General features: G+C 38.3%; 1 protein-coding gene across 1 annotated transcript; it reads left to right on the top strand.

The window, feature by feature from the left end:
- The first annotated feature begins 44,093 nt into the window (after window positions 1-44,093).
- ERCC4 (ERCC excision repair 4, endonuclease catalytic subunit) lies at window positions 44,094-57,773 on the top strand. The gene is made up of 11 exons (XM_054391252.1): window positions 44,094-44,267; window positions 45,233-45,413; window positions 47,609-47,804; window positions 49,108-49,315; window positions 50,284-50,464; window positions 50,809-50,937; window positions 51,507-51,617; window positions 52,781-53,372; window positions 55,107-55,199; window positions 55,868-55,980; window positions 57,040-57,773. Exons 1-11 carry the CDS (start codon window positions 44,094-44,096, stop codon window positions 57,771-57,773), a joined length of 2,712 nt encoding a protein of 903 aa, XP_054247227.1.
- Window positions 57,774-72,089: the final 14,316 nt, after the last annotated feature.

Below are 72,089 nucleotides of genomic sequence, written 5' to 3'. Positions count from 1 at the left end.
TCCATTAAGTGTTCAAATAGAGTTGCTGTGCACCTAGAACAGAACTGCTGGCCTTGTTTCTCTTAAAAACAAGCCAGTGCAAGCACACCAGAACTGGTCTGCAGATGCAACCAGCATCTGCTAAAATTCCAGAGGTATTGAAGAAATTCCAGAAAAGGTGATTTCCGCTAGCAGAAGAAAATGTTACTAACTCATATATGGAATAGCTTTTACTAAAAACTAATTAAAAAAAGAGAACAAAGACTCATTCAGGTAATAAAACTGGATGTGCCATCTAGAAACAGACAGGAAATGTTGTTATCTATGTGTACATAAAATGGTAGACTTGCCCTCAGAGGATGCACTACAACCAGCCTGTTCCCCACACTCATGACATAGCTAATGGCTGTAGATTCTCATCTATATTCACTTACTACCAAAATGGGAAATTCTGTACAGGTATAGAATTTGGAACATTATATTGCCACCCTACGTAACACAGGACTTGAAGCTTTAGGATTTGGTGCATGTAACAGATGAATGTCTGTTCAAGTGCCTGATTTATTTTACTGGACACTTCCATCAGTGTCATGTATCCTAGATGACATTAGAAGGAAAACCACAAAAGGCTGACCAAGCTCCCTATGGAAGGGCAACTTACTACAAGAGATTTTTTTTCCTCTGCTTCAGTGGTTATTCCTCTGGCCATTTTTTTGTATGTGCTCATCCATTCTATCGTACATTTCTTAGTATTTTCTCAGATTCTTTCAGAACTTGCATGAAGCCAGTGTGGCTGTTTTGGTGTTTCTTATAGACGTATACAGGCCTATGAGATTTTGTTAGTGATTCCTTCCTAGCATTTACTAGTCACTGATGAATGCTATTGTCTGTCTTTAACTTAAAAAATAACTTAAAAATAATGGAGTTACAGGCTTTCTGTAGTATTCCAGACAAGCAGTTCTGAGAAATAACAACAGTTCTAGATTTGAAGAGCTTTTAAATGTCTGCTTTTGGTATGAGTCTCTTTTTATAAAGATTGTAGGGAAGTACCAAAATTCTTAAGCCCCAGTATGGAATTTAGCCATTTAACTACTACAGAGGCTAAAGATAATTGCCTGATCTTAATCTTTTTCCCTCTAAACTATCATCCCTAAATCTTGACCTGAATCCTGTTGCTTTACTCAGCAAAACAGAATAATGGATTTCAAACAACACACATTCAAAACCCTCAACAACCATTCACACTCAGCTATATAATAAAGTTCATTTCTCTGTTGCAGAAGAGCTACCTGCAGGTATAGCAAGTCTGGCTTAGTTTCTAGGCTTTCAGAGTCAAGTGTACTCAGCCTGCTTATAAACAACTTACTTACAGTATGAATAAGGGATGGTGGACAAGCCAAGCCTGGGAGAAGATACTGGAAAAGGACTATGAATCATATCCTCCAGATAAAGAAAGGCAACCAATGCAAATAAATGATGCTTTTGAACAATTCATGTACTACTTGCTTTGAGGCTATTGATTAGCTCAAGAGAAACTGCCCTATAGCAGATCTGGTAGGGGTGATGTAGAGCAAAAAGTGATTATTACACTGGCACAGGAGTAAAAATAATGAACTATAGACAGTACAGTTCACAAAGCTAGAATGTGTAAAGCAATATAAATAGAGTAAGGTAATTTTAGCTACTAGCTCCTCTGCAGTTACTAGTGCCCCTACACTGGCTGCTGAAATGTCCTGTAATCTGCAATATGTACCAGTACTGACCCCTATTATTTTGCACTGGATAAGCCACTGCTTCATTTCCAGCTGTAAACTAAAACCTCTTTAGTTGCAACAGACTAAAAAGATGCTCTTTGTTTTCAACAAGTGCTACTGCTAGATTTACCACCTTCAACTGCCTCTCAGTATCACTGAAGAAACTCTTGGGAACAGTTGCTAATACATCTTCCTGAGGAAGATCATAGATAACACAAGTGAAGGAACCTCACAAGAGGAAAGAAAAGTCATTATTTGAGCTCAGCTTCTCTCCTCTGTATAAACATTGATCATTCTCAACAAGCACATGTTTGGTTGTGGAAACTGCTCTTCTGATTCTGCCAAATTCTCAAATAAAGGCTCACTGGAGGAAGTTTTAACTAATGCTCTCCACACATGCACATTCTGCAAAGTATCCATCCCCATTTGTTGAACAGAGAAAATGCTTTTTGCACAACAGCTGTAAGTACTGCAGTCTCATCTGGCATTGCTGTAACTATTTATCTCTTCTCTCACAGGAAGGAGGCAGAGTTCAGTCTCAGAACATTAAGGCTATAAGCATGCAATAAAGGAACCAATGGGACCTTCAGTTCCTTTATGATAATAGGCTTGTTTGATTCCTACATCTTTACTGAGTTATTTTCCAACTGAAATTGAAAATGAGACGGAGCAAGAATGAAACATTAGCATGAAAAAATGGGAACATCCCATGCAGAACTGGATGCTGTGTATCATTAGAAGCTACATCCAGGTAACAGCAATCTATCCTACATGCCAAGGACAGAGAGGGAACAAACTCCGAAAGCACAGCACTTGAATCTATAAAAGACATGAGAAGAGAAACCTAGCACTATGTATTCTGTCTAAAGAGACACTTGTATGTAAGTGTGAGAAACGTGATCACCCTTTGGGCTGAACCAAGTTACATCCTATTCCCTTCTCAGGGGTATTAGCAACTGCCAATGAACTACCTGCTTCTAGATTGTGCCCACTGTTCTGTCTTCTTAGGAATCACCGAGAAGAGTGACTTCATCCTCTCAACACTCACCCTTTACATATTTATAAACACTAATGAGGCCACCCTCTGGTTACATAAAAGACAAAACTAGTCTACAAATTACCTGACAAGTATTTATTTACAAGAAAACCCTCTTGTGGTATGTATTTGTGTCATGGAACAAAGCCCTAGAGGGAAGAGGGGCCCAGGACAGCTGGTCAGTATTCAAGGACCACCTCCTCTGTCTCCAGGAGCAATGTATACCAACAAAGAGAAAAGCTGGGAAGAATGCTAGGAAGCCTGCCTGGATGAGCAAGGAGCTGATGGACACACTATCACTTAAAAGGAAGCTCTACAAGGAGTGGAGGAAAGGACAGCTGGAATGGGGGTATACAAGGAAGCTGCCCGAGCAGCAAGAGACCTGCTTAGGAAAGCCAAAGCACAGCTTGAATTGAATCTAGCCAGGGAGCTCAAAGGGAACACTAAGAATTTCTACAGGTATATTAATGGTAAAAAGAAGCCTAGGGAAGGTGTGGGCCCTCTCAGAAAGGAAACAGTGAAATGGTCACAAGTGACCTGGAAAAGGCTGAGGTTCTCAATGACTTCTTTACCTCAGTCTTCACTGCAAGGGCCTCCAGCCACACTCCTGGAATAGTCATGGAAGCTAATGGCAAGAACCAGAAGGAAGAACTGCCCATCATAAGTGAAGATCAGGTTTGTGATCACCTGAAGAACCTGAAAGTGTTCAAGTCCATGGGACCCGACAGGATATACCCACGGGTACTGAGAGAACTAGCAGAGGAGGTTGCTAAACCCCTCTCTATTATATTCCAAAAGTCCTGGCAGTCTGGGGAAGTCCCCACTGACTGGAAAAGGGGAAACATTACTCCCATTTTCAAAAAGGGGAAGAAGGAAGAACCAGGGAACTACAGGCCAGGCAGTCTCACCTCTGTGCCTGGCAAGATCATGGAGCAGATCCTCCTGGAGGCACTACTGAGACAGAAGAATAGTGAAGAGGTGATTGGGTACAGTCAGCATGGGTTTACCAAGGGCAAATCCTGCCTGACAAACCTGGTGGCCTTCTATGAACAGGTGACAACATTAATAGATGAGGGGAGAGCAACTGATGTCATTGACCTGGACCTGAGCAAAGCCTTCCACACTGTCCCACACCACATCCTGGTCTCCAAACTGGTGACACAGGGGTTTGATGGGTGGACCACAAGATGGATAAAGAACTGGCTTGACGGCTGCACCCAAAGAGTGGCTGTCAATGGCTCCATGGCCCAGTGGAGGCCAGGGACAAGCAGAGTCCCTCAGGGCTCAGTCCTGAGACCAGTCTTGTTCAATATCTTTGTGAGTGACACGGACAGTGGCATTGAGTGCACCCTCAGCAAGTTTGCTGATGACACCAAGCTGTGTGGTGCAGCAGACACGCTGGAGGGAAGGGATCCATCCAGAGGGACCTGGACAGGCTGGAGAGGTGGGCACAAGCCAACCTCATGAGGTTCAACAAGACCAAGTGCAGGGTCCTGCATCTGGGTCGAGGCAATCCCAAGCACAAATACAGGCTGGGCAGTGACTGGCTGGAAAGCAGCCCTGAGGAGAGGGACTTGGGGGTGCTGGTGGACGAGAAGCTCAACATGAGCTGTCCATGTGCACTTGCAGCCCAGAAAGCCAACCAGATCCTGGGATGCATCATGAGAAGTGTGGCCAGCAGGTCAAGGGAGGTGATTCTCCCCCTCTACTCAGCTCTGGTGAGACCCCACCTCGAGTACTGCATCCAGTTCTGGAGCCCCTATTACAAGAGGGATCTGAACATGCTGGAACGTGTCCAGAGAAGGGCCACCAGGATGATCAGAGGGCTGGAGCACCTCTCCTGTGAGGACAGACTGAAAGAGTTGGGGCTGTTCAGTCTGGAGAAGAGAAGGCTCTGAGGTGACCTTCTTGTGGCCTTTCAATATCTGAAGGGGGCCTACAAGAAAGCTGGGGAGGGACTTTATAGGATATCAGGTAGTGATAGGACTAGGGGGAATGGAATAAAGCTGGAAGTGGGGAGATTCAGGCTGGACATGAGGAAAAAGTTCTTCACCAATGAGAGTGGTGAGAGCCTGGAATGGGTTGTCCAGGGAGGTGGTTGGGGCCCCATCCCTGGAGATGTTTAAGGCCAGGCTGGATGAGGCTCTAGCAAGCCTGATTGAGTGTGAGGTGTCCCTGCCCATGGCAGGGGGGTTGGAACTGGATGATCCTTGAGGTCCCTTCCAACCCTGACTGACTCTATGATTCTATGATTTATTTTTTAATTGTACTAATTGTGGTTAGAAAGAGTACCACACTAACTAGAAGCTTTTAAAAAACTGCTATAAAGGAACAGTCAAAGAGTATGAAGTCAAGAAAAAGCAGACAAAGTAGACTGGGAAGTATGGTGAGGCATTAGCACTAACTATAGCATCCCAGGGAATCTGGGATGGTCTAAAGCAGTGACCTAACTCCTTGTACTAAGCTCCCAACTGCAATCACCTTAGCAAAGCTCAGTACACAATTAAGAGGCTGGAAACCGAGAATTCCAAGTATAGAACAAGCACTATAACATGTATTCTGAGATAAACCTGCTACCTCATCACATAACCTCTTCTTCCAATAGATAAAACAAACTGAATTTAATACAAGGGTGAAGAACTCTAATATTAAAGGACAGTGCACTGTACCTTAAGGTACTGATTTATCTCAAGCTTGTATTCTTTGTATTTCAAAGATTTTACTGCACAATGGACTTGAAGAGGTAGTAGGAGAGCAAATTGTCTTTTAAATAATTTGGCGAGTCCAGATATTTGACAGTAATACTGAATCAGATCCCATACACATCAATATTTTTTCTGAAATTAGAGTCTAAATATCTTACATTCAAACTCTTTCTACGTTGGTGATTGCAGATTTGGCTGTATTTTGTTTTTTCTTTACTACTGCCAGCCCTGCCAACTCATACTGGATTAAACAGCCAAGCTTCACTCTCATACCCCCTACTACCACCAGCAGAGGTCTGAATCTCAGCAAGGTATTTCTGCAAAATCTCTTTAAGAAACACATACAAAATGTTAGTTTTCTCAATATTGGACATCTGTACAGGTCTAGTACTTTCCACACAGTTCAGAGGTACAATAGAAAGCTAGTACACTGTCGTGCATTGAATCTCATGAGGAAAAGTTCTGTCACAAGTAGTTAAAAACCTCTAGTTAGCTCCTCTGCATAATTTTTGTGCCAAGGGGTATAAAACTTTGAAAAACAAATTAAAAAAAAAAAAGAAAACAACACCAAAGAAACAAAATATGTGAAATGTAGGAGTGCAAGTTTATGAAAGACACTCCTTTTAAAGGACAATTTAGTGTCTGGATTACCGTTTTCAGCCTTGTGACCCCTAGCAGAACAGAGGCAGAAGGTTACAGCCCTGAAAGCTGTTTGAGCAAAGGCTTTACACAGCCCTTTCTCCTTCAGTGAAATTCCCTCCTAAAAGTTTTTTTCTTGTACAACTAGATAAAGCTTTTGCCCTTTTCTAACTTTTTTCCCCTCTCCCTATTTCCTTGCTGTAAACACATTTCAGACAAAAGAAGAAATATTAGAGAGGCACAACTGAAAAGCAATCAGTATCTGAGTACTGCTTCATGTGAAAATGATTTTACAGTGTCAGACAGTGCATGCACTATGTATGTAAATAACTAGAGCCATGCCTCACTGCATAGCGGATTAATGTTCCTTATGAAGTGGAAAAAGACTCAGATGAGGCAGACAGTGCTAACAAAAGAGACATGCATTAATTTTGCTTCAGGATAGCATGTCAGAATCTGTAAACCCCTTCCACCTCAAAAAGGTATTCAACCTTCACAGTTAGGATATGTGTGCTCAAGACTTCGTTCAAACTAAAACTCTCACACTGCTTCCTGGTGAGGTTCCTTCTTGATCCACGTCTTACAGCACCTGTTCCCTATGTTGAAGAAAGTTTTAAGCAGTGAGTCTGCTCAGGGAAGCTGGGCCCAGCTCCTCAGAAGCAGCTCCTTGTACTGTAGTCTTGTGCATTTCTAAAAAGCGTGTATTCACACACACTCGACAGAGCTTAATATTTCAAAAAAATTCTCCTATTCATGTCAAGCATTGGCACACAACACAAAATTCTCACTTTGCTGTCAGAATTTTTTCTTCATTTAACTGACACACTACCAAATTAAGTGTGCATGGGAAAAATAAACACACTTTGTATTGGAGAGAATGAAATGACAAATTATTCTAACTTGAGATTTTATTTTAATCTTTTGTAACTGTAGTGATTCAATCCCATATTAAGCCAGTGCTGCCTCTGCAGCAAATTCCCTTGCAACAAAGAATACTATAATCAGAAGAATGTTGTTCTGAATATAGATGAATTTTCAAGTTGTCACAGCACTGAGCTGTCAACACCCAGAGACTTCTGGTAGATGATGGAATCTGAGTTTTTTGTCATTTACCTACAGAAACACTATTCAGAGCCACCAACACTAGGAATTCACTGTACTACTTAGTAGGTACTTACTTACAATAAGAATTTATATGCCCCATGCGCTTCTGTTGAAACAGAAGGAAAAAAAGCTGATTGCCATCCAAGTCCATATCGATACAGCACGTCTGCATTCAGCCACAAGGTCAAGATCAGGGTCAGCAGGGTAAAGAGCCCAGCATGGGCAACAACACTCAGGCAAGCAACTCCCAAGCAAAAGCAGGAAGAACTCCAACATGGCTTCCCAGTGCTCTTCTCACAGCTGTCTGATCTAAGGTCACACAGCTGCAGCATATCAAAGCCAATTTCGAGTACAGGCAACCAAAACCTTAAGACAGACAACGGAGTTGCATTTAAGGCCTAGCACCTACCAATTGAAAGCAGATGTATTATAGAATCCACCTTAAATTGGCAGCACCGAGTCATACCTATCAAAGTGTTGACTATTACAGCATCTACTTAGCTAATTCTTACTTAGCTTGAGCTTCTGGATGACGACAAATTTTTAAATGGTTTTACAACACTAAGAACATCAGAGTGACTAATAAGATGCAGAAAGCCATGGAGCCATGTGCATCAAGGCTCTGAGGATCATGAGAAACTGATTTGAGATGCATAATTTAAGATGCTATCGGAATTTCTGATCTGACATGGTGCATCTAGGACGCATATTCATAATGGAGAAAGTATATGCATTAAATATGCACACACAGAGACCCCCTTACATATATAGGCTGTATAGCGCCCATTTTTCTCTTGCTGCTATAGTTTTAAATGTATAACATCAAAATATTTTTTTGTCTTTAGTTTGTATTAGATAGCTAAGGGTTTAGCAAATTTTTTTTCTGACACATTAAATCATCTTGGTATCCTGAAACATAAGTCTGTGAGGAATACAGATGGCACTGGCAAGTATGTTTGTTCTGCCACCAGTGCTTTAGTATGAAATCAAAACACCATTCTTGAACTATAGTAGACACATATCACTGAGTTACAAACTTAGTATCCAATGTGCAAGGTTATTACTACTAAAGAGTACGAAGTCTGTTGTAGCTTAGTGAAGACCTAAAATTACAGTTACAGTTGCTCCTTTCCTCTGTGCTTACACTGCAAACCAGATCATTCATCCAGATAGTTTAAGAATGAGCAAAAGGATGTTCAGAGGCTATTTCACACATGTTCGAGAAGTGAGATACAGATGTTTTCACCTTGCATCTGAATTTGTCAGGAGTAAGGATAGAGAAGGAATACTATGCTGTACTCTGCCTTTGGGTTTCTGCTCTGAAGAAAATGCATCTTTAATTTTTCACATGCCATGGTCTTACACGTTACTTCACACTGTAAGTATTAGTGCTTTGACAACTACATGAAAAAGTCACTAACTTAGTGTTATTAAGTGTTCATTTAAAGCAACACCTGTGATCTGCCAAACTACTTAACAGTTTGCAGCAAGAAGTTTTAAGCTATTAACAAGCTCACAGTTATATATAATAGGGAGGATGGGTTTAAATAAAAAACACTTTCAAGTAGGGGAATGATTAATCATTGCTGTTTTCCTCATCATTCGTATTCTTAGCAAGAGTTGTCAACCTTTGTCCCAGCATTAATGGTGAATTTCATGTGACTGTACCTGGCATTCTTAAAATTGATTAATTAGCAAGGCCACATTTTATTTGAAAGTGCACACTGGAGTCACATTTTCATTCATTTCCCTTGGGAACTAATTATAAGGTCTGTTCAACATACATCACAACAGTATCTCCTATACGCCACAAGTAATCATTTAGATACTGTAAATATCCTTCCAAATACTTAGAACTGCTTCAGCTATTTTAAAGTTTCATTAGAAACTGATGCTAGCCTCTGCTGGTAACTTCTAAATATTCCCTGCTCATGAAAAACAGCAGGAACTCAGCATCACAAAAATGTAATCCCTGTAACGGGAATTTATGACATTCACCTCTGAACCAGCACAAAGGAAAAAATGGAGAGAAAGAGAATACAGCAGTAAAGATTACATAACCCTTAAAAAAACCCAAACACAAATGTTTGACAATCCAATAATCATGTTTATTCTCCCTTATCTCCAGTACAGTACAGTGGAACCTGGCAGTTTTACTGCATAAAAAATAAGAGTAAATATGCAAAAGAACTTATTTTAGAAATGGAAAAATTCCTTCTTTCCCATCTCTCAATAGCCTTGGGGTGACAGAGAGGAGGCTAAGAAGGGGCTCTGACTCAGCCATTGCTGTTCATATTCCAGTAGCTTCAAGAATGGAATACCATCATACTAGACATACAAAGACATTAAAAGAAGCTTTGCACAGCAGCACTTAGCCTCAAAAGATTAGATAGTGTGTGGGAGAAAGAAATCATTTGTACCTGGGAAACTGACACACAGAAGCTACTCTCAATAGTACAAGAATGATCCTTAAATTTGTACCAGATCTAGAAACTTGGCTGCCTCAGAACTGCAATTTACCCTCAGAATATAAACACACAACAAACACTAACAGCCTTAGAAAGTTGCAGTGTGCCTGCAAAGTAGCTAAGTAGATACACCAAAGATCAGACTACTTCCTTTTCAGCTCCTGGAGTTCCCAACTTGCTTAGGCTGTGCTCTGATTCATAAGATTTGGCCCCAAAGGCACATTTCTGGGGGGATGGGAGGAGGGAAAAAAAAAAAAAAAGAAAGAAAAAGAGCTATTTGATTGGCTCCAAAGCTCTTCTAAATTGGATGATACAGTGTGCATCAAGCAGTAGAATAGCTTCCATAGCAACACACACTTTCTGCTTAGTTATTTCTAGGGCATTTGTCACCGACTCGGTTCGCTGAAAACAGTTGCAGGGAGTGAAGGTTGCTTGCAGACTTGTAAACAGCCACCTACGTTATTTTAGAAGTGCATCTGTATTATTGTCAGAGTGTACCTTGTGAGAGCAGGCACCTAAAAACTGCTGTTCCAAATTCATTATAATACAAATTTTCATTTTCCAGCATCTCCCAAAGAGTTCAGTGTAGCCTACAGACAGACTACAAAACACCCTGTGAGAGCCCAGTACTACAGATTAAACTTTCTGAAGCCAGAAGGATTAATTATGCAAGACCATGCTAGCTAGAATTGCATACCAGGTATTTTCATGTCTAATCAGAAGAGCAATATTTTTAAAACAGTCTTAATTTTTTTCTGACATCTTCCCCCAATTTACTTTTTCTGAAGGCATAACAAATACTGTTAAGTATTAATTTAACTCACCTTCACAATATAACAAAACAAACTAACAGCATAACTTGAAGTTCAACATGCATACAAAATCACAAAACCCTGTGCCTCTGTATTGCTTTAGTTAAAACAAATGTAGTCTTTAAAGATTTTCTTGTGTTAGTCTACAACTTATACAGTATCAGCAGCTATCTTGATTTTCATCACCTTGGAAACACCACTACAAGCAACAAATCCCAGGAAAGTATGGATTTATTATTTGTAACACAATGAATTTTTAATTCTAAATCTTCTATTTGATGTTCTTAAGGAATTCTGCAATAGCTGAGAAAAAAATATTCACTTTGTATGAGGATAAATCTCTTCTGTATCTGAGTAATAGCAATCGTGGCCATGGTTTTGAAGATTATGAGCACAGAAAAACAAATAAGGCCTGATGAGCACTTATCATTTCCCTCCACAACAAAAACACAGGACTTATGAAAAAAGATGGATCACATTTATGTAAAATGTTAAATAGTTACTTTTTTAAATGTCTGAGATCACAGAATCACAGAATCAAACAGGTTGGAAAAGACCTCAGAGATCATCAAGTCCAACCTATCACCTAACACCACTTGACAACTAAACCATGGCTCCAAGTGCCACATCAAATCTGGTTTTGAACACCTTCAGGGATGGTGACTCCACCACCTCCCTGGGCAGCACATTCCAATGGCCAATTACTCTTTCTGTGAAGAACTTTCTCCTCACCTCAAGCCTAAACCTCCCCTGGCACAGCTTGAGATCATGTCCTCTTATTATGCCACTGGTTGCCTGGGAGAAGAGACCAACCTCCTCCTGTCTACAACCTCCTTTCAGGTAGTTGTAGAGAGCAGTAAGGTTTCCCCTGATCCTCCTCTTCTCCAGGCAAAACAACGCCCGCTCCCTCAACCTCTCCTCATAGAGCTTGTGCTCTCGACTTCTCACCAGCCTTGTTGCCCTTCTCTGGACACAATCAAGTATCTCAATGTCCTCCTTATGCACATACAGAAGAAATCACCAGTGACTGGTGTTCTAAGTAAGAGCTCTAGGATATCTCAGCAGCTACTGAAATCAGTAACAATTAACACTATTTCTTTCACAGAAAAAAAATGCTAAAAACTGCTGTTCTCTTGCCATTTAATATTTGGTAACATAGACAGACTGAGAAGCTATACCGTTAAGATATTTGGTCTGGTTTTTAGTAAACACTGAAGAGTCACTAAGTATACACATCAAGCACACAGTTAGTAGTTTAAATGTTTTTGTCTTTTGGGTATTTTGTAGTCTGCTGCCATATTCACTGAACAGTGAGTCACTGGAGAAGAAACAAAATGGTTTGCATCTGAGATAACAAATATATTAACAAAGATTGGGGAAAAAAGGAAGGAAAAAATACTTAACCTGAAATAGAAGAAAACCTACTCTTTGCCTAAAACAATTGCTGTGTGTTGACCTTAAGGGCATGCAGCAAACTCCCTTTTGTTGTAATGGCATTTAGAAAGAGCCAGAATTTGATGAGACATGGAGAGAGCAAAACTTTGTAGGACTCCACCAATATTTACTATCCCAACAAGTTCAGTTGCTTTGCTCTTGCTTATATCAGAGTTACTTAGTCTTGAATATAGCTTTCAGGCTTCAGCAGAAGGGAGAACACCTACAGAGTTAAGAAAGTACAGGAGACCAGGTATGAGGACCAAAGGGAAGTGTCAGAGAAAAAGATACTTTTAAAACAGGTCGGAAAAGCCTCACCGTGGGTATGTGCTAGAGTTCTTTACTAGAGTGCAGAGTCTCTGAGTTAACACTCTTTTGCTGTCAATGGTAACTACTGAAACCAGCCAACAAAATCTAAGTCTCATCTCACTCTGAATGCTGGCCAGAAAAAGGAAATCATTGCTTACTGCTGCTTCATTATTTCCAGAAGCACAGACTTTCTGCAATGGTTCTGTCCTCATGAATGGGTGAAATATCTGTTTAAACGAATGTGAGTGGCTGGGTAATTCCTTTTTAAATATTGGAAAGTATAAGCAAAAATAACTTAGGGGGAAAAAAGGTTATGAATGCCATGCATCTATATAACTGTATGTCAGATTTATTAGTCTTTTGCATCATATGAGAGTCCAAGGCATATGCTCCAAAATGTTTTTCACAAGACCCAGTCTCTGAATGGCATGCAAGGCAGAACAATGAATGATAACAACAAAGCCAGACATTGGACAGCTGCTCACAATGTAAGCATCACTCAACCTAAGCACTGATGAAACAGAGGTAGGAACTGCCCATGATGAGGTCATTTGAGTGTTTTATGATGTATATTAGCAGTGCTGCACAAACCCAGACTAGGTTGCTGCTTGCATCTATACAAGGCAGCCCTTCATTTACTTTGCACCATGCAAAGCCATGAAAGCAGCTACAAGTAGAGGAAAGCTATACCTGGCAAGGCCAGCACAGAAACTGCAATCTGAGCATACCTGTAGCATTGTGTTCTGAGAGCCCCATAGAACTTGCACCTTCTGGCTTATTCTGAACCTTTAATGGGAATCACAAAGAATTGCTGCTATTGCCTACTCTGTTTTCTAAGTACAGTCAAGCAATATTACACATCCATCTATAATCTCATGGCAATAATCCATCGTAAATTAGAAAAGGTACCACAAAGCTGTAACAAGTGCAAAAAAATTGTGACTGTCTATCTTTCTACAACAATTTACATTCAGCTTGTTTTCTAAGTTTAAAAGCAAGTCGAATTAGATAGTAAAGAAAAAGGGCCAGCAGCCCATAGCAGATATGAAAGGCTAAATCAGTACAGATTAGCTATTCTAACTCACTAATACCTATCAGGAAGAAAGGCTTTACTTATTTCTCCTTCACCAGAAATAAATTTTGTTGTTCTCCATGAACAAATTGTGCCATTCCTGTGACCCAGCAGCAAGCCAGTTCAGAAAACTAAATCAGCAGAATACCAGGCAATGGGGAGGTAGGTTTCTGTCAGTGTGCTCTGCCTTCTGCCCAGGCACACTGCAAGGTCAGAGGAGTGTCAGATCCAGTCCAAGGAAAAGAACAGGAGCCCATAGCAGGGCAGCACGCATTACATCAGTTAGCTCTAACATCACACGGATCCACTGCAGGAGTTGACAGGAACTGCCTTATATCAAGCAGTAGTGAGATAGCACCTGATATCAGATCAGAAACGCTCTACCTCTTTGGGAGAAAAACATGCAGCTCGTCCAAATGCTTACGAGTGGCTTTAGTATTGAAATGTTTGGTTTCTTTTAAAATACAGTATATAATTGTTGAGATTATGCTAGAGATAGCAACAATAACAAATGCACACCAATATTTACTGGGAACGCTTAATGAAAGTACTATGTTCATTAACTGAAAGTCAGTCTGTATGTTTTTTTAGCTTGGCTATGACTGATATGTGTCTCTAAAATTAGATACATTGTAAATTCAGTCATAATTCAATGTAAAGCTTCCAGACCAGGAAATTCTCCAAAGAGTCTCTATGTGACTTTTCATTAACGTTCAAACTCCAACCCAAAACCTTTATTGTGCATGAGCTCATTTGCTCTCAGAACAAGACTGGGCTCAACTCCTAGCTAAACAGCTTCATTGCTATCATGAAAGGCAGAAGAGTCTCATCCTTTGATGCTTCCATTTCTTGGCAAAACTAACAGGAAAAAAACCATGGGAAAGCATTATACGATAAAGGTATCCCTAGTGGAAAACAAGCTGCCATAAAGCACTGTTACGATATGAAAGCTAATTTACATTTGGCCATATTTCTGGCAGACTAATGTTTGTTATTTTTTAGCAAATATATGTTCTGCTAAATACTTTAGCAAGATGGATAAACCCTTATGGATGATGAAGTAAGGTGATGAATATATTCTCTAGCGAATTGCTATACAGCAATTAAGATTGCTCACATATAAGCATTTATTGGAGGCTCACAAATATATTGGACATTGTTCTCATGGGAGCACATCATTTCAGTAATCAAAAGATGATGCTTTCATATAAAGAAAAGTATTTTTAATAAAGCCATCCACGGCAACCTTATGCAGTCAGTTACCAGTTCAAAGCCAAGATAAAGTATAAGTACTACGAACATATTTTTTAATGTAGTATTAAATGAATGAATGTTGTTTAAATAATATTGGCAGCCATTTATTTCTGTAAAAGTCAGAAACAGGAAAACACACCTATAAAAATGTAGACTTAAGTCCTGGCACAAGTTCAGACTTACAGGTTCAAATATGAAGCATTTTTAACTGTTAATTACAGGGACAATGACCTTTTGGTAGCATTCTTCATAATCAACAACAAAGTGGTTAAAACCATCAAGGAACAAAACCAGCAAAGGAGAAACATTGTCTCAAATGATAAAACACTTTTTATATTACAGCAGCATCTAAGACATTACCATGTCACTTCTCAACTGATGCTGGATACCATCAGCATTGCCACAGAAGAGAAGCCATGTTGTCTGTTTTAGGTGCCTATGACAGTTGCATTTCCCATACTGTTTCAGCTGCAGTTCATGCAATAGAATATTTCTACAAGTCATGAGAACAATCAGAACATTTGAGCAAATTAACGAGAAATTCCTATGACACTGTAAAATCTTCAGATCATCAGTATGTCTAAAACTTATTTTACAAAGAAAATATTTAGAGAGTAAGGAAGAAAGAAACCTAAAAAAGTAATCTCACATTGTGATCTCACATTTGCAGGGCATGGGATGTGAATTCCTTTCATATTTGAACATCCATAGAAAAAGAACTCTCTGAGATCAAATTGCAGATGATTAAAAAGTCATCCTGAAAGAAGACCTCAAAATAAAGAAAAGATGGTCGTTTCTTAACATGCTTTCTGATTTAGTATTTCACTTCTGCAACATTCTGCTTCACTGCTACTGAATGATGGTAAAGGAAATAACAAAAAGACTCTTTGGCATCCATGTCCTGTGGGTTTTTTTACTGTGTATTGTAAGAATGACAGAGCTGATCATCAAAAATGTTATAATTAAGTCCTGCAGTCACCAGATGTGCAGCTGAAAAGAGAAGTGGGAGCAATTCTGAAAATTACATCATGGGTAAAGAGAAACTGGTGAATAAACAGAGGAAACTATTAGAGAAAAATGTAGCCTCTTCTGCTAGACTTAGAGGGTGAAAGAAGGGAGGAAAAGAGGCAATATTCTGCTGTTTGAATAATCTAATTTCCTGCTATGTCCTTTTCTGTGAACATGTAACTGCAGGTTACTCGTTGCAAAGAATGAAATTTCTGTCTCCCCCTTTCCTGATTAAAAACACAATAGCTGGAAATGTGTAGAGTCAAAATAACCAACTGAAAGGACAGGAAAAAAATTAGAGTAAGAGTAGTTTCAGAATAGGTCATAAAGAAAAAGAACCACATTTACAATGTGTACTCTCCACAGTCAGAAAGAAAAACACATGAAAGACAAGTAGAAAGACTAGCCTATTTCTCTTTCCTCCTAACAGCATCATTTCAAATGCACATAAAGCCATTAATAACTTGAAGAACTTGTTCAAATATAATTAGAGAAAAGGACTTCAGCATGAGGCCAAGAGACATAAAAATGCAATTCAAATTTGGTCATGAAAATCCCTCAGACTCAAGGAACTGACTGGAGGAGGGCTGCTCTAACAAGCACATGAAATTCTACCACAGATGCTCAGCCCTGGCCTGTATGCCCACTCACAACACTCAGCTAGCAGTTGTAAAGCACTATTGCATCAAGTCCCTCCAGTTATGCTCTCATCTACCTGTCATTATATCTCCTTACCTCTTCTCCCTTACCCTTAATAGCACTGACTACTGTATGCAGACCATTCTGTCTGCTTCTCACAGTTGCTTACCAACTTAAATGGATTTTCTGCAAACTCCAGGAGACAACTAGCTCCATAAATTAAGACAAATAATTCTCCTCCGCTATCATGTCGTAGTTCTTGTCATTTCTATAATGGTAAAACTTCAATAGCCACAGGTTTGAGAGAAGTTCTTCTTTTTGGGAAATTAGGGCTTTTAAGAAAAAAAAAATTAGAAACTAAAAGCGTGTTAAGGATACAGACTAAAATCCAAATCTTCAGTGACGCATTTCTGTAAATGCTTGGAATTTTGAATTAATTTTAAGTAAAAACATGCAAGTGTTTGAAACACTAAAAATAATCTACATGATCTAATTGTCGTTATTTTACTCTCACATTATGCAAATACTAATTCCCTTAGCAATAAATATCTGGAGACACAATATAAAAAAAGTGAGTCATCAAAAGACATATCACAGATCAGAAGCAAGGTTACTCGTACTAAGACACTGAACTGCCTACAGCAGAAGAGGAAGTGCCCTCAGAGAGCTCCAAAGCATTCACCAGGTGACACCACTACCTCCTACAAGTCTTTCACTTAATCATACTTACCACTGAAAACCAGGTTAGAGTTCCAAAGAGTAGGAACACTCACTGCATACCTGAAAGGCCATGAAAGCATTCCACATTGACTAGAGTAGGACAAAAGGTAGGTCAGAGCAGGCGTAACTGATACATGCTGTATTCTGGAACCTTTCTTTAAGTAACATCTAGGGAAATACAACACAGAACTTTGAGGATGAAGAACTAAGCAGTGTCCATTTTTCTAGCAATCAAGCACCATCAGGAAGATGCTATTTTGACTAAATGTAGATCTTTCAAACTTAGTATGAGAAATTACAATCAAAAGAGGATGTTTTGGGTTTTTTAGAAAGATTTATGAAATATTTCATTTGGCATATCTCTTCTTCTGAACTCACTGAAGAAGTGTAGAGTCTGCTGTGAACTACAGCCAACCAGATCAGAGTCAGAAAAGAGCAAAGGAAAAACTGTTAGCTGGCTAACAGATGGAGTGATTAACTACTCTAGAGGAATCAGTAAAAGAAAGTGAGAACAACTAGCAGGGAGCATGGCTTTCAAGGGCATTTAACAGGAAACCTGGCTTTTTTGGCCATTTCTGTACTTCTAAATCAGTATTATATTGTAGTTCCTTTCTCTTGCCTGTTAACTCTTCTGATTCAAATCCTTGCCTTACTGTTGCAAACCTTGAAAAAGTGCTTATTTCTGAGCTACAAGAAAATGGAAAATTCCCTGCATTTCTGGGAAAGGGTTCAAAATGCTAGTAAATATTTTAGTAATAAGCACTAAAATTTGAACTGGGTCCCATGCTGCTGTCAGTCAAGACCTTGATTTGTCCGACCATCTGTTTATTTTCCTGGTCTTACTGTCATACAGCTAGCAAACAAAAAATTATAATCCTTTGAAGCACTGTCTATCTGCAGCTCCTGCTATTTTCAGCCTAGATTTATGGCCATTTATTTGGACTTTAGTCCAATTTTAAAACCACTACAACTCACAGAGCTTTTCATAAACTTAGGGTGCTTGCCATCAGCTTTTCTGAGCCTTTCCCCAAAAGTACTTGTTTTCCAGACAGCATATGCTTAAATGGCCCCGCTGTGGCATACTCTGGAGTGTGTTTATGAGTGGCTATAGATTTACACAACAAATTTGCACATACTGTGTATCACATGAGAGAAAGCAAACACATAGGTTCTGTGAGATAAGCACATCAGCCTGCATGGTAATGGGGAACAGACTAATCAGCCATAAACTGTCCAAGGTGAGAGCTGTATACCACTGGTATATCCACAGTACAGTAGTAGAAAGGTAAAAATACCTGGAATCTTAGATCACACCTAAGAATAGAATATATTTTTCTTTGAAATTATATTCATGAAAGGGGTCTACAATAAAAGACAAAAAAAGCTAAAGCTATCTGTAGAGAGCAGGATCTAGCCCCAGCCTGCCTTGTTGTGTATGCATCCCTTTTACAACAAGCTGACAAGCAAACTTTTCTCCCAGTATGGTGTACCACATGCATGCTTTTCACTGCTGTAGTTTCCTAGAATAGCTAAATATACAATAATGTATGGAGCATTGGCAAAGGAAGAGAGGAAAGAGGTCACATTCACAGGAATTCCAAAGTATCTTAAATTCTCTTTTAAAATGCTGTCAGTCCTGGAACTGGTTCTCCTAAAGAGAGAATAAAAAGGTAGCATTTTTTTTTAAATAACCCTTCTTTACCATGGCACAAGGTATGTCCCTTTACCATAGCATATAGTACAAAATTAACGTCACCTGAGAATTTTAGATATAAATATATGATACCTGATAAACAGCATTATGGCTATCTACAAATCAACTCTAAGTTTTGTTTTTCAGATGATCATCCTTTCTGCAAAGGAAATTGCAGAGAGAGAAAGTGGGTCCCTGGAGGATTTCCTTGTTTTTGCAAAAGTTGGTATCTTCCTTTGAGGAGAACATGAGCAACACAAAAAAGTTTGTCCAAAAGAAATTTTGAAATAAAGTCGACACAAGTGTCTGGGAAATTTATGCCTTAACCACTGCGCAAAACATATCAAGGAAGTTCAGTTAGTATCAAATGCCAGTCAAACTCTTCTCAAGACTACTTTCTACTTCAAGCCTATATTCCTATTACATATGTTTTATAGCTTCTGGTTAACATTATGAAGGTGCTGAGGCATCCCAGTATATAGTAATTGTGTTGCAACCAATAAAATTAACAATGGATGCCTAAGCAGCTAAGTTAGGACTAATAGGTTATATAGATAATTGTACCTTTAACAAGCTTCTATGAGGAGACAGAACTTGACAGTAAATGAAGCAGGTGCTCTCATCATCCAGCTCAGATTGGTTTAATCAGGAACATTTTGGGACAGTTCATTGGCTCAAACCAGAAGAATTTCAGAAAAATTTCAAGTTCCTCCACTTTCCCTGCAGAGGGAGAAGCAGCGAATAGACACTAGACAGGAAAAAAGAATAACACTGACAAAGAGGCTTAAGAGAACATCATAGGAGAAAAAGACCTGGTGCTTTGAGGGAACAGTTAGGAAGGAAAATGCAGGAACATCAGAGAAGTGCAGACCAGACATACTGACAAGAAGATCATCTGGAGCAGTCTTATCAGTGTCCACCAGAGAACTGTATTTCCAACAACTGCATTATTTGAAGTCTTCTTTTCCGTTGCGTACTATTAATGTCTCCCAATTCCAACATTCAAAATACACTGAAAGCATTGTTTAAAAAGTCAGTTAATAGGCAGGTTACGAAACAAAATGTAAGTTTGTCCTGAAATAAATTGCCAAGGACAAATACAGAATCTAGAAGATGATATAAACCATTGAATTAGTTTGCAACAAGTAATATTTCTGAGGTGAATGGCACAAAAAGTGAAATAACTGATACACAAGTGTGGTGAAGGCACCATATGCCCAGAATTATGCCCCAAACACTGTAAAACTTGTCCCAACATGTTTGGTCATATTTCCCCTTCCTCCCTCCTTTACAGAGTCAGATTCAGCCCAGAGCTGAGGGGAACAAAAGGCCAGGGCACCAGCCAGACAAGTAAACAATGCAATCTGCGTTCTAAGGGGTAAACAAAAACAACATGCACCTACCAGATGCAAAACGCATGCTAGGCCCATGCTGCTGCCAAGTAAGGGCATAATTCTAGCCTCACGCTTTCTATAGGCTAAAGCTGTGTGTTGACAAGATTGCCCATTGGCCAAATCCAGTCTCGAGAAACTTATAAGTATTACCCCAAGTTGTAAACAAGTCACTCTCTTTGCTCTTTTTGCCTCTTTGCCTGCTATTGTCTTTGCTACCAAGCTCCAGGCCTAAGCTCCATAGCTATTGCTAGTAAGCCTTCTCATTCCACACGCAAGCAAACTGCCAGCCTCTGCAGTCCAAAGAGAAGCTAGCAACCCCAAAAGCCCACAAAGGAGAGTCAGTTGCTGAAGCTCCTAATGGCCAGTGTGGTATCCAGTCCCATCAGTAGGAACAGGAACCAACCCCCGAGGGGTAAGCCTTGACCCAGACGGGGAGGACTAGCCAGAATCTCAGCAGTCCAAACGTCTGCCACAGCCATAAAGCAGCAAACAGCGAGCCACAGAGCTTGTGTGCCAGCTTGTAAAAGCAGGAACAGTGCCCAGATGCATCCTGCATGACCCTGCTCCAAGGGAGTCCTGCCAGCTCACTTCAAGCCAAGGGGAAGCCAACCCCAGAAGGGCCCACCACTGTGAGGGCTGACTCCCAAGGGCCTGGCCCCTCCTGCCACCGCACAGAATTGGAGACGCCCAAGCCCATCCAGGGGAACAGTCACCCCATCCTGCAGGGCTGCTCCCCTGGGAGCCACACTGGCCTTGCAAGCTCTGAGCCTCCGCCATGGGACTGTCCAGGGAACCACTCTGAGGGAACTGCCCGAGCCCTGCCTAGGGAACCTTGCCAACCGGCAGAAGTCTACGTTTCACGCCCCGCCCCCGGCCTCCACCAACAAATCAAGCAGAAGACATTGATGAGGCTGCCTACAGTCAACTGGAGGTAGCCTCTAGTACACGCTCCTTGGTACTCATGGGTGACTTCAATCACCCTGATATTTGCTGGAAAGCCCACACAGTTAGGCACATCCAGTCAAAAAGGCTCTTGCAGTGTGTCAACGATAACTTCTTGATGCAGGTAGTTGAGGAGCCAACAAGGAAAGGCACACTGCTGGTCCTTGTATTAACTAATAGAGAAGGACAGGTTGGGGACATTAAGGTCAGGAACAGCCTTGGCAACAGTGATCATGACATGGTGGAGTTTAGTATTACACAGGGTAGAATCAGGGCTGTAAGTAGGATTACAACCCTGGACTTCCACAGGGCTAACTTTGTACTTCTCAGAGATACACTTGCAGGAATTCCATGGGCTAAGACTCTAGAGGGTAAAGGAGCCCAAGAAAGTTAGACAATTTTTAAATGCCACTTCCTCCGAGCCCAAGAGAGGTATGTTCCCTTGACTAAAACATATGGTAGACATGCCAGGAGACCTACATGGATGAGCAAGGAAATCTCATGGAAGAAAAATACTTACAGTTCATGGAAGAAGGGACTTGTCACTGGGAGAACTATAGAGTAGTTGCCACGGCATGTAGGAAGGCAACAAGGAAAGCTAAAGCCCTCTTGGAACTAAAACTGGTGAAAGAAGTTAAAGAGAACAACAACTTCTTCAAATATATCAGTAGGAAAAGGAAGAATAGGGAGTGGGCCCACTGCTGAACGAGGGGGCGGCCCTGATAACTGAGGATGCAGAGAAGTCAGAGTTGCCTTCTTTGCTCCTAATACTGAACTTCCCTGTGAATTCCAGACCTCGGAATGAAGGAGAAGAAGCCTGGAGGAGGGAAGACTCTCCACTAGTCAATGAAGACTGGGTTAGGGATCACTTACACAAGTTGAAAATTTATAAGTCCATGGGCCCTGATGAGATGCACCCAAGAGTGTTGAGAGTGCTGGCTGACATCGCTCTACCCCTCTCCATTTTTGTAAAATCCTGGCAGACAGGTGAGGTGCCTGAGGACTGGAGGAAAGCCAATGTCACTCCAGTCTTCAAAAAGGGCAAGAAAGAGGTTCCAGGAAACTACAGACCAGTGAGCCTCACCTCCATCCCTGGAAAAATGATGGAGCAGTTCATCCTGGAAGCCATCTCTAGGCACTTGGAAGAGAAGATGATCAGGAGTAGTCAGCATAGATTTACCAAGGGAAAAACATGCTCAACTAATCCGATAGCATTCTACAACGTCGTAACTGAATGGGTAGATGCAGGGAGACCAGTGGATGTAGTCTACCTTGACCTTAGCAAGGCTTTTGACACTGTCTCCCATAATATCCTTGTGAGAAAGCTCAAGAAGTACAGGATAGAAGAACAGACAGTGAGATGGATTAGGAACTGGTTACAAAATAAAGTCCCCAAAGAGTGGTGGTCAATGGTGACAAGTCCAGCTGGAGAGCTGTAACTAGTGGAGTCCCCCAGGGATCAGTGCTGGGTCCGATCCTGTTCAACATCTTCATCAATGACACTGATGAGGGGACAGAGTGTCTGCTCAGCAAGTTTGCTGACAATACCAAACTGGGAGGCTTGGCTGATACACCTGAAGGCTGTGCAGCCATTCAGCAAGTCTTGGACAGACTGGAGAGCTGGGCAAAGAGGAACCTAATGGGGTTCAACAAGGATAAGTGCAGAGTCCTGCATCTGGGAAGGAAAGATAAAATTCACCAGTACAGGTTAGGAGGTGATCTGCTGGAGAGCAGCCTCATGGAGAAGGACCTGGGAGTCCTGGTGGATAACAAGTTATCCATGGGACAGCAATGTGCCCTTGTGGCCAGGAGGGCCAATGGGATCCTGGGGTGCATTAAGAGGAGTATGTCCAGTAGACTGAGGGAGGTTCTCCACCCCCTCTACTCTGCCCTGGTGAGACTTCACCTGGAATATTGTGCCCAGTTTTGGGCTCCCCAGCTCAAGAGAGTCCAACAGAGGGCTACAAGGATGATTAAGGAATTGAAGTGCATGCCCTATGAGGAGAAGGTGAGAGACCTGGGGCTTTTCAAAGTCTGGAGAAGAGAAGACTAAGAGGGGATTTAATAAATGTTTATAAATATCTGAGGGATGGGTGTCAAGAGGGAGTGGACAGGCTCTTCTCACTTGCTCCCTGTGATAAGACAAGGGGCAATGGATATAAACTACAACATAGAAGGTTCCACCTCAATATGAGGAGGAACTTCTCCACTGTGGGTCGCAGAGCACTGGAACATGCTCCCCAGAGAGGTTGTGGAGTCTCCATCTCTGGAGACTTACAAGACCCATCTGGATGCATTCCTTTGCGACCTGTGATAGATTCTATAGTCCTGCTCTGGCAGGGGGATTGGACTCAATCTCCGAAAGTCCCTTCCAACTCATAACATCCTGTGATCCTGCGGTCAATAATTAAACCACACAAATAACAAAAAAAATCTTATTGTTGTTCTTAGCTGCTACCTACATATTTAGAATCTATTGCTATATACCAAGCACACACTGCTACTGCAGAAGCCAGTTTTACAGAACTCAAGTCAAATTGTTCACTTGCAGCAGTACTGTAACACTGTAATAGGAAGGTATAAAGATACAGCCATTAGATGACACAAAAGAGTTTTAGCTTTAGTATTCACAAGTGCCTCTGATTTTCTCCTTTGCCACTCTCTAATTTCTTCCATGTAAAAACATTCATAGTGACCATCATTGCAGTTTCTCTTTACATATCAAGAAAAGGCTCTTTTTAGCACAAATATAATGTATTTTTACCATATAAAACCTGGAACTCAAAAATCTCCTTTATGAAGTTTTATCATATATAAAGAACTGATTATAGTTACAGCAAAATGTATGCAATGGAATCAGAAGAAAATAGAATATTATTTGTAATATGATGCGATAAGGCACATTCCCCATGCTTAAGTGTAGCTGCAAAAATCTTTAGTAACAGTATTTTTTAAGCAGACATAAACAGCACTCCCCGGCTTCAGAAATGAAGAAACAATTAATTATTCCATTTTCTGAAATACTGAAAATATCAACCCAGTCTAATAGCTGACGGTTTTAATTCTTCATGTCAGAATTTAGAACCACTTGGAAAAACATTTGCTGTTTGTTGACTTAGAATAATTGAAATTTCTTTCCTCTGGAATCTGAGAAACAGACTCTATTCATGTGCTTTGTTCCTGATCCTCATTTTTTGCTGGCACAATTTAAATAGCACATCTCTCACTGACAAGTTCCTTCATACTGACAAGGAAGAAAGTTGCAGTTTTTCAGGTCTCCTTATGCTTATTTAATGAAGCATAAATATGGATGGCACCTTCCTCCTTACATCAGTTGGAAACATTCAAAAATACATTCAGCTGCAAAGCACCTTTTTTCCAACCAGTCTCCAGATAATTCCCTTGGTTTTCATTATTGTTATGGATACTTACGCTTCCTTCACACGTGAAGCATTCAATCTGTGAAACAATCTGTCCACAGAAACTCACCACAGTGATTTCAGAAAAAGTGTAAGAAACAAAATACAGCATGCAGAATAAGAAAATTCTTATCCTTTTATGTAGTTTCCACTTATTATTGTATGAGTACTAATTTTTATATGTTGCTCTTTCCTCTTTAACTATAATTAACTCTACAAAAGTCTGTCAGCTAGTCCTGCATGGGATCAGCCATACCTACAGATAAATCTACCTAAACCCTTCCCAACATATTTCTAGTCCTAGTGCCAACAGACATGGAAAGAGTTCATTTTCATCTTCGAATAAATATTACGCAGTCTTTTATCAAAGGACATTCCTGATCATCCATCTATCACTAGATGCTGCAAACTGTCTTGTAACATTTCCCTGCTGCTGTTCCATCTCCTACTTGGTATGTCATCCTCCTCCTTCCAGCTCACTCTTAACTTTTGTCTTTTCTACTGCTTTCTTAGTCTTTTTGTCCTTTTACCCATGCATTCTGGAGGTGGAAAGATAGGGCTATACAGCTGGAGTAACTAAGAAAAGATGTCTGCCAGCAACAAGCAAACACTGACATGTAGGTCCACACACAATACCTGACTATAGAAATTACTCAGGTCAGTTTGGATAACATGACAAATTTCACTAGTATTGACCAGGCAATATGATGATGTCTAGAACAACTTTCTTATTTTGTAAAGCCTTAACTGTTTGTGATCTCTAAAAGCATTTCTTATCAGCTACTTACTAGCCTTAACTGTTTGTGATCTCTAAAAGCATTTCTTATCAGCTACTTACTATCTACTCTTTTTGCAGAATCCACCATAAAAGTACTAAATACTCTCTAATCTTTGTAAACGTTCAGATCCAGGAAAAAAAAAATTGTTTTTCAAATTTTTTTCCAGGTGACTGTGTTTTGAAGTTCTAGCTTCAAAAGGTTCTCAAAGTCTCAGACCTGATGGGTGAGAGGTTCATGTCAAGTGTCTCAGACACTTGGTTCAGATAAGCATTTGCATATCAGGCATTTTTGTAAACTGTTTAAAAAAAAAAAAAGCAAAATCATGCAGTATTAAGCACATGCTTAGTACTGGACCGAGCCTTAAGCAGTACCTCAGACTGGGTCACTTAGCACTTTGGAAAAGCAGATCACCTACCAATTCTATTCAATATAAGTAATTTCTAAGTATTTATTATTTAAAATATTGATCTCCATGTAAGTTCTTACCAAAATACACCTAGAAGAACCAGGACTTCATGCATGTCCTATTTTCTGTCTCTGGGTTGAAATACTATTTCTTTCAGAAACATCTTGTCAGGTGTTTCCCATGTCATTGCCATGGTTGAAAAAAAAATGAGAGCACCCCTATAAAGTCAGAAAAGAGTATATGAAAAGATACAGCTCGATTGTCTGCAGGAGACAGCTGGTACATGCATTGTTTTGTTTTGTTCTCTACTTTTCTAAACCTGTATCTCTCATTTGGTAGAAATGTATCTGAATAAAGGACTTAGCATCATCCATTTTCCTCAGAATCACCCTCCTTTTCTACATCACATGGTTATAATTTTTCAATATGCAGGGAGATTTTCAGCTGGATCTCTGATGCTGAGCTTTTGCCTTTTTACAAAGGAGAAGAGAAAATACAGAAAGGAAGAAGATAAGATAAAGATCCAATTAATTCACGTTGAGTGAGCAGGCAGACAGGTACTGCTGAGCAGGAATCGCCCCTCAAAAATGTCGTATATTCTCTTGATAACAATTATACTTTTCAAAATATCTAAGTTCTGGTACTCTAAACAACAGGTATTTCATTTCAAAAATGGAGAACATCGCCACATCCACTGTATATGAGAATAATATAACTGAGAAAGCACATCTATGAATCATCGCAGAAAGCTAACTAACCCTGACGCAGATTCTTCCAGCCAAGCATATATATAAAAAGTTTGCAGGATTTTTGCATTTACTCAAGCTAAAACATTCATGAGCCTGCAATACTAACACACCACCACACTGATTCCCAGAGACAGAGCCCCAGTGCTCAGCCAGGACGTTCCATTCCACACTGACACATTACATTATGGATTCACTGTATTTATAGATCATTTGGGGGCACATCAGGATCAAATACCTGCTCATTTTACATCTGTACTTTGTAGAATAAGACGGATTTTGTAAAATACCTGGCTTCTAAAGTGTGAAAGAAGAGTAAATTCTAGAAAATGGAGGAAAGTGTTGTAGGACAGAGATATCTTCTCAGCCTCAGCCAGCAGAAAAGGGACTTTGAGAGCACAGTGGTAAACATACAAGAAAAAATAGAAAGGAGAAATTCTAATAAGTCTCTTCATCTATTGGCCTGCAAATTTCACCATTCCTGTTGGGTCAATATAAGTGAAAAATTAGTCCTCAGACAGAATTCCTCACGCTGAAGGACAACAGAAAAATTAGGACCACTAGCATACTTGAAAACAAAAATTGTTGCATTTTATTCTTTCTCTATTCTTCCTTCTCCCTCCAGTATTAACCCAATTTCATTACCACTAGTGTTGAGAACAGTTATCCAACCTCAGTGTCCACTGGGCAGGATGTTGTAAAGTAAGTATATTGCTTTTCCAAATTAAAAAAAAAAAATGTATTGAATAAAGTAACAACTGCATACCTTGGGCAAAAGCTACCTAGAGGTTCTGAAGAAAGTGACTTACAAAATCACTGACTCCATTTGTGTCACAGCATTTACTCTAAAGTAACGCTAGTCTTCGACTAAGACTTAGAGACACTTCTGTCTTCATACAAAGGGTGTGTTGCACGATGTTCACAGACATCCCTGGGGAGCCCAAAAAGAGCACAATTTTATTACTCAATTATATTTTTATTGCAGATAGAGCCTGGTTTCACATAAAAGTTGTTCCACAATGTATCAGGCTTGTCTTAAATTGATTAGGAGTACGTTCATCTTGGCTTGGATATGGAGTTATGATGGATTATCTACATTCATAATAAGAATTCTTTGCCTCTTAGTTTCTATAGTATTTTAGGAATAGTCAATGTGTGAACAAGTTGAAATAGGCCAGGGAGAGTGCGATAAGCATATACATATGCACATACGCATATACAGTCAGACTCCAAAAAGTATGAGATTTCTACATCTGAGTCCCAAAATGAAATTATTTCATTTACAAGAAAATAAGCAAGCTACTTAATTCCAGTGAAATAAACTGTTATGTTCTAATACACCATCTTCAAGCACTTCATTGTCTTTTAACTACGGGCCTGATCATGCCAATATACCTGCAAAACACCTACCTGTGTATTTTTCTTAGCCATATATCATATTGACATTTCCTACACATAAACTTTGAGTTCACTATATCAAAAATGAAAATTAAGTTTCAGCTGAGCCCATGGATACTATGACGTTTAGGTGCCTTAGTTCAAGGCAACATAGTGTATCTATTTTGGCGTCTGTGTACTGGATAAATAATTACAGGCAATAAGAACATGCATATTTCCATCCATCTCAGAAAACCACCTTCCACACTTTATTATCACTACTGTTGACTTGACTGAAGTGTGTAGGTTGTACAATACTTAGCTATAAATAAAGCACATTCATTTGTTTCTGAAGTTACTTCAGAAGCCTCTCCCTGTTATTATATGCCTTCTTTTCATATTATGAATTTCACATGCTTTACAGCTTTTGTGTTTTACTTAAAATGTTGTATACAAAAGTAGAGCTTGACTAGTAATGCCTGATTGTTTCTTTTCGTGCTTCCCCTCATGGGATGCAATTCAACTCCAGGTACTGATGTGAATTATTCATTTCTGAAAATCTTTCAACTATGTCTGAGCCAAGCAGGTTCCTACTTTTCCTACTCTTGAGAAGAAGAATCATATTAGTTTCCATCCATTTATATATATGATTTAATGACAGAATATGCACACTCATATCTTTCTCAACAGACACTATACAAGTTAAAACCTGTTTCTAGATGGACTACTGTGTCTAGACAAAATCCACTTGCTACCACAAGATCATATGATCATGTCTTCAAATGTAAGGGTTTTACAAATTAAAGATAGTTACACCTCAACAATACAAACATACACGCATTTGGGACACATGTTTTATTATTACTTACATTGTGCCTTCTTTCAAAAAATAAGTCAATCACTTTACTGCTTTCATAAAGTATAATTAAAGAAGATACAACCCTAACACCTAACTCTGTAACAGAGGTTTTATTCACAGACTGCAAAGTCAGTAACTATATGATCTCCCTTGTCCATGTAATCTTCCTAAAAGCAGTGTTTTTCTTCAGTCCCATTTTAAAAATGAGACAGATCACTATAATAAAAAATATTAGAACTTAAGATTGTGTGAAAATACAGTTGCCAACTGCTAACAGCTATTTCCTGCAGCTCTCCTCTTTTGGTAAAATGCTTGTCACAGGAAAAAAAAGAGGTGGACAATCAACACTGTTGGAATTAGGAGTGGGGTTTTCCAAAACAAACTGAAAGCTTTCTAGGTGATCTAGTTTTTATCCTCAAGTTCTCCAGTGGTGAATGTGGTTTATATATAAGCTTTATATATATATACCCATGCACACAAACCCAAAACGATTACAATTCTCAACACTGTGACTTGCAACACTGAACTGTGCACATCAGTTTAGTCATGTGAATTTCTCTAAATTTTAGTTAAATGCAGGTTACCGCATTCTGATTGCCTAATTTGAAGATTAGAAAACTTTGCTTTGCATGCTAATTTCACAAGGAGATAAATTTCACAGATGCACTGCCAGCCTGTCAGTTCTCATTGCCTCCCTCAACTTTTGAATGAATTGGCTAATTTTTTGACAAAAGGACATGGTCTCAAAGATAGGAAGTTCCGACAAGTTTCCATGAGAACTGACAGTTGAGTAGGAGATAAAGACTGACATGAGTATTTCCTGTGAAGAAAATATTGCTATGTAAGCTCAGTAATTATCTATTATGCTTGACATACCCACAAGACAATCGTCATGTATATAGCAGCCACACTATTCACTTGTGTGTAATTTGGAAGCAATCACAGGTCTTCTGTTTCTCATCCAGCCACGGAGTGGTTGGCAGTGTATTTTGGAATCAGTGGAGATTCCAAAATACACTGGAGAAGTTAAGTCTTAGCAATGAAAAGCAAATGAAGAAAGGAGTGGTAGTTTGTACATGACCTCATTTGAAATCAACCTTCAGCATATACACTGTATTAAGATTAATTTCTTTAAATTTGCAAAGTGTTTGTAATCATTAACCCACTATAATCCAAAACAATAAAATCCAGAAAAAGATCAGAGAAGTCAGGCTTATTGTGCTTTCAAAATGTTGCTGTTTACATTCTCCAGCCTTAACAAAACAGGCCAGTATCCCATGGTGCTTGTGAACCTCTTCTCACAATCACCACTCATCTAGGAGGCTATGTGTAATCACACCCTTTGTAGCTGGGTCTGCACTAACTCTATTGGTAATTACCCAGCTGGCACCTAGGTGGTTAGGGACACAGCTCAGCTTATTCATGCATCGGGAACTTTAATCCTTTCAGATTCACTGTTCCAGGTCTTTGGATGATCCTTTCCCTACAACTGAGAGAATCCTAATGTTGCCTGTTCTTTGCTTCTGTTAAGTTCTGCTGATGCTCAGAAAGTATTCAGTGTGTTGGGTTTCCTTCCAGTCTCCTCAGCCACATAAGGAGGAAAAACAAGTGTCCCCCGCTTACCCCTATTTCATTTGTCTTCCTATTCAGGAAAATGATTATATTACCTTTTTATGCAAAGGCATCACACCAGGACCTCACATTCTTACTTTATGAATCCTTGATCTTTTCCAGTCATTGCTTTCAAAGACAACATTCTGTTCCATTGATGAAGTACTTTACTTACATCTGCTCAGACCTAATAAACACTCCAGAACTGGAGGTTCATCAATGTTATTGAAAATACTTGTTTGAACTATCATTTAAGCAACTGTGCCCCTCCCTTGTCCAGATGTTACATAGCATAAATGATAAGAAATCATTCCAAAGAAATCTGTATTGCAGTCATCATCAAAGTGAGTAAATAAAGAAAAGCTGATAGGACAGCTCACACTAGGCAAATCACTCAGGTCTTCTTAGAGAAAGGTAATAGATTATTTTTTTCTTTTTTTAAACAGAGATTTTCTTCTAGATTCAGAGACCTTCGCGTTTAATTCAAAATTTTTAGCACCCACAGGACCATCTAGAATTAAATTGCAGCAGTTCCTTTGCATTTGAGTAAGAAAGCAATGATAGATCACTGTGATTTTCTTGCCCTTGTACAGTAATCAAAGAATCATTGACTAATAGACTGAATTGCTTCTAGAATAAGAAATCACACAGCTCCACCTTGTGGAAGACAGAATTCCTTCTGTAATGTCAGAGCTCAGTTCAAATCCTACAGCTTTCTACCTTTGTTAACGATCTAGCTGTAGAAATTTATATGTATAAGGTTTTACCTACTGCAGACATCTTCTTTAATGTGTAATTCAAATAGCTTCACCAAGAGTGGGAACAACCTGGCTAGAGTTTTTATTTATATTCTTCTATTGCATTTTAATTTCCCATAACATTTTCACAAATGGGTCCGTACTTCAACAATTTATGTTTGTACCAAATGGTGTAGAAACAGCTATTTCATTTTCCTTCCATCCTTTTTATTTGTCCCATAAAAGGGTGAACACCATATAGAAGTTTCCTCATTAGATTAGTACTAAAAATATTTGATTTTCAGCCTGGTGGTACTTCTTAGCATGAAGCTTTTGCAGTCCAGTTTAGGTGACACAAAAGTGCAGGGCAGCAACAACATAGAACTCTAATCTGTAATGTTTCCATAATCTAATGCCATTGAAGTAAACCAAGCTATAATGACTTTTACCTCAGATGAACAAGGCAACTTTCCTCAACATCACATAAAATGTCTTCCTGGATTTTAGAGACAACTGTGGGATTGATTCTTACTCCTTTGATGCAGTCTCATTCCACTGATAGCTTCAGAAGGAGCTGTACATCACAAATAAATAGGTCACCATATGCACTCCCCAGATGCTGATTCTACTACTGTAGTGTTGTGAAGCATAGTCTGTATCTTCCTATTTCCTCCACCTTTCTGTGGTAAGATTTGTGTTGCAGACAGAGAGAGCTTTGAAGTCCTCAGCAAACACAACTTCATAATTATTCTTTGTGCTTCTCTCCATCAACTTTTTACCATAAAAGGTAAAAAAAAAATTAAGAGTATGTCAGAAATGCAAACTAAGACTTTGAGAGTGACAAAAAATACAAATAATTTGAAAATTTCTGAACAATAAGGGCCTCTTTTTACAATGGCAATTATTCATTCTCTTGTTATAACATTTATCCATTTACTGTTTGGTCATTAAGCAATATTTTTATGGGAACCTAGTGAAAACAAACATTAAAAATAACCTGCTATGCTTGAACAAATACTGAGTCTGTCAATACATACTCATTATTTCCTTCATCAACCACTTCAGTGACAACTGTTCACCAGGTTTTGCACTTTCTTTGCATTCACTGTTTAATAGAAACAGCGACCAAGCCACCACCATCATGTTCTAAATGAACAACAGAAAGGAAATTTTCAAGAAAAATTTAAATGTTTTGAAACTCTGTATTTAATATGAATAAGTTTCAAAGAGCAAACCCAAAGACTAACTAAAAAATTAATACTAATAAAAATTACAAAATAGGGGTTCATGAAATTGGAAATGAAAACCATAAATCATTAAATACACAGTATTTTTCACATAAAAGTCTACATCATGCTATTAAGAAAACTTTCAGTTTTATATTTTTGGCTATGCATTTTACTTAGGAAAAGTGTATTCAACATGTCTCTCAAACTGAAATCCACCAAGAAAAACATTCCTTGGTCTTTAGCACGAAACTCATTGCAAAGACCTCACAACATGTTTTTATGTTTGGAGCAATACTTTTTGTTTGGAGAAGAATGACTTTTTCTTAAGCTGCAATCTAATATAACACTTCTCTATCAGATTATTCCAGCCTGCATTCACTGACGTCTTCTGAAAAAGCAACGAGTAACATGACTCATGGGACTATCTGCAGATGACTGTGGGAGCATATTTCCCACTAACTTAAAATTGAAAGGCATCAGTGGTTGCAAATGACCACAGACATTCCCTCAAGTCTTCTAATGTAATTAAAAGATAAATTATTTTTAAGCATTTTCATCTTTTTTAATTAGTTTTAAATTAATCTGCAGTGTGAGAACCAGAAGTCCTAAGCAAGTAAGTAAGGAATCGTGCACACAAGCTTCTGCTGATCTTCACATGTACCAGATCTGTATGATGAATGTCAACACAATAACCAAAATCAGCTTCTTATTAAAATACCATTTTGGACTATGCCAGTCAGAGGTTGTCTGAATTAACAAAAGCAGGCAAAAGGACACAGTAGAGAAAAATCTCGCAAAAATCATCTAAACTCTGTATTTTTAGCTAATATGCCAAGACTGAAGGAGCACAATAGTATCTTGGTTACTTCCCTACAAAACATATTCCATGTCCCTGCTGCGACAATTCATCACCCATTCAACCCCGTGAATTCACCTTCCATATTGAAAAACATTATGGCATTCCTCTCCTCCGGTAAAAGTCAAAATAGTAACTCTCCAGATATGACTGACAGGAGAAATACCTCATCTCTTCTGCTATCATTTTTATTGTATGAAATTTCAGGACCAATATCAACTTGATTTCTTTTTACTAAGTTTTGAAGTAATTTTTGCTTCTCTGAGAAGTATTAGTATTACTCTGAAATGCCAAAAAACAAAATCTACAGAAAGGATGAAGAAAAAGAACTAAATGAAAAGGCTTTCCACTCCACCAATAGCTGTCAATCCTGACAAGAAACAGCTACCTCTGAACGTAGGTGGATGCAACAGTTCATCCTCTTTATCCAAACAGTCTGTGGATCGTATTCCCAAATCTGCCAACAAGGTTGCCAATTAGTGCCAGTCACAGCGGGTTTTTCTGTGATATGGACAGCTATTCAAGAGAAACTGGGCTGATACTACCAATCTACTTTTCATCTTTATCTAAGGAACCTTTGTATGACTTAGCAACCTTCAGTTACTACCAAGATTAGCCACACTGAAATATTACTCTTATAGATATGAAACATGTTTTCCTCCAACAGAAAACAAACTACACTTTGTAGTTTATAGCTGGAAGTACTCAGGCTTCTCAAGAAAGTGCCAAGAAACTACTGCTGGAAAGATAATTTGTTCAACAGAGCTACAATCACTTCATTCCCCCATAGGAGGGGATTAAAAATTATGTTAATTAGGATAAATACTAATAAAGTATTAAACCACTGTTACGAGACAAATAAAAAAAAGAGTTGCTGAATACTACAACTGCTACAAATAATACTTTACAGTGATACTCGGAGTTGTGTACGGTGCTTAGAAGACATATAATTATACATGGGCTGCCAGCAGTAGCCTGCCACATTTAATCATCCTTAACCTGATGTCTTCTCACTACTTTGTTGTGTACCATTAAAACTCCCATGTTAACAAAAGACACCATTAGGAATAATTTAGTATTTCCTATTTTAGACTGAAAAACATGACTGTTAACTCTGAGGCAGGTCATTCTAGTTAAAAACAGGACAAAGTTCAGTTCGAACACAGATGAATTTCTTGTGTTTCCCAGTCCCCCATTTAACTATTCCTTCTCCAGTACATATGTATCTTGAATAAGGCACTGAAAATGTAATCCTGAATTCTCTGGTAATCTAAATGGGAGATCTGGTTGCAAGAAGAATCAAACATCAGACTTAGGGCAGAAAGAATTAAGAATTAAAATGCCTAGAAGACTTTACAGGTAGACAGGTAAACTTTTGATCTACTATACATGAATATGAGTATGATTCTTTGGATTCCAAAGTACTTCAATCAATATTCAAGGGTTTTTAAGAATGTCATTATATATCTCTTTTATAGGATTATGCACATTTGCAAATGGGGTCACGTAGTAATGTTTCAAAGGCAAAAAGTTAGATCAAGACATATTTTCCAAAATTTTAAAATATTACAAAATCAGAAGCCCTGCCCCAATCCATTTCCACATTAAAAGTGCTAGCAATCCAACAGTGATGTCTATATCTGCACAACTTTATCCAAAAGTAAGTAGAAAGAATTTATTTTAAATAAAATTAAACCAAAGCTATAGCAATTAAAGCTACATATACTAAGGAGTTTAATTTCACTTACTAAGCAAAGGGATGCAAGGATCAAAACAAACGTGCATGTTTTAAACTGAAAGCTTGCCATTGAGACAAAAATAGTTATTCAGCCTATTAAATACTGGTAAAATGCAAGAATACTTTTTTAAAAACAGCATTATCAACTGGACTGTCATTTTCGTGTTCTAGAACTCATTATCTGTGTGAGAGACTGAAAGAAGTTGGGTACTCTTAAAAAAAATCTTCAAAATAATTATATTTCACCTTTTTTTGCTCGGGAATATTATAAATGACTAAAGATATAAAAGGTTAACAAATTGTAAAAACTTTAAAGAATGTCCACGAGTAGCTGGCAACACAAAACTGCAGGCATGACCTACATGTATTTCTCTGAATATTGATTAAAGTGTTCTATTAAGAGCCACATCTAAAGAAAGTAAGCTTCCAACTTTTTCAGTCACTTAACTGCACACAATGCAACAGAAAAAATCCCTCTCAGTAATGTTCATCCTTTACTAATAAGAAAATACACATATTTAGGAAAAACTGAGGAGTTTAATCTTCATTTTTTAAGCTTTGTGACTGCAGTGCTATAAAGGAAAAACTACTCACTGATGATGAGAAAAAAACAGTGGTACAGAATGGCCTGATGGATAATAATCCCAGATTTTTTTTTCTCCTCAGAATCCAATAAAAGGCAAGAGAAAATAACCAAATTAAGTCATTTTCTTTTCAGTTCCTAAACAGCTAGGACAAATTGGTAGAATACAGTTATACTTAGAATTTGGGAGGCTAATAAAGTATTCCCATCATTGTCAAATAACACAAGAAAAAGAAAAGAATTGCCTCAAATGTCTGTGAGGTGATAGAGTGCAATAAACAGAACTGACTCTACAAGGCAGTATGACTGAATTTTGGGCAAGCTAAAGGGAAAAAATAGGAATGTTTTAAATTATCTGCTTTGGGGGATACAGTTCTTTAGGATTCGTTAGCCTGTGTACTGACAGAGCAGAAAATCATCTGTAAGGTCATAGATCACCTGTAAGGTGTGGTTCAAAGATAACTTCTAGTTTTGTGGTATTTTTTATAGACAGTCATCAGGTTTGTACACAGACACGGTGTGTAAAAAGCTTTCCAGTCAGTATAAATCTGTCCATGGAGTTCTGTAAACACTGGCAGTGAGGAATGTATGAGCAGTCAACCCAGATGAAAGCAAAGGTCTGTATCAAACAGTAACCTTTTGTGGATGACTAGAGAAGAGTGAAAGCATGGGTAGCATATAGTAAGATCTCCTGAACAGAAGGTCCTCATTCCAGAGCTTAGATCTTGGTATTTCGTAGCTTTGGGTGGTTTATAACACCACTACTTTTTTAAAACCTGTGTAAACATCCTGCATCCACTGTCTTCACGATAAAATGGAGACCAGGAAGTTGAAGGAAGCAAGACAAGAGGTCTGGAGCAGCAAAAGAAGAGAATAAATGGGACGTGACTGCAAAGAAAGAATTGGATTTGAGAGGCAACACTGCTTGAAGAAGAGGATGTAAAGAGATTCAGGATAGAATTTTTTCCATCTGCAGCTCTCCATCCCTAAGCGGTAGTACTGGGGGCTCTCTAGAAAGGTAAGAACCAGCATTACACACACATGCTGGCAGAACAGAAGGGGCACACTGTAACCTATTGCGATCTTAAAAAGAAAGCATTACAGTGAAATCCAGGAAGAAAATTAGTTCAAACATCACTGGAGATATTTCCAGTTCATCTGGGATGTCAGACAATCTACCAATAAATGTGTAACTTCCTACTTTCCTAGCCATGCCACCCCAGATAAGTACTGTCCTTCCTCTCTCACCCCACATGTATCATATTTTGAGAGAAGCCCGTTCCAGTAGTTGTTCTCAAAAGTACATTTTTTAACAGAGTTGAGGGGCTTGAGAAGTTCTGTGAAAAAACTTTGGAAAATAGACAGTGGTTGATTAGAACACAAAGACGTGAAGGCAATTTGGTACATTAAGAATGTGTCAAAGAAGGCAGAGCAGAAGAAATAATACTTACCCATAATGAGCTATTAATGGTACTGAAATTGTACCATTCATTTGCTAAAATGAATATGCTTGACTGTAGATTTTCTTGTCAGTCTATATATTTTGATTATATGCACCACACAGCTCAGCAGTAAATTACTGCAATTAACTTTGATTCTTTAAGATCCACGGGAGTTGCACATGCACATCTCATGGCAGAACCCAGAATTCAACTTCAAATTCTTGTCTAAAATGTTTGTGCAAAGCAAGTAGTTACATTCAGAAGTGCTGACAAACTTCAGCAGGAATTCTACGGAGATATAAGGTTACTAAATACTGGTTACTAAATTTCCCATAAGAAAGAAACTTTTCAAAATTCAAAGAAAATTTAGTTAATCTGTCACAGTACAGTTTGAAAAAGTAGTACAGCTTGAGTTCATTTCTTAAACACCTTAAGTATTCAGTCGTCTTTTTTTATACCAAATACAGGCATTTCAATGAGAATCTTAGTGTACAGATAAAATGTTTTTCATGCTGCTCCCTTTTAATTTTAGTAGCACATTGACTATGAAACTAGCACCATTCCATCTGTGAAACTACATAAAGTCAGACATCTTACCTCATAACAAATATGCCTAGCTCTCTGTTTTTTGGCTGTATGAATACAAAAGGACTTGACACAAAACAAACTGCAAATAGTCAAGTCCTCTAGAAGAAAGGTGTACCTCTCCTTTTGTGAGGAGAAATCTTTTTTCAAGTCTCATGCTTTCAAGCATCTAAGAAAAAGTTTGTCAGATGAGATTTTTGAGTGTTATATTTACAAAACACTTAATCTGACTACCCTACAAAGTGATTCAAAGAACTCCTAGAGCTTAGTAAAGACAATTTACTATTCAGATCTAAAATAAGAAGCAAGCTTTGGTCTTAACTATTTCAAATTATTATTGCTACTTTATAATTAGAGGTTTCCTACAGGCTCTGAAGTACACAAGACAATGGTTTACTCTCTTCTTCAAATTGAGTTTAAAATGCCATTAAAAATAGAACAGATCTAGAACAGATTCATAATGCTATTTTATTAAGACAGAAATATCAGAGGTGTGATAATTTGGTTCATATCTAATTTTTCAGACACAGATACTGGAAGTAAAGAGTAGAAAAGATGTATGGATTTCAATTCTGGGTTTCGTATTGCATGGTAAATCCCAGGAAATCCACTCAAGCTTCTAAGTGCTCCAAAGATATTCCAGATAATTTTTACTAAAGAGAAAGTTGGGGTTTTTTATATGTTTCCAGGAAATATGATATAGTCAAACTACAATGTAAAAGCCAGAAATTAATGAAATAAAGAGGAGAAAAAGTATCACAAACCTTGAACTATTTCCTTTGGAGTAATGCAACACTGATAGGTGGCAGCATTATTTCTCACTTCAAACTGCTAAAAACAAAAACATTCTAAGAAAATAGTAACATTGTACTGTAGAGCCTCTGTACATCATATTTTCAGGCAGACACTTAGTTTTCCCTTCTCACAAGCAGTTAACCAGCATCTTTACCTCACTGGAATGTCAACTAGGCAGCCAGCCATTTTATTTACTTACAATGCTGTTTTACAGAAGCAGGGACAAGTCCTTTCCTTTGTTCAGAAACATCCGGAAACTTTCTAGCAAATAGTTATCTAAAGTAAGATGTCAATTTCCTCACTTCCTTGAATAGTCACATTTACACATCATTGGGCAAGGCATGAATTTATGGTGCAAATTTCAGAAGCTTGAGTCTGAAATTTGAGTCCTGATTTCCTCTGCTCAGTTGCTGTCCGTGTCTGGAAAGCCCAAAGTTCTAACTGTTTTTACCCCTCAGATTCTCTGGAATCTATCTACTGATTCAGAAAGTACACTACAGAATATTATAAAATGGTGTCAAAATGCTGCAACTGCTGTCTTTGCTGCATATACTCTACAAACAAACACAGAGGAATGGAAAACTCCATATATGAGGAGAGCTTGCTTCATTCTCTTTAAAAGGCAAGAAGTTACAGTGGTATGAATCTGACCCAAGGAGAAAATCAGAATATTCCTTCAGTGAAGAAACTGCAGGGGCCTTCAGTTATTGAAGTATTAAGTAAATTAATACAAAGTGTGATCCTACATTGGCAGCAATCTCCTGTTTCAGTAATAGGCTACAAGCATTCTACTTATAAATGTCTATCTTGTAAAACAATATTAATACCACTTCTACCATTTTCAAATTAATATGAAAAGGTTTTTAATTGTCATGTTATTATTTTTCCATGTTAGTACATTTCCATGCTAAACCACACCTGTATTGGAGAAAAAAGTGTGTATAAAAACTGATACTTCATATTCACTTATATAGTTACAAGATATTATGAGTGAAATTTAGGAACAGTCACAGTTTTTTGTGTTATTTGTTTCACCCACAGGATACTGCTACAGCAATGCTATTGGTCTGTATACAAAGTTATGCTCTTCACTTACACAGCAAACACTGGGTTTGGAATGCAGCCATAAAAACAATGACTCAGTTTGGTTTACCCACAAAAGTAAACATGCGTTGGAGAGAAAAGCACATCACAAATGTGGACTGATGAGAGTAACAGGCTGAGGTGCAAATTAGCTCCTACCTGTGGTCCTGGTGCCTAAAATTCATGTTCTTCAGAATGCTGCCTCAATCTTACTCATTTTTCCTGATGAGATCTTGTGCAAGCTTTTTGAAAGTAACAACTTGATAGAATATTTGGTTTGTGAATGAGAGAAATCTGTATTTTTGTACAGCTCCAGTTCTAATCCCTAAATTTTATACCTGTTCTTTTTGGAATCAGAAGGATAATTGAATTACACATTCAAACAACTTATGTTACCTATCTGCAGTTCAGATGAACAAGTAAGACATAGTAACATTGCAAGATCACCTCTTTTCATGAAACCAACACTTCTAGTAACACTTGGAACAAGTTTTCCATCATTTTTTCCATCTTTTTTTTTTCACTTAGGAAACACAAAATCTTCAACTAAAATTGCAAAACCAGATTTACATTGCCACTACTGTGCAAGAAATCTACACTGATCACAATGGTGCAAATATTCACATGTATGTAATATTATCTTATACATATCCACATTGAAATATTCCCTTTTGCATCACCAACTGCTGCTTCTTCTGTTAATAACAAAGCAGATAATTTGTAAAATTACTTTTTTTAAATGAACAGCTGAACATCTCAGTGTGAATAAGACTATGTTCCTTAGAAACATATCATAAGACTTGAATATAGGCAACATATTAAAGCACTTTATCTATCTGTGATTTTTATACATCACTACAATAAAGAAATCTCATTGCATTTCATGATTCTTACATTTAGCAACTGTTAAGAGGGATAGTTTACACAGTTATATTATTTATATAGGATGTACAAGTAGAGAAAAAAATAAATCAAAACTAAGGTTATTCAGGGTACTTAAGTATGAACTGTGCATATCTTTGTAGTTTTTAAACTAGCTTTGTAATCAGGGAGAAAAAATACTGTGGACAAAATGCTGTTACTTGTATGGCAATTATACCTAAGGGGAAAACGAAGGTGAAGGAGGTAGTAATTCCAGAGCCTCATGGTCTGTGCAGAGCTAAAGTAGGATGAGAACTTACCTTTCCCAAACTAATGCTCCCTATCCATCAAGCCACAGCCCATACCAGTCCTTCTACTGGAGTTCATTTTTAACCCAGCAAAAGCATGTCATGTTTAATTTTTACAAGAACTTCCCTGAAAAAGAATAATTAGGTTTTCTTTTATAGGAGAAGTATTTTTTAACCTATAAAGAATGTTCCACATGTAGACTGCTGGAGAAAAATATGTTTCAGCCAATTACAAATTATAGAAAGTGCCTTTCTCAGAAGTAAATATTCTAAGAATATTAATAGGTGTGGTTAAAAATGGCTTCGAATAAATTTCCAAATTTCTATTTTTGCTCTTTTTCTTAGAAGGGATGCTTGCTCCAATTTAAAAAAATATTAAAAATACATTTCCTTGGGAACCTGGATAACAAAACCAGGCAGTAATTCAGACTGCTTCTGTCTTACCTTTCAACTATAAGGATGGCTTAGAAAGACCATAAAAGTACGCTTTATGTAAGTTATCTAAATATTTATTCTCTTCTTACATGGAGTCCTTCTCAGCTCTTTACATTAACAGTAACAAAAGTTTGTTAATATCACACCCAAGAACTATTACTAGTTTTCAGACAAGACTGTTGCCATTACACAAACAGGTTGTTTAATGACTCAGTCACAGTTTCCTGCATTTTCCTCTTCCCTAGTAATGACTAATAACTTGTCAACATTAAAATTAAAAAAACAATAGCTGTCAAAAGTATATCTTAAAGAGAAGATTAATATTGGTGATCCAAATAATAATTCCACCTCCAGTGGTTTGTTCTATTGCACTATCATGCAATTAATCTGCCTTTCATGTAGTGTTAATATGATGAATTAAATAGGTCTATTAATGCCCTTTTAAAACATGCAAGTAAATGTCTTTCTGGGGAGGTTCTACTGACCATCTCATACCAGTTTAAAAGCAGACCATAATTTGTGTTTGTTTCTGATTTTACATGGAATTAAACTCCTGAAGTTACTCAAAATGCTTATTACTTACATATGTGTATCTGACATTTTATATATTACTCTACTGTTTTGTAAAGAAAAAAATACAGAAAAATTAATTGCAAGGTTTAGGCCCTAATTCTGCTCTTTTAAGGTAACAGCTGACAGCCCTCTACTGGTAATGAATATAAAAGCACAAGAAGCACACTTCGCATTTTATAATACTATAAATTAATTAGCCAAATTTGAAAAATATAAAAATATAGATAGTACAAAATAAAATCAGACTAGAGAGAGACCTGAAATATTTTATTTGGACCATTAGAAAATGTGTTATTCCTAATTCATGTGGGAAACAATAGGCCAAGGCTGGTTTGACCTAAGCGTCCATAGAATTTAGGCTGGCCATTTCTATAGAGTAATTCTTCATAGAAGTAGCCTTATTGGACTACAGCTTTTCATAATGTATTCAAACCAAAAATAAATGTTGTCATGTTATTCATAGATTCACAGAATTCACAGAATTCCCTCCTTAGTTTGGAGGGGACCTTAAAGATCATCTAGTTCCAACGCCCCTACCATGGGCAGGGGTACCTTCCACTAGACCACATTGCTCAAGGCCTCATCCAGCCTGGCCCTGAAGACCTCCAGGGAGGGAGCATCCACAACCTTCCTGAGTAATCTGTTCCACTGTCTTGCCACCCTCACTGGAAAGAATTTCTTCCTAATATCCAGTCTAAATCTACCCTTCTCAGGCTTAAAGCTCTCATCCTATCACTACAAGCCCTTGTAAAAAGTCCCTTTATGGCGTTCTTGCAGGCCTCCTTCAGATACTGGAAGGCCTCCCTAAAGATTTGTTTTCTCCAGGATGAACAGCCCCAACTCTTTCAGCCTGTCCCCATAAGGGACATGCTCCAGCCCCCGATCATCTTTGTGGCCTCCTCTAGACCCACTCCAGTAGCTGCACATCCCTCTTATGCTGGAGGCACCAGAACCAGACACAGAAACCCAGGTGGGAGCTCACAAGAGCAGAGTAGAGGGGGAGAATCACCTCCATTGTTCTGCTGGTCACACTTCTTTTGATACAGCCCAGCACACAGTTGCCTTCTGGCCTTCAAGTGCACATTGCTGGCTCACATTGACTTTTTCAACTGACACCCCCAAGTCCTTCTCCTTGAGACTGCTCTTGAGCCACTCCTCACCACACTTGTGCTTGGGATTTCCCTGACACAGGTGTAGGACGTTGCACTTGGCCTTGTTGAACTTCATGAGACTGGCTTAGGCTCATCTCTCAAGCCTGTCCAAGTCCCTCTGAATGGCATCCCTTCCCTCCAGTGTGTCAGCCAGATCACACAGCTTGGTATCATCCATAACCTTGCTGAGGGTGCCTCAATCCCACCGTCCATTACACTGACGAGGGTGTAAATAGCACAGGTCCCGGTACTGACCCCTAAGGGACACCACTTGTCACTGTTCTCCATTTGGACATTGAGCCACTGATAGCAACTGAGTGCTGCCATCCAGCGAGTGGTCCACCCCTCAAGTCCATACTTTTCCAATTTGGTGACCAGGATGTCATGTAGGACAGTATCAAACACTTATTACATTAAGTCCAGGAAGATGATATCAGTTGCCCTTCCTTTGCTCTTCCCCCCTCCCACTGATGCTGTAACTCCATCATAGAAAGCCACCAAGTTCATGGGGCATAATTTGCCCTTGGTGAAGCTATGATGATTAACACCAATCACCTCTTCTTCATTTTCTGCATGCCTTAGCAAAGCCTTCAGGAGAATCTGCTCCATGACCTTGCCAGGCATGGAGGCAAGACTGACTGGCCTATAGTTTCCAGGGTCTTCCCCTTTTCCCTTTTTGAAGACAGGGGTTATGTTTCCCTTTTTCCAGTCAGCAGGGACTTCATCAGATTGCCAAGCCTTTTCAAATATGATGGACAGTGGTTTGGTGACTTCATCTGCCAGTTCCCTCAGGACCTGTGGGAGGATCTAATTGGGCCCCATGCACTTGTGCATCCTCAGGTTCACTAGATAGTCTGGAACCTGATCTGTGCTTACTGTGGGCAGACCTTCCTTTTGCCACTGCCCACCTGTGTTTTCTGGAACTTGGGCAGAACAGCTAGAGCCCTTGCCAGTGAAAAGGCTGCTCAGGGGGGTTGTTGAGTCTCCCTCTCTAGAAATACTCAAAACCCATCTGGATGCATTCTTAGAAGGGATGCATCTGGAGTGCTCTGGCAGGGGCATTGGACTAGATCATCTTTCAAGGTCCCTTCCAGCCCCTAACATTCTGGGATTCTGTGAACACTTAGGCAAAGTCGTTGATGAGCACCTCAGCCTTCTCGGTATTGTGTAAGTTTTTGCTTTAGTCAGTAAATTGACCTGCAGGCCCCCCAAACGAAATGCTGTCCAAGTAAAAATGATGATTTTCCGGCACTTTTATGGTGTAAAATAAGTTTTAATGCAAATGTCAAATTTAGTAGCAATAGCTCACCTCAGTACGAGCACCTGTGGGATTCTTGCAGCGCAGATAAGTCTCTTCGCCATCTCCATCTTCAGGCCAGCGGTTCTGCGATCTTGCCCGGCCGCCACCGCCCGCCGGAGCTTCGCCTGAGGCACCTCGAGCTCGAGGCGGGAAAGGAGGCCGCGCGAGGCATTGGAGGACCGCACATCCGAGGCCGGCAGGGGGCACTGCAGCGGCCGGCGGCTGGCGCGCATGCGCCACTTTACCGGCAGGGAGGCCATGGCGGTGCTGCTGGAGCATGAGAGCCAGATCTTTCTGGACCTGTTCCACCAGGACGGGCTGGTCATCTGCGCCCGCGGGCTCGGCGTTGACCGCTTATTGCTGCGCTTCCTCCGGCTGTACTGCGAGCCTGCCAGCCTGGTGCTGGTGCTGAACACCAGCCCTGCCGAGGAGGTGAGGGCAGCCCCTGTCAGCCAGCGGCACCCCTGCCCCGCCCTTTTCTCGCACCGGCGTCCTCGATTCATCTAGCGGGCGCAGCCCGGGGACGACCGGCAGCCCTCTCCTTGTCTGGGCCAAGGGAAGGAGGTTGCTGCCCTCTCCTCCTGAGCAGAGGGGCTCAGCGGGACGGCTGGCTGTGGGGGCTCGGGTTGACGGCAGGCGGATGGCGGCAGCGCGGAGCGGGTGCCTGGGCGCTGTGCCTTGGCCTCTGCACTCCCTGGGGACAATTTTCTCAGACCAGACGCGCTCAGGATCACATCATGGACCGAATTTCTACTCGTGCAACACGATGGAATCCTAATAACAATAATGAGATAAAATATGCTTGTGTACATAACTTTGAAGTAGCAGAAAACTGTTAGAAGCCAATGAGCAGAAGGGGGTGAAAGTTTTGGTAGATTTGCCCCTACCTGTACAAAAATGCCTCCGTTTTTTTTCAAACTAGGGAGATTTCCCACCGACAGGATGGTGATGTTCTAGGGTTTTTTTTGTAGTGACCACGGGTGAATGAATATCACAACTGTTAAGCTTCATGTGTATGACCTACTTACTGTAGTTGCCCTGGATAAGGGAGTGGACTTAAAAGACAATCTCTTTCCAAGTCTCTGTTCTGAAGTCAGTATTAAAATCACTTTTTTTTCTAAAAGAGCTATTAAAAGATAAGTTATTTTGAGTGTTGTTTGCTCATATTTGCCTAAGTCTAGCTACTGCTGAAAATACGTAGATTTTTAGATGAGTTTGAAACTGAGCAAATTACACCTAAGAAGAAAAAAAACATGATGACTCTGGCTTCCGTAGGTAGCGTGTGGTACTATGCTTCCGATCTGGTTTGGAGAAATCCTCAAAATTAAGTTTGGGGGGTTTTGCATCCATTTCATCAATTACCATCATGTCTTGTGTTTTTATTCCATTTGGTTTAGGAGTATTTTATCGATCAGCTGAGGTCAGATGGAGTTGTTCATCTTCCTCGGCGTGTTACCAATGAAATTACAAATAATACTCGATATGAATTTTACACGCAAGGAGGAGTCATCTTTGCAACAAGTCGAATCCTTGTAGTGGATTTCCTTACTGACAGAATTCCTGCAAACCTCATTACGGGTAAGGATTTGATGAAATAAAGGTAAGACTGTTCTGTTTGAAAATACATAAAGCTTAACCCTGTATGAAGAATCCTCCTAAGAGGTACTGAGACTGAAGAATTATTCCTTTTGTTCCACAAAGATTGAAGTAAAAGGAGCAAATAGGTACTTCTTTCTCTTTTTCAAATGGTTTTCTTTGCTCCAAACTTACTCACTTTAGTTAATCATACAATTTGAAAGCATCCACATTACTTTTAGATACTGGATCAAGCCATTTGTATGGCTTACTGCTATCAATCAGCAGCTGAAGAAGAAATCAGCGGTTAAATAATGCTGTTGACATAAGAAACATAAAATTCAGACTGACTTCCAAAGAAGAGTAATTGACTGCACTTGGTGAAATAGTGTCCTGTGGTTTATGGGACACTGGTCTAAGATTAAATGGTTTAAAACTGATTTTAGATTTGTTTTTTCAACTATACACACTGCCTATTTTTGCATTAAAAAAATTACTCATGCCTTACTAATCTTGGTCTTGATACAACTTGGACAAAACCTAAGCACGAGCATTACAAAGTAATGCCGTTACTATCATTATATATGATAATCCTGTCCTTCAATGACACAGAGCTGTCACAGCTTTTGCATTGCCACTAGAGGTCAGCGTGACAGCAGCTTGGGTCGACTCCCTGTTTCATCTAAAACTCGGGGAACGCATGGTTCTGTCAGAAACGTGTAGTGTGTGTGGGATTTTACAAAACCAGCAAAAACTTGTGTTTCTCGAGGAGTTAAGCATAGCAAAAAATCAGTAATGTGATTCCAGGTGTTTCAAATGTTTATAAAATCAGTGCAGTCACATGTGCATTGACATCTGATGAACTCAAGCTAAATGAAAGTAAGCAATTATGACTGCAGTGAAAAATTATTCCTGGTGGTTTTGGCAGAGTAGAAATTATGTAGTTAATAGCAGAGTGAAACTGATGCACGTTGGTGTAGTAGACAGTGGCAAGTTGTTTCTACTAAGGCTTACACAGCAGGATGAACTCATTTCACAGGCAGAGAAGTATTGACTAGAAGTAGGAAGGCAACACAGTAAGTACATCTCCTGTGATGTCTTTTCAGAGTCACACCTTGACAGCATGGAAAGGTATTCAGAAATTAGTACAATCATTATTTAGTCCTGAAAAATTTGCTTCACAGGAGAGACGTAAGAATGTCTGGACAAAAATACCTTACTGGGTTATTCCATGACTTGAGTGGCTAGCAGCTAGCAGGACATGAGTGAACATGAGTGGCTAGCAGGAAGTCTTTTTCTTTAGATGCTTTTTCATTTACAAAGCAAAGGCATATTAAAATCAATGGCTGGGTGCTGAGCTGAAGAAACTTGTTATAGAAATCAAATGTGCTGTAAGTTTGTCAGCTTATGTGTAGGTACAAGGTAAAACCTGTAATGTTTGATATCCTTTGCTTCCATTTTAGAAAGGCATTTATTATTCTTCTGGAAGCTGTGAACAAATAAAAATACCATGTAGGACTCCCTGCAGTAGGGGCAAAGTGGAAAAATAGGTCTTTTAACACAATTAAATGTGAGAGAAAATAACAGGTCTTGGCTGAGTCAAGAGTTAATCCCAGAAGTATTTGCCTCAAATGCTTAATATAGTTCAAGCATTGTTTTACTTCTCTGTACTGAAATGTACACAATAAATCTCTTTTGCCTAATATACCCACAGGAAGAAAATTTGTGATGGTACCTTTTGTCCTCAGGTGTGAATGTGAATATCAGAAGGGGTAGAAAAGCAAAACAAATGTTTTCAGAAATTCTTTCATTTTGTAAACACTTGAACTGCTGCCAGTGAACCATACTTGACAAGTCTGTAATTCTAGAATTTCTCTCTACAAAATAGTTAAAATATTGCAGTCTTGAAGATAGCAAACTTGGTTTGTTGTAGTAGTGTGTTAGTCTGGCATTCACGTTTACTCCTTTTAACAGGCTAGAGTTCAAATTTTGCCTTGGAAGTAAAGAATTCCATGATACTGTAAGTGAGGAAACTCTTAGTTAGAATTCCTAGAAGTTTGTTCAACTGTCACTTTATAAGATTTGCATTCCTACTGTATTTCATTTAAGAAAAAACATTTAAGACAGTTTTGAGGCAAAACTTACACAAAATTGGACCTTCCTTTACTTTTTGACTTGAAAACCTTTTATTTTGCCAGGCATTTTAGTGTACAAAGCGCACAGAATCATTGAGTCCTGTCAGGAAGCATTTATCTTACGACTTTATCGCCAGAAGAACAAGCAAGGCTTCATTAAAGCTTTTACAGATAATGCGGTTGCATTTAACACCGGCTTTTGCCACGTGGAAAGAGTGATGAGAAATCTTTTTGTCAGGAAACTTTATCTGTGGCCAAGGTAAGGTACCTCTTTACTTCATTGGAGAGTTAAACTTCAAAAAAAGATGAGGATTTTACAGTGAGTTCCTAAGACAATGAGGTGTATGCAGTCATGCTGCTGATTTGTGTTCTGTCTTGTGTTCCAGAACAAATTTCATTCAACTTTTGACAGAAGTGGTCTGAAAGATTCTAAATTTTCTAAAAATAGACCCAAATTAAATCTATTGGGTGATGAACCTTATGGTATAGATGAACTGTTAGCCAATAGAAATCACAGCAGAAAGTGACATTCTTAATAGCTTAAGAAAATCTTCACTTATGAAGCAGATTATTTAAACCATGAAGTAACAGCTCTGCCATTTATGGAGGTGTTTGTTTCCAACAAACCTGTGATGAGGCTCCATGGATCCCTTCCTACATGTCAGATTTTTTTTTTCAGTTGTGCATGAAGAATATTTCTTAATGGCTGACAGAAACCGAAGTGCCAAGTTTGTGATGTGCATTAAGTCTTTCAGGAGCAGAGCCACAAGTGGAACTGGACACAAGCTGATCACCCGTCCAGTGCTCTTGATCATTTGTTCCTTTAGTCCAGTCTAGAACATGTTTAATGCCACCTGAATGTGCCATTACTCTGTGTTGTAAATGCTTTAACAGTCTTTCTTTCAGTATCATAAAAAAGTAGAAATGGACATAACTAGGATAGGAAAGGTTGAATAAAAGCTCTCTCTGTTTTGTTTCTTGGCTTCTGAACCATGAAAACACCTGGGGGTGCAGCAGGCAGTAGGGGAGGCACCCATTGAGTTTCAGGTCAGCAGACAGCATTCTCTGAGCCTCATTCTATTAATAATAATCACCTAGCATCTAGGTACCTGTACAGCTGTGCAGGCCATAAGGGTGGTGTCCAACAAGGATCTGCTGCTCATAATCAGAAGCTATAAGCATCACAAATCTGCCAGTGGACCCATGTGATTCCAAAGGATTTATCAACTCATTCCAGTTTCTCCCTTGAGACTTTTTTGTTTGTTTATTTTAGTATTTGCTATATGTAATGATGATATAGAATCTAGTGCAGTAATTTTCCATGGATCATTCAGCAGCCCCAGAATGACTCACATGACTAGACTAGAATAAGTCATAATCATGGAATTGAAGGTTTTCTGAGCTGTCCATGAGATTGCAATCTTCACATCTGTAAAAACGTGTATTTTGCAATTCACTTCTTTACATTGAAAACAATTGCTGTTATAGTTTATACAAACTTTGAATAATTGTAGGTCAAGCAAACCATCCATGTAAATCTTAATCAGCTGTTTTCCTCTTAGATTTCATATAGCAGTGAACTCATTTTTAGAGAAGCATAAACCTGAAGTGGTGGAAATCCACGTGTCAATGACCCCTGCCATGCTTGCTATCCAGACATCGATCCTGGACATTTTGAACGCATGTCTGAGAGAACTCAAACGTTATAATCCAACCCTTGAAGTAGAAGACCTATCTTTAGAAAATGCTATTGGTAAACCTTTTGACAAGGTAACCATTTTGATTGTTTTCCTGTGTCTAACTAAAGAGGTGTATCAAACTGTCTTCAATGCAAACTAAAATATTATTTGTAAAATAAATAACCAGCAGCATCTGAGCATTCTCCTATGACATGGTTATTACTGGCACAAGGAGACAAATTATCCATCTAAAAAGGTGATATTACAGTTTGTTCCTCCTTCATTTCCAAAGTCTACAGTAAGAACATTTTGATTCATGATTAGTATACTATGGTGATGAAGGTGGTTGCAATTTCAGCACAGAAGACTTTAGATATAAGTATGTAGTTCTTTACACACACGGACAGACACCCTGTTATTTCCTCTTGAATTTCCTGCTTATATTTTTCTTTCCTCTGTTAGGAGAAGCACTGTATATATTACGTAATATGCTGTATCTTTTAGTCATTATAAATGCCATTAATTATGTGTGCAGTGTTTTTTTTCTGGCAGATTTGCAATGTTTTACGTACATGCAGAGTAGTCTTAAGCTTCAGCCACGATAGTGAAACATGCTTACTTCTTACCTGCGATTTCATCTTGGTGTGGGGCTTTCTGTACTTTAAATACTTGGAGGGTTTTCTTTCCTTACATGCTATAGGTTGCATATTTGCATGGTACTCATCTTATTTTGAAAATCAAATTACGTTATAATGGTTTTTACCTTACCTAAGTAAAGGATGCTAGATACTAAAGGCACAGGCTATTACCAGTAAAGTAAGGGTTTGCTTTTTAATTTTACCAGTATTTTGTTATTATATGGAAAGGAAACCATATACTGAAAGCACACTGAAAGGCATCTAAATTATGCTAACTTAGTAAAAAAATAATTACTTATCAAGCATTTCCTGTAAAAGGGGGAGGGGGGGAGGGAAACATGCATTCTTATCTTGGTTAGTATACTATAGATTTAGCATACTATAGATTTGATATCTTGAACTTTCCAAATTGTATTTCTAGACAATACGTCACTATTTAGATCCTCTCTGGCATCAACTTGGAGCTAAGACGAAATCTTTGGTCCAGGATTTGAAGATACTACGTACTTTGCTGCTGTATCTAACTCAGTATGATTGCGTCACTTTCCTTAATCTTCTGGAGTCACTGAAAGCAAGTGAAAAAGCTTTTGGTGAGAATTCAGGTAAACACTGAGTAACCATACAAGTTAATGCATGAAACAGTGAAATGTTTATATTTTTAATTAACATTCCCAAACATATGAAGGTATCTAATTAGGTATTATATAACCAGCCATAAGGACGTAGGTTTTTATTGACAGATAATGCTTTCATCTTCCCACTTAACTGCTGTTACTTAACAGCATGTGATTTGCATCACATTTCTGTCTTTTACCAAGTTAGTAATTACATAGGAAGCAGGTAGCACAGGTATTCCAGAGCAGAGGACTGGGGCTTGTACTGGAAAGGGTTGAAACACATGTACATTGCAAATGTCAATCTACTACTGCTTTCTTGTTCTCTTTAGGTTGGCTGTTTCTCGACTCCAGTACTTCAATGTTTGTAAATGCTCGAGCTAGAGTTTATCGCATTGCAGAGGAGAAACCAAATCAGAAAGGCAAAGTCTCTGAAAAAAGCAATGTAAAGAAGGAAAATGGTACCAACCATTCCTAATTTTAAGTCTGAGAGTGTCACACGATTTCAAATGCTCTGCATATTATTACTTGTGATGTGGTTCCCTATGTGATCTGTTAGCTGGGATAAGTCGAGACATAATCTAGTTCAACAAGCATATAATAAACACCGTGGAACAGAGTCATGAAGTAAGGGGTTCTTCTAAGCTTGCTCAGCTGTTCATTGGGAGAGTTTTTATGGAATTGTTCTTGAATTACATTGATGTTTAGTTAGATCTTTATGATTTTATGTGAGCAAGTAGGAGGGTACCATTGCTTTTATTAAAACTATATATATTCAGGAGTTTGAGAATTGAAGTATGAGTTAACATTTTAACTTTTTGCTTCACTAAAGCACTTATCTCCCTTTAAAAATGTTTTCTGTAAGACTGCTCTCCTCTCCAGCCCATTAACATAGCAAGCTGCCTATGTAGGCTGTTGAATATTCTATTTGCCAACAACCATCATGCTATTGACATTTAACAACTAATTTAAAGTTCTGAAGGATATTTTGGCTGTAAGAGCTGCTATATTCAATCTCACTTTGTTTCAGAACTGAAAAGGGAACTGGTTCTAGAAAGTAATCCAAAATGGGAAGCTTTGAGAGAAGTACTGAAAGAGATTGAAAATGAGAATAACAACAGTGAAGACCTTGGTGGTCCAGGTGAGAGAATTCTAAGTGATGTCAATTTTCAGAGTGCAGCTAGTTATTACTACTTGACTTTTGAGAGAAGGAACCTAACTCTTTACTGTAGTAGAGACTGAAGTTTTATTAAAGACCTAGTTTTAAGTTTAATTTGTGGACTTAACACAAGTTTGCATACATGTACATCAACTATGAAAAAACAAAATAGTTTTACATAAGCTCTTGCTTTGTTCTTGCTCTAAAAGACAAATGCTGCTGATTACTGTGCAATACGGTTCATGAAAGAACATCTAGTGAAAACACATTTTGACTTAGATTTCGATATTGTACTGATAATTTGGTCTCAAAACCAATAAAATTACTAATGTGGAAATTTTTAATCAAGGCACCATCCAATCATTGCTCAAGTGCAGGTTTAAAAAAGACAGGAGTTCTGTCTTATGCTGTTTCCATCTCACACATTCTTGTGCACCTGAAAGCTTTGCTTCTCCAGGAGATACACCTAAATGGGGTAGAGAGTAGAAGGCAAGTGTGTTTCTATCTAACTGTTTTTGCTGCCTTTCCTGTTTTAGCACTTTTCATCCCCTTAAATTTTGCCAAGTTTTATTTTAGGAAATAGTAATGGTAAAAAAGTACTCTTTTCTCCCACCTACAGTGTTCTGACTGGGTAAGAACTGGCTCTCTCACCTAGTGTTGTAGGAGTTTATCTGAGTCAGCTGTGGAGAATTGCTATTCAAGGCCCACAAATGTCAATAATACTGTGTGAAACGTATTTTTTTAAGACTCTCTAACACAGCTAACAAATGCTGAAAATTAGAATGCTCTACATTAATTTCTCTCTTATTTCACATTTCAAGAAAAACCCAGTAGTTTTCCTAGTATGTTTCATAATGTGCTAAATCTGCCTCATTTCAGATGGCCAAAAGGAAAAGCTCACTAATGTAGATGGTGTAAGAATAAGGAATGCTGAACTTGCATTAACCTTCTCTAACCTTCTTTGGTACAAAACATCATGCAATTTAGACTCCCCGAAAGTCCAGAGCAACTATGACAAGCAAATATGAAAGCATTTGGCAGGCATGCTTCTAGTATTAAGAACACTTTGCTCAAGAGATGTCTTGTAACTGAATAAGAAGTACAGCATAACAGATTGTAAACATGATGTTATTTCTTGACTGCAGGGCAAGTGCTTATTTGTGCCAGTGATGACCGAGCTTGTGCACAGCTCAGGGAGTGTATTATTGCTGGAGCAGAAGCTTTTTTAACAAGACTGTATAATAAAACCTTTGGAAAGGATGAGAAAGCTGCAGAAGTATGGATTAAGGACAGAAAAGCTGTCAAGTCGAAAGGACATGCCAGACCAGACACAGGGCCTCAAATCAAAAAAGCCAAACTCACAGCTTCTTCAAAGCAAACTAAATACAAGAAGCAGCAAGACCGGACTATAACTGAAATGATAGGGAAAACCGAGGAGGAAAAGAAAGAGGATTTAGAGGTGGAAGATAACAAAGAATTAAGCAATAGCCAAGAAAGCAGTGCGGAAGAGACCATTCCTGAAGATTTCCATGTGAACTTGTCCTCAGACTGTTACTATGGGATTTTCAAGAACCCGCTCACAATTATTCATCCATTGCAGGGGTGCAGTGATCCCTATGCGCTCACTCGGGTCCTGCATGAAGTAGAACCTAGATATGTTGTGTTATATGATGCAGAACTAACTTTTGTTCGGCAGCTGGAAATCTACAAGGCAAGCAGGCCTGGGAAGCCTTTGAGGCAAGTTGATTTGGTCAGGGTAATTTTAGTCAAGGCAGAACATGCATCTGGTTTTCTTTGGCTACTTTTTAATTCCTGTTTAGCCCTCTTAATTTTAAACAAAAGCATAATGTCTGAGGTAGCCAAGTGATAATTACCTCCCAGCAGGAATTAAGTCCCTTAACAGCAGAGACATACCTGGAGAGGTGGGGGAAGATCATTTCACTTTCTACAAGGCCTCTGCTTAGATAATCTTAGTATTAATAGGTCCATTTTTAGGAGCTGTAGTCTCGTTTTAAACCATCCCTATAGGTAAAATTTTTACTAAATAAGCTTCATCATTTTAAATTTAATTAACTTTCCCATTTCCTGATGTCAGGTCATGCTGAAGATAGTAATTCAGAAACTGTAACAGAAAAAGAAGCAAAAGAAAACACAAGAAAGAAAATGACAGATTTACATGTTGTGTACTTGATACATTTGACACACTTGTAATTTTCAAAAACTCACTTCTATGAATAGATGTTATAGGAGTAATTATAAATACAGAAAAATGTTAATATACTCTTTTTGCATTATCTTCCATTTATGTGGCTGCCTGATACAGCATTTCTTGAATAAAATGTACCCTAGTTACGCCTCTACCTCTGAAAATAACTTAGGGCAGTCTCTTAAGTCTTAGAATAAACACTTTACTAGCTACAGTTGAAACAAAATCTTTTGGCATATGAAATTACTGCCCTTTGAATTTTGCTTTCTACTTCAGTCCCCTCATGAAAATTATTTGCATAAATTTAACAGAGCAGTTGTAATTTTCCAGTCAAAGATTTGTATATATGCAGCGAAAATGGAAATCACTTTGGCAGTATATGTGTCTGTACCTGATACCCAGGTAAGGACTCTAGTGCAGATATGAATGAAAGAACTCATAAGGTTTATTGCATGAGGATAATTACTGGGTTATTTGTCCAATTAATTTTTTTAATTGCCTAATCAGCATGTGTTGTATCTACCAGCAGCATCATGTTCCCACGCTTCAGAGCAGGCAAATCAGATGCAGGCACACAATTAAGGGTTAGGAGATGCCCTGCATAAAAAAAGTAATAGAAATAAAATCCTATCAGTCTGTCAGAATGAACCTGAATTAAATTATGCTGAGAAAAAAATTACTGTGCTGAAAAGCCATAGGTAATTACTTCTTTAAGGTAATTATGAATTCTTAGATGTTCCTTATTTGCAGAATACTATTTAATTTGTTGGTGTGTTGAGCTCTGTGATATAAATGACAGCTTGTTCTTTGTAGATCCTATGATTTCCTTGAACAAATATGTCATTTAAAAATCTCAGATGATGTTTTTTTCCTAGCCCACAATGACTGCAGATTTTTTTAGTTTGTTACGTATGTTACTGGGAAGATGTTAAAAACATTGAGAGTAACTTCTCCATTACACTCGCTTTGTCTCTTTGAGTGGCTGACTGAAATCTTGGTCCACTCTGAATCCCAGAATTCCAGTAAGTGTATCTGCCAGTGGGTAAAGAAAAAGCACTGGATAGAGTAATTTTTGTTGCCGATTTCGGAATGTCTTGTTACAGAAAAAGAGAGTGTTTTTTAACTTGCCTTTTTTTGAGGCAAATACTAACTAGTCAGACACTTACTAATACTAATCTTAAATATTGATTGTGGGTGGTTTCTACTTGATATGAAGTTTTGTGATCCTAGTTTGGTTCCCTGTTCCCTTTCCTCCAAACCCACAGGGTTTATTTCCTCATATATGGTGGCTCCACAGAAGAACAGCGCTACCTCACAGCTCTGAGAAAAGAGAAGGAGGCCTTTGAAAAGCTAATTCGGTAACAAATGTAGTTGACTATCTTCATTATTAATGTCTCATGTAACTTATCTATATGCTTACATTTTAAATAGAGTGAAGTTCTCAGCTTTGTGAAAGCTTTACATAAACTTTTCACTCAGTTGCTTTTTAGATGTTAAGAGAAATTACACAGAGAAAAAGGAAAAGTCAAAACCTTCCTTTTCAATGCATCTGATACTTTATTTATTAAACTTGGGGGAGGGAGGTAAAGTTAAATTTCAAAGGCTAACCAGCACCAATTGTTTTCCCTTATTGTCTATGAATTCCACTTCTGTAAATGTGTTTTTATCTCTAGGTAAAACTTAATGTAAGATATTTCTAAGGCTTTTATGACTTGTTTTTTTTCCCCAAAAATAATTTATTTTGTTAGATTGTGCAAGACAGTATTTTTACTGACAGTGTCTTCTCAGCAGATTATATTGCTATTGCTAGTCATTATTCCTGAGAAGTTCTACAAATTGAAAAAATCAGATGCTAAAAAGTTGAAAAGTAAAATGTAGCATCTAGCCTACCGTTCTGGAAAACTTAATAAATTGCATTCCTGTTAAACTAGATAAAAGCCCTCAGCCAGATGTAAGATTCGAAAGTGTTTGATCTGTTTTTCTCATCGAATTGCACTTTAGTTTTTCTTTCTTTGTGGTTTCTTAGTGAGAAGGCCAGCATGGTTATTCCTGAAGAAGGAGAAGGAAGAGATGAAACAAACTTAGATCTAATAAGAGATGCTAAACCTGCCTCTGCTTCAACAGACACACGCAAAGCAGGTGAGCAGTTTCTGAAGTGAAGCTTACGGCTCTAAGCTTTGAGAGAGCCCTGTCACTAGTGCCTTTGAGTCCTGTCTGGAGCAGCAGAGACCTAGACACACTGCACATTGACTCTGTACCCTTGGTGGTAAACAAGCATTATCAACCTTGTTCCACCTACCTCTTTCCATGCAATGACAATTTATTATGTTTGTCTTTGAAAAGAAGATATACAACAATGAAGTATTTTACCATTAAGACAGATACCATTTTGATTGATTCTAGGCAGCTTGTTGGTTACAGGACTGTCTAGTATTGCTCGTAGGGAGGTGAAATTAAAACTGGAGTCTACAGATAGCCAAAGGCAGTGTTTTCTTGAGCTAGTACATGGTGAGGGCTTCTTTTGATCTTGGCAAAACAGGTTGCTTGAGTAAACAACTGCAGATTGTGGGGTTTGTCTGCTTTCTTTGCAATAAAGGATTTGTTGTTGTTGTTACAGTTCTAATCACGTTTTCATTCCTTTCTTCTGTCCTATATGTCTTCATCTTTACAGCTCTGTCCCTGTTTTGCTTTGCTCTCATTTTTGTAATCCTGGTCTCCTTTACTGTATGCTCTTGAGTTTTAGTTGTTACATCTTGTGTGGCCTTGATGCTATGTTCCCTTCATGTGTCCCGTTACTAATCTATAGAGGCTAAAGTACAACTCCTACAGTAAAATGCCATTTTTTGTGGGAAACAGCAGGAAATTAAAAGGATCAGCTTCATTATTTTGTTTTGCAGGCAGCTTTTTGAACATTTGTCTGATGCATTTAAGCAATTTTCCACTGGAGTTTAATGTATTTTATTGTCACATATACAAAGGTCATAGCAGGTAGCATGATAGTTCTATTCAACTGCAGGGCATACTCCATGATCTGCAGTATAGAATGAAATTAAGTCAAGTCTGGATTCATCATATTGATTAATTTGAGATATATTTTGAAATGTGAAGCCCATCCATTGCAGAAGCATTGACAGCACATAGGAAGACTCCACCCCAGGTCATAAACATTAGGTTAACTATGTTTGTTTTGTTCTTCAGGTGGCCAGGAGCAGAAGAACGTTCAGCAAACTGTAATAGTGGATATGCGGGAATTCCGCAGTGAGCTCCCATCACTGATCCATCGTCGTGGTATTGACATTGAGCCTGTCACTTTGGAAGTTGGAGATTATATTTTAACTCCTGATGTCTGTGTCGAGCGGAAAAGTATCAGTGATCTGATTGGTTCCTTAAATAATGGAAGACTGTACGCACAATGCATTTCTATGTCCCGTTACTATAAGCGACCCATTCTCCTGATTGAATTTGATCCTAGCAAACCTTTCTCGTTGATTCCACGAGGCTCTCTACATCAGGAAATTTCCAGTAATGACATCACTTCTAAACTAACCCTTCTTACACTCCATTTCCCAAAGTTGCGTATCCTTTGGTGTCCTTCTCCCCATGCTACTGCTGAACTCTTTGAAGAGTTAAAACAAAACCATCCCCAACCTGATGCAGAGACAGCAATGGCCATCACAGCAGATTCTGAAATTCTTCCAGAGTCAGACAAGTATAACCCTGGTCCTCAGGACTTTCTGTTAAAAATGCCAGGTATTAATGCAAAAAACTGCCGTGCCTTAATGAACCACGTTAAAAGCATTGCAGAGCTAGTGACACTGTCAAAGGATGAGCTCACCGACATTTTGGGCAATGCTGCCAATGCTACACAACTCTTTGACTTTATTCACCTGACCTACAGAGAGGCAGTAGCTAAAGGAAAAAGCAAAAGGTGATTGATGAGAGTGTTTAACACAGGGCACAGATAAACTTTTTGTGCACAATGCTTTGCCAAAGTGCATGAAATACTTTTAATAAATGCCCTCTAAGATAACAGTTTCTTGCTAATGCTGTTCCATCAGTTTTTAACATGAGTTAATTATTACTGAAGACAAGTTTCAAGAGGAATAAGAAATGTTTTTAATAGAGAAATGCAAATTATTTTTAGTCTTTCCACAGCTTTTTCACAAATTATATCACTGAATGAACTAAATTAACCAGCACATAAGTTCAAGTCTGTAAGAATTGCTAAAGCTAACCAATAAAGGTGTGTTCTTTGGAAAGTAAAGCTAAAATTGTACGATGTTTTGGTTGGTATGTGTGATGTACTTCATGACACATCACTTTCTTTTGCCATTTTTATTAATTGTCTTGCTCTCTGGAAACTGCCAGTTCTCAGTCAACAGTGATGGAGCTGTCTGAAGCACATCATGGCCTTTTGTCAGCAGTTTGTTTAAGAGAAAAGACTTGGACTCAAGGGTGAATTTTAGAACATCATAGTAAGCCTTTATCACAGTAAACTACAATTGTGTGGTATGTTCTACCTTGTATTATCTTACTTTACTAGCAGTTACCTTTCTTTTTTGACATTCCAGCTCTGTCTTGCTAGATTGTACAAAGTGCATTGGTGGCCCAATACAACTTCTCAGTGTGCCTTACTTATGCTTTGAAGATTTTTTTTTTTCATTCAGTTTTGATAGCTCTTTAACCTCATTCACTTGAAAGTATAAAATTAGGTGTACCTTTGGGACTATTTCTTTATACCAGAGCCTATTTCCTCTCTTAAAATGTGATAGTTTTCTAAGTGAAGTTTTTAAAAATTGTTGATGGTTCTTCCAATATTATCTGCTGTCTTTGTCCTGTTGCACTTGCATTCAGTAAATATCTGTGTAGCATAAAAAAGTTACTCTTCTTTCGATAGTTTGTGAATGTGTATACTGCTTACATTCTGCACTAAACTTTGATATAAGTATGTAACAAACTGCCAAAAGAGTTGGTCCTGTGTCATTACGTGGCAATGGATTTACATTAGCTATTTAGAAAATCTTTATCTATAATGATTTGCACATATGTATTTATATGATTCTAATGCTCACAACAGATCAAATACCATCTCCATTATTAAAAGAGAAAATATGATTTTATGAATTCAGGTTCAGTAGAAATCACTCTGCACTTTCAGGTTTAATGTTTCCTGTGTTTTCCAAGTGTGACTTATGAATTTGTTAACTTGTAGTCTAGGACTGAGCTGTGACAGGTTTCTTAAGAGAATTTTCTGCAACTGCAGATTTCAGTATTAAATACATCCATAACAAGCTGTTTTTTTTTTTTCCTCTCCTTTGCCTCTATTGATATCAGAATGTTTTTATTTTTGGTGTGGGGTTATAATCCAGATATTTGACTTTCTATCACCCTACATTCTAATTTATTTCATTAACGTAAGAAGTCATTCCATGAGAACTTTGCTTATTCAAAGCAATAAGGTCAGAAATGTTCAGGGTTGAGAATGCCTGTAAACTGGTGCTAAGGGAACAGAAAATCAGAGTAAAAATGTTCTGAATGCATGGACTATGGAGCCTGAGGAGAGCTCAACAACCTTCAAAACCATATTGTTTGTGCATTTGCATCACTAAGATGTTAGAGGAACTGTGGGTTGGTTTCTTTCAGATGTATTGCATCTCGGCTTTGCCAGTGTGTGGTTTTTTGCTTGTATTTGTATAACGTGGAAAATGAAGGGTTATATGAAAAGGTTTTGAAGTTGTAGCTTCATGTAGATCGAAGTCACATAATGAAATTAAATAATACTTGCTAAATATAAATGTTAAATTGCTTTTTGTTTATATATCGAATTTTGGAAGACTTTTTTTTTTTTTTAATTGGCTTGTTGGGATTTTTTTCAGTGCTGGATTTGGCTTTTTCTTTAAACAACCACAAGTGCCATTGTTGTATATTCTTATTCCTTATTTGTGATTTGGCGTATTCTGTATTAGATTAAGTTGTAAGTTAGTGGTGTGACCTTCTGGGTACAGTCTATGGCATTAGGTATAAACTATGAACAAGGGTGGAAGAGATTACTCCCGAAATCACTTAACCCTCAAATAACCAAACCAAAGAGTCTACCTGTATGCAGATGCACCATCATGTCTGAGTGAATGATAGCCTTGCTGTCTACCCTGTTGTCATTTCTTGATGTTTTATGTAATTTTTTTTTTTAATCTAAAAATAAAATAACATACTGTCTTCGATTTGGGAACTTATTTTAAAATGCTTACTTGTGATATTTCATGCTACTTAATCTCATTCTGTGCCTTGACTTTCTGCCTTTGTTACTACATATTCACGCTATACTTCTCTTCCATCATAGTGTTAACCAGATAGCCAAGTGTTCAGTCCTTGAAGCAAGTAAAGTTGCCATTACTTAGCCTTATTTACTTGATCTGTCTGTCCTGTGGCAGATATCTGTAGCTTCTTTTCCATCAGGCTTTCCTCCCATGTGACCTTGAGTTAATTGAAATTTGCTTTCTGGAAGTTCACAATCTTTGTCGTGCTTTTTCCTTTCTTTTCTTTCCAAAGACTGTAACATCTTTATTCAGTTGCACTCAGTTGCAGTTCACAAGCTCGGCCCGTTCTCTACTCCAAGCAAGTGCATGGCTTTGATAATGCTGTACAAGGCAATACTCAAATGTTTTAAAGGTTCGGTGCCATTTTTTTTAGTACAAAATGTTAAGAGTTCAGACTTCTCAATACAAATAGGCTAGCTGTTTTTTCATTTGAGTTTTGATCTGTATTTTGCAAGCTTCTCCACAACAAATGGAAAAGAAAAAATAGTCACACCGTCTTGGAAAAAGGGAAGAAATGTTCAGCAACTTGGCTAGCCAATACTTAGCTGAGAGGTGAATTCTTCAGTCTTACTGAACTTAGTAAGGGTAATCAGGGCTTCTATGCTGCAGTGATTTGTTGCCTAAACAGATGATGTTGCTGTGATATTTCAATATGGGCCTGCATACATACTAATTTTAGTGTGATTTTTTTTTTTTTTTTTTTTTTAAAGCATGGCAAAATGACCTTAATCCAGAACTGCAATAAAGCAGTCTTCCTAGGAGTATTAAATTGGGGGTAAATAGACACTGTTTCCTTAACTTGCATTTCCCTATATTTCTCTTTGGAAGAGACTCCCTCTGCAAATAAAAGGATAGATTTAATTTCTAGGGTCCTCTGTCCCTCAGCAGTACTTTTTTTCCTTTACCTTTGTCATGTGCTATCAAAGATCAATAGACCATAGTTATGAAATAACTGACATTGTTTCCAAACCGGATTTATTCCGCAGTGCACTCTTGTTCTTGAGCTTCCCATCTTCTTCCTCTGCTTTCAGAATGGCTCTTACACCAGATCCCAATAAATAATTTGCTTGTGAAGAGTCCAAGTAAAACCACACCTACATTTGTTTGAGATGGTAAGGTGTACCATGGCCTACTGCCAAAAAAGGCTAAATACAGTTTCAAAAAACTATTAAGCTGGATTTTAGGCAGGGGACTTCCAGAAGGGATTTCTACAATGCCAGAGAGCACATTTCTGATTTTTGAGGGCAGAATTTTCAAAATCACTACCAAATCTACCATGTATGTACTGCAAAGTTGTAGAAGTTTTAGATCACCATTCCCCACTGCTCCAGCTTCTCTTTGTTTACTGGTTCAACTGAATACAAATTCCACCAACCCTAACATAGAAACCTCACAGGTATACCATGAAATATTATGTTGAATATGCAAGAAGAGAAACAAATTTACATCTGTTGATGCAGTGAAATAGCTACCTTCAGTGCCTATTACATGTTGTCCAGAGGAATGTACTAATGTTCAAATTCCAAATATAAACTGATCTCCCAAGTGATTCAAAGTACAGTTTGTCTAGTGAAATTGGCACAGAATGCAAAAACTTGGCATTGCTGCATTTCAGCTCCCCTAAAACTGTGCAGCATAGTTGTAATTTGAGTTGTGTACAGCTACTCAGTTCCCATTAGTGTATGTAGTGGGACATACGCATTATTGTTCCTCTTCTGAACATCCTCTTGGGTGAATGGAATGTCATAGAGCCCAGGGACATCAGGAATGTTCAGCTGCAGTGGAGGCCTGTGTCATACCCACAGCATCATTTAACACTGACTTGAAGTCATGTCTTGCAATTCTTTGTAATTTTTTTTTCTCGATGCTGTTCACAGCATCTTCATTCAACTTGGAATTTTCTCATTTATTTCTTTTTTGCTTCTCTTATCCTACTAATGTCTGTCTGTATTCTTGTCCATTTGTTTGCTTTCAAGAATGCTGGTTAAATAATGCTACAACTTGCGAGCAGCTACTGAGTTCTTTGCAAGGCTGGCTGCACTGGACCCTCGTCCAGTACTTAATATCTAAGGGCTCACAGCAAAAATGTAGTGTGTTTCATTTTCATTTTGGCCTCAGACTTGAGGCACACTGACACACAGAGAAAGTGCAGAGCTGCAAGCTGGCAGTTCCTGCAACATGTAATTTCCAGTTTTGTCTTGAATTTCTTTTTAACAGATTAAAGCCAGGCCAAATATAGCTACAATAAAATTAGAATCAGTTGATTTTATAAATTATTCTCAGCCCTGGAAAACTTTCAAAGCAAAATTCTTGGGGTCTTACACATGGATAGCAGAAGTTGCAAATTTTCTTGTGGCATTTATATCTCATGGCCCTTTCAACACATTGCAGTAATACAACTGGTGAGTGAGAGCCTGCAAAAACTCATATTCTATGCATAATCATTCATATCAGGACTTGGGAGATCTGCATATTAATAAGAATATTAACACCGTGTCTCCTACTTCCATCTAAATTTTCTTCAAAGAAATCCCTCAATCTGGCTCTTTCCATTGTCATGATACACTTTGTTCCTGCTTCATCTTTAGAATCTGTGAATGTTAATTGTTGGAAAGAACTCTGGTGTTTAAAAGTCAACATATATTTGTGTTAAACTGTTACTTGATTCTGTTAAAATCTATGTAATTCATTTGTTTCATTTGTTTCAGTTGCCTTCTAGTGTAGCCATCCACACTTTCTCTAGCTTACAGAATGTCACGCTACATTTCTAATGCCTGCAGTCTGAAAGCATTGTTATGACCACTAGTTGGACAAGAGAGACACTCCTAACACAGAGGTGGCTAGTAAGTAAATGTTAAGATCATCTTCAGCTATACTATTACAGAGAAAATCTAGAGATTCTTGAAGAGTGCTGCCCATATGTGATGTTTTGAAACTTTTTTTTATAGTTTTTCTTCTCAAAGTTCAAGCAGAGAAAGCGAAAGAATGTAAATAAGTCACTATTGGGTGTAAGAAAGCAAAATAACGGTTATTCTAACCAATTCCATTGGAGAGAGAGAAATGTTTAAGAACCACTACTCAAAACAAAGTTGGGGCAGTCGGAGTCTGAGCTCTTGGCTTGCTTGCTGGGCTGTCTGGCTGCTGCTGCTTCTCTTCTGGCTGAAGATAACACGCTGACCTTGGTGAGCTAAGTTAACAGCCTCTCTACTCCTTAAGTTCTTTGCTTTCTGCCAGGGGGGGCAGGGGGGAGGAGGCCCCTGGGAGAGAGGCCCTTTGGGAAAGGCTCCTTTGGGGGGAAGCAAAGGGAGCTTGGTTGTGCTTTTCTGTTGATTGTATATATTTGTAAATGTTGTGAATTTTGTATATTTGTATATATCCATTGCATTTCATTGTAGATTGTAGATTTGCTTGTAAATACAGCTTTTGTTTGCTTTCCAGACTGAGCTAGCCTGGTTATTGTCGGGGGGATTTCAGCTCTCACACTGACACACCATAGCAAATATTAAAAAAAGAAAAAATACAGAAACTTTTGAGGTTCATTCCGTGCACATCTTGGTGCATGAGTCTTAAAGACTATCAGTCTTTAAAACAGTGAAAATGCCTCAACCAAGTCCTGAATAGCAGCAAATCTGCTGTGTTATAGTTTGTGTAACTATTACAGTACATGAGGGTTTTGTTAAATATTAGCATTATACTGCACATCACTAGCTAACAGAAGTCATAATCAAGATTTTTTTTTTCACTTCAATATTTGCTTGACAGAAGGTTTGAATGATCATATACTAAGTCATCTATTTTTTTTCCACAAAATGTTATTGATATTAAAGTAGAGTGGGGTTTCTTTTTTAATTTCTCAGCCCCATCAGCTTCTTAGGGATGCCTCACATATTTCTAGTGGTTTGAACCACACATGCATTATTACCCAAACAGGGATTTCAACTGACATCCACCAGGAATCTCAGACTTTCCTTCACTCATTAATCAGTTTTGCTGATAGCATGTAACATTACACATACATATTTGCACACACACATACACACACAGAGTATCTGCTCTGTTGGGTAATATGAGCCTGCACATCTTCAGTATCCGTGTCACTGAAGATGACCCTGAAGAAGTAAGCTAAGCCCATCCCTGTTTCCATATATAAAACTGTTTGTTTAATTGGTGAACTGCACCAAGAATAAATTATGAAGTAATTCTGAAGAGCATTCCCAGAATAGTCAGCTAAGATCGTTTCTGCAAGTCAGAGCTATCTCCTTTGCTGAATTTTAGGTTTCTTTGAAATGGTTTCATTGTCTGAAGGTGAAGACCTTTTATCTTGATACAGTTTTAGGAATCACTAGAATATTTCAAGAATTAAGCGTTCTGCACATCAGTGAAGCCTTGGAGTGTTTGTTGAAGGTAAAAATCGTAAGAAGTTCAAATCCTAAAACTGGATCAAGGATTCTAACCAGTCTGGAGATGAAGTTTCTTCTGAGATGCTATTACAAGTACAAGGTAAAATCTTATTTTCAGTAAGTGAATTTCTGCAGAAAGGAAATCTGGGGATTAAGTGGTAGCATGGAGTCAAGAACCAAGAAGTTACTGGTTCACAGGTATACTTATTCAAGTCCTTGTTCAAAGAGTGAGTTTTAAATATCACAGAGAAATTCAGGCTGGCAAGCAGGACCCAGCTCAGACTGAGAAAATCTGGATTTCTAAGCAACTGTAATTAGCTTGACCCTTATTGTTAGAGTTACACTGCTTAAACTGGCAGATTCCAGAATAGGATCTGGGCCAAATCCGTTATGATCTGGTTTTATTTATCTAAAAGGCTCATGTGGACTTAATTTGCAGTCATGTACTAAGAAATAATGAATAAGTAGGATTATGAACAAGTTAGGCCTGGAAAGGAAGAGAGAATGCAGCCATAACTTCAGTTTTGAAATGTCTTATTTCATCATGAGCTTAACTTTCAAAGCTGACACAGGGATTTTGGTACATAATGCCTCATTTTCAACTAATTGCATCTTAACTGAACTTCCAAACCTTCAATTTGGAAGCTCAAATTAGCAGCTATATGATGGATTTTTTTCAAGTGTGTGTATATGCCAACTGGAGGATCTAGGTACCTTATAAATACTGCATGAAATAGATTGCATAGAAATGAGAACTCTTTAATCACCTTTAGCCAAGGAAAAGGGGAAGCTGAGAGAAATAAATGGTTATGCCACCCAGGAAACAGAAGGAGAAAGGAGAGGGTCTTTTCAGCAGAGGAGACCTGTGTCCTATTGTCCTCTTCTTTTGCTTTACCTTTTTGAGAATGTATAAAAACCTAAGCTTACAGCATTAGCTAGTTATTATTTAATTATTTAGTGGTTCTTATAATGTACCTTTTTAGCAGTCAGAAGTTTTTCTTCAAATGCAGGCAGTTAATCCATACACCAGACTGTAAAAAATATATATATATAAATGGCAGTAAGCAAGATGATCAGCAAACAATAAACATTAAATTAGGTGTTCAGTTATTCACAAATCAGGAACTTAGATTCTAGCTCTATTTCCTTTCACAAGAGTGCTTTGTAAGAGTAACTGATGAAGAAGAACTAGTCTTTCTCAGGCCTTTTTCATTGCTTGTAAAGATTAAATTTACTTCTGAGACTGCTTATTAACTTCTGCTCTGCCTTTCAAGCTGTCTGTTAAGCACAGGAGAGCACAAAACTGGGGTACCACTGAAGGATTTCTCATAGATACCAAAATTTAACTTGTTTGTAGTAATATAGCATTCAAATATCTGGTTTGGAAACATAGTATACATAGGTCACTGTACCTATTATATGTAACAAGTAATACCCCTCTGCAATGTACTCATGTATCAGACTGCCTGCCAGTCATCAAGACTACTCCAATTTTAATAATTAGTAATCCACCTTAGTTCCCAATTAGCACCAAACCAAAAAGATCTACAGTTCTTCATATGAGCTTGCAAGATCTCCGTGAGAAAAACTTGGGCTTGTTTTCCTCACTGGAACCAATATTTGGTCAGGAGGAGATCACCATACTGTACAATACTTGTCTGTGTCTCCATGCCACATATGGCTCAGAAAGTCCATGTTTTGTCCAGAGTCTTTTCAAATAGAATCAAGTAACAGACATGTACAGACTGTATTTCTTCCTCACTGCACTTTTTTTAACTCTGTAAAGCACTCAGTTACCCACCTCTGCTAGGGTCATTATGCTCACTGGCAAAAAAAAAACAAAACAAAACAACAACAGGAAAACTTGAGGACCACCACTGTGTGCACTGTTTCAAATGATTATGGCATGTAACATTGTGTAGTGCTCCTAAAAATTGGATAGCAAGATGATCTTTTTCATAGTCTATTCTTGCAGATAATTTAAACATTCATTTCTATCAGTGCCTATTTACATAGTGTTTCTGGTTTTTTAAGTGTATTTATCTGCCACTGAGGCACATAGTGAGGAAGGTAGTAACTTTTAGAATTTGAAAATTCAAGTCTTTAAACATGATTTTATTAAGTAATGATATATGATGACAGTCTTTACCAAAACAAAAAATCTTATAATCTGCTGTTTTATCCCTAATTAATACCTTGAAAAATTCACCCTGAAGTTTTTTTGTCTCCATATGTAGAGAAAATCAGTATCCTTACTTGTAGATGCCTTTCTTTAAGGCTAAGAGGAAACAAAGAAAAATATAACTTTTCTAAAGAACTCCCACATTGCATGGTGTCAAAAGTACATTTTTAAAGGTGAAGTGAAGACTACAAACATCCCATCAAAGACTTCTTACCACCTGCCAAGCAAGATTTCATCTGGTGGTGAATATGCAAATCTCTGCTTACTTAACTATTTACGCAAATTAATTTTTCAGTTGGGTATGAGGTGTTTGTATTTTAAGCCTGCCAAACTGATTAATGACCTGGTCAACATAAGTCCTGGTTCACACAGAAAGTATCTGCAGATGAATAAATCAATCACTACTTGCCAATTTGTATTTGTAATTACCTTTCCACCCTGTGCATGCTGAATGATGGCAGTGGCAAGTGAATCAAATGGGAACCTTACGGTTTCCCAAATTCCGCAATCTGAGAATATTTCATTAGCAATGTTTATAAAATAAAGTTCTCAATCTGGGATCTGATTAATTTTGTAAGAAAAAACAAATTTAGAAACAAAAGCAACCCTGTGCTGTTTCAAAGCATAAAAAAAGACTTATGAAGTCAAATTATTGGTGCACTAGCTGTGAGAGCTAGTAGCTAGGAGCTACAGCAAGGGCTAGTGGTGAATGGTGATAGTTGAGACAGAAACGTGCTTAACAAAACAACAATCTACAGAAGCTGCATAGTCCATGGTGTCCTTCCTTCCTAGGACACCTTTGTGTCCTGTTCCACACAGATCAGCACACATTATGTACAGCATAGTGGGACAGAGAACTAAGCTAGAGCTCTGCAGCTGAGTCACAGCTGCATCAGCATGGGTGATGATAAAACTGTGTTTCACGACTAAGCCAGTTACCCAGTCCCAAGGAACAAGCAGAACAGGGACATGAAAAGGATGGTGCTTAAAAGATAGGATGAACATGAATAATAAATTTGCACAGAGTGCAAAATGATGTAATCACCTTAAATTTTTCCCATCTGTTGCTAAGCAGCATTCTTTAGTCACAAGCTTTGACTTACAAAATGAACAGCAGCCTCCACACATTTCGCTATTTTTACATTTTAAACTGTTCTTTTTCCAAGCTTTCATTATAACTGTTTTCAAAATGCTCTAGAACAAAGTAAGATGAGCACTGAGATATCTGTATCCCTTGTGAAAAGGTCTCAATTACTACCTGGGACAAGTAGCCCACGGACTCTTCAGTCTCAAATGAGAAATTAGCAGAGCCTCCATCTCCCATGTACCAAAGTGCTTTTTGCCTCTCAGGCTTGAGCTTTACATGAGAAATTGAACTTGCACATCTTGGAAAAGGCAAGAATACCATATATTTTAGGTTGGATATTCATCATCAGTTTCAATATGCATAAACAAAATCCCAGAATTTTTCCCATGGTGGTGGTGAATTAATTATATTAATTTTTTCAATCTGTACTAAGGATGTTGTTCTAATGATCCAACACCCATTTGATACTCTGGGCATTCTGACAAAAATTCAAATTAAATTACCTCTCTCTGTGAGAAATTATTTCTCTCATTTAATTGGAAGTAATGGGCTGGCTGCCAACATTCCAAAACTCATACCAATCCCCACTGCAAAGACCTACCCCTCAAAGGCTTACATGCATGACCTGAAATTTCAGAAATCCTCATTCTTGAAAACTAAGAGGAGCAATTACAACGAGTTCAGGATCTTTCACAAACTGTGGGCTACTAATAGCTCACAATTAGCTCCACGTGTCTGCAATTCAAACACACTACACTGGTAAACTCACTGTCATGGTGACAGCCAGCAACTGAACACCATGGGACAGCTTGCTCACTCCTCCCATGCCTTGGTGGGATGGGGAGGAAAATCAGGAGAAAAAGTTTGAGAGAAAAACAGTTTAAAAGGACAACAGAGAAGTAATAGTAACAATAATACTTAATAATGGAATACATAAAGCAAGTGATGTACACTGGAATTGCTCACCACCTGGAACCTGATCCCAGCCAAACCCAGGGCACTTGGTTAAACACAATGAGTGTAAATTAACCATCAGTTACTGGTGGGTCAGGTTTTGTCCAGAGCAATACAGGTCTCTCCCAAGAATACCACCTGGAGATCTACCCTGAGTTAATTGCTGTTGGGCATGACATAGATGGTGGAGAATGTCATGGATTGAACCTGCTGCTGATATTCAATACTATACTAGTCATGCCAGCTTCAAAATGAAAGTGCACTCTGGAGCAAAGCATCACGGGGCTTGAAGTTCAGATTGTAACATGGGAGGCTTCTGGTTCCAGGCGCTGCTTCCAGTTTCCAGTTTTTGGGGTGTTTCTACTGGGCTGGCTGTGGGTCATAGCAAGGTCACTGGCTTCTACTGTTGCTTCTGGATTTTGCTGTGCTTTTCTGCAAATAGGCTAAGGTCATTGTGCATTGTATCAGTTCCAGTAAAACTCTGTATCTCAGTTTTTTACCTCAACCCAGGTATTTTGTTACTTTCCCTGCCATCCATGTGGGGAGGGAGGGGAGCTTGTGAGAGCAGGCTGTGCTAACCCAGGAGACTTAGACATGTCGAAATATCCTAAACCCAAGCATTTTCTTCAGTCATATCCTGCATTTGATCTTCTCTTGAGTTCTCCCTTTATGGACTATGGATACTCCACAGATAATCTGGAAGAACTGGAACTACTTTCTGACAAAAATACCTGGAGCAGTGAGCATGTACTACAAAATGCTTTTCTCAGCACTTGAATTCTAGTAATATGTAATTAAACCTCTTGAAAGTCAATAATTCAATAAATACTCATGACAAACAAAAAAACCTCATACACTATGTACTAATGCAGCCTGAACATAAAAAAACCCTAAGTGATTCACAGGTGCTCCTGGGTAAAGGCAGATTTACATAAATTCTCTGAAATGCTTAATTATTAATTTCATGCAGAGAAATTGATTTTTTATGAATGTGAATATATTCTTTTCAGTGCCTCGATGGAAGTATATATCCAACACATTCTAAAACATCATTTAAAAAATCGTAAGAGCTTCTAGACTATTCTTATGCCTATAAATAACAACAACAATTAGATTTCTTCTGTTTCACAGAATTCAGTGACAGGGCATTGTTTGTAAGGAGGTGTAACTGTATGATACACTTAATCTCGGTGGGTGCTAATTGTGGTTGGCAAGGTAACCTATGAATAAAAGCTTGTCTGTGATATGGCATAAATTTAGCTATGTTTTAAATGAAGTACTTCAGTTATTTGTGTTAGCAGATACAGGCTTCAAGTGCTTGCTTGAGAAGGATGTTACAAGTGAATTTCATAATGCCTGAGGATAACAAAAAACCCCACCACTTGATAACGTACACAAAGACTTTTTTTAAATTCTTTGCTGGAGTTTACACAGAATGTGGCTTTACATAGTGGTGTATGTTAATTGCCTTCCCAGACAACTAGTGGGCTTTTTGTATATAGTTACCAAATATTTATATATCAGAAAAAGAAAAATAGATTTAGAAAACCTACAGAACATAGGTACTGAAAGAAAGTCTTTCTATAGACAATGGTAGCAAGTTAATATTAACAGCAGTAAAATTCCAGGTTCTTATGAAGCTCTATATAATGATATAGGAGTGATAGCAAGACATTCTCATTTCTGGACACCAGTGTCTTCACAGAATCACAGAATGTTAGGGGCTGGAAGGGACCTTGAAAGATCATCTAGTCCAACTCCCCTGCCAGAGGAGGATCACCTATACCACATCACACACATCACACTGGAATGCATCCGGATGGATCTTGAATATCTCCAGAGAGGGAGACTTCACAAACGCCCTGGGCAGCCTTGTCCAGTGTTCTGTCACCCTCATGGTGAAAAACATTTTCCCCATGTTTACATGGAACTTCTTCTACCTCAACTCCCACCAATTGCCCCTTGTTCTGTCACTGGGCACCACCAAGAAGAGCCTGACTCTATCCTCTTGGCACTCACCCTTTACATATTAATAAACATTAATGAGCTCTTCTTATCAACATGCACACAGACACATTGCTCTAGAAGACATTTAATAAACTCTCTCTTTTCCAATATGCTTAAGAAAAAAAATTGATGGAAAGCTTTTGGAAAAAAATTCAAACAACATTAAGATGTCATATGTAAGATTTTTACAGAGACACCTCAGACAAGTACACTGATGATTTCACTATTACTTGTATTTGATATGACTCTGAAGTGTAAAACCATGCAAAAGCATATGGCTGAATTTGATCATTCTTGTGCTAATTTAAAATTAACTGCAGAATACTTTTATTGTATGTTTTAAATGATGAATTGTCTTTATTAACGAAGCCAAACACAGCCTTTACATCTCTATAACAATCTTTATATAAAGCCTGTACAAAAACTGAAAAGCAGCTGCAATTTCTGAATAAGCTCTGGAAATATTTTTACACTCTTTCAGTACATAAACAATCCTGGCCTAGATTATACAATTTACAACTGCATGATAAAATACATATTGGCATTAGATCACAACAAACACTATTTGGATATTAGAATACTGATATTGTGTCATTTACCTGCTTTCCATGATCATCAGTTTCTAACAGCAGGACACTAGTTTGAAAGAAACAGAAGAGTTAGACTCATCTTTTCAAACAGCAGCACGACTCCAGCAGTTAAAATCATTGTACCTCTGTTTCTTACGCTTACTTCTATTGCAAGAAAGGGAATACAGAGCTCAGTGTTATTCTTAGAGGCAAATGCCAAGTGCCATAGTTGAACTTTTCTGTAATAAGAAGGAAGAGTTGTGTATGTTCATACCTAAGACAGGAAAGGTGGTGCTCGAAAGACAAGACTTATTGTGTGGAGCTGGACAATTTCCAGAGAGTGATTTTACTGGAAAAACTGTTTTCAAGTAGTTATTTGTTGCTTTTAATGGGTCTTCCTTTTCACTGGACAGTATCACTACATTGTTTTAAAAAGCACAAATACCTCCAAGAAATGAATAACAGCTGTATTTAACGTCAGCCTCTTAACGCATCTTTGCCTCTTGTTTCTTTCCAGGATTTTAGTATTCTGTACTATTCCTCATCATGGAAGACTCAAAGTATTCCATAGCAGAAGACATGTCTATGCCTTTGTAGTTACTTAATTGACAATGCCTTAATACATGCAACAGCTGACATAGTAAGAATAAGCTACACTACACTGGGACATGAAAGAGATTCTTGCACAATGTTCTTGTCCTTGCTTGTTTCTCCATATTCTGTACACTTTGT

Source organism: Indicator indicator, chromosome 22 (assembly GCF_027791375.1).
Source record: "Indicator indicator isolate 239-I01 chromosome 22, UM_Iind_1.1, whole genome shotgun sequence".
NCBI classification, from domain to species: Eukaryota; Metazoa; Chordata; class Aves; order Piciformes; family Indicatoridae; genus Indicator; species Indicator indicator.
Note: the sequence above shows the minus strand (reverse complement) of the source record. Positions and strands in the feature narration are given on the sequence as shown.

What these genes read in the sequence shown, in the direction of transcription:
- ERCC4 (XM_054391252.1), top strand. Translation starts at nt 44,094, where the DNA reads ATGGCGGTGCTGCTGGAGCATGAGAGCCAGATCTTTCTGGACCTGTTC. An exon ending in AGCTTTTGGTGAGAATTCAG is followed by an intron (nt 50,465 to 50,808) that starts GTAAACACTGAG and finishes TGTTCTCTTTAG; the next exon opens with GTTGGCTGTTTCTCGACTCC. An exon ending in CAATGTAAAGAAGGAAAATG is followed by an intron (nt 50,938 to 51,506) that starts GTACCAACCATT and finishes ACTTTGTTTCAG; the next exon opens with AACTGAAAAGGGAACTGGTT.